Source organism: Dendropsophus ebraccatus, chromosome 8, assembly GCF_027789765.1.
Source record: "Dendropsophus ebraccatus isolate aDenEbr1 chromosome 8, aDenEbr1.pat, whole genome shotgun sequence".
Classification (NCBI taxonomy): Eukaryota; Metazoa; Chordata; class Amphibia; order Anura; family Hylidae; genus Dendropsophus; species Dendropsophus ebraccatus.
Window position 1 is genome coordinate 2,489,669 of NC_091461.1, and position 59,957 is coordinate 2,549,625.

General features: G+C 49.7%; 2 protein-coding genes across 7 annotated transcripts; both read right to left on the reverse strand.

The window, feature by feature from the left end:
- Positions 1 to 18,756: 18,756 nt before the first annotated feature.
- Positions 18,757 to 30,390, reverse strand: LOC138799051 (uncharacterized). Its single transcript, XM_069979794.1, has 3 exons — positions 30,304 to 30,390; positions 19,012 to 19,429; positions 18,757 to 18,881 (listed from the first exon to the last, which is right to left on the reverse strand). Exons 1-3 carry the CDS (start codon positions 30,388 to 30,390, stop codon positions 18,757 to 18,759), a joined length of 630 nt encoding a protein of 209 aa, XP_069835895.1.
- A 5,466-nt stretch (positions 30,391 to 35,856) lies between these two features.
- Positions 35,857 to 51,786, reverse strand: LOC138798367 (neuropeptide Y receptor type 4-2-like). 6 transcript variants are annotated; one of them, XM_069978784.1, is made up of 2 exons: positions 51,691 to 51,786; positions 35,857 to 38,068 (listed from the first exon to the last, which is right to left on the reverse strand). In XM_069978784.1, exons 1-2 carry the CDS (start codon positions 51,759 to 51,761, stop codon positions 36,964 to 36,966), a joined length of 1,176 nt encoding a protein of 391 aa, XP_069834885.1. In that variant the 5' UTR covers positions 51,762 to 51,786; the 3' UTR covers positions 35,857 to 36,963. The 6 variants fall into 6 exon arrangements, with proteins under 6 accessions (XP_069834885.1, XP_069834886.1, XP_069834888.1 ...); XM_069978785.1 differs by having other exon boundaries at positions 51,675 to 51,748; XM_069978787.1 differs by lacking the exon at positions 51,691 to 51,786 and adding an exon at positions 51,308 to 51,482.
- Positions 51,787 to 59,957: the final 8,171 nt, after the last annotated feature.

Sequence of the window (59,957 nt, forward strand, 5' to 3'; positions counted from 1 at the left end):
GCGGTCCTGTGTCGGTGGGATAGTCCTGCATTGGTTTGGGAGTCTTGTGTTGGTGTGATAGTCCTGCATTGCCATTGTGATGGTCCTGTGTTGGCGTGATAGTCCTGTATTGGCGTTGTGGCGGTCCTGTGTTGGTGTAGTAGTCCTGCATTGGTGTGGCGGTCTTGTGTTGGTGTGATAGTCCTGTATTGTCATTGTGGCGGTCATGTATTGGTGTGATAGTCCTGCATTGGTGTGGCGGTCCTGTGGCGGTGTGGCAGTGTGATGGTCCTGTATTGGCGTTGTGGCGGTCCTGTGTTGGGGTGATAGTCCTGCATTGGTGTGGCGGTCCTGTGTTGGGGTGATAGTTCTGCATTGGTGTGGTGGTCCTGCATTGGTTTGGCAGTCCTGTGTTTGTGTGATAGTCCTGCATTGGTGTGGCGGTCCTGTGTTGGTGTGATAGTCCTGCATTGGCGTTGTGGCAGTCCTGTGTTTGTGTAATAGTCTTGTATTGATGTGGCGGTCCTGCGTTGGTGTGATAGACCTGCATTGGTCTGATAGTCCTGTGTTGGTGTGATAGTCTTGCATTGGCGTTGGTGTGATAGTCCTGCATTGGTGTGGCGGTCCTGTGTTGGGGTGGCGGTCCTGTGTTGGTGTGATAGTCCAGCATTGGGGTGGCGGTCCTGTGTTGGTGTGATAGTCCTGCATTGGGGTGGCAGTCCTGTGTTGGTGTAATAGTCCTGTGTTGGTGTGATAGTCCTGCATTGGGGTGGCAGTCCTGTGTTGGTGTAATAGTCCTGTATTGATTTGGGTTACTGCATTGGTATTGTGGCAGTCCTGTGTTGGTGTGATAATCCTGTATTGATGTTGTGGTGGTCCTGTGTTGGTGTGATAGTCCTGCATTGGCGTTGTGGCAGTCCTGTGTTGGTGTAATAGTTCTGTGTTGGTGTGATAGTCCTGTATTGATGTGGCGGTCCTGCGTTGGTGTGATAGTCCTGCATTGGTGTTGTGGCAGTCCTGTGTTGGTGTGATAGTCCTGCATTGGTGTTGTGGCAGTCCTGTGTTGGTGTGATAGTCCTGTATTGATGTTGTGGTGGTCCTGTGTTGGTGTGATAGTCCTGCATTGGTGTTGTGGCGGTCCTGTGTTGGTGTGGCGGTCCTGCGTTGTTGCGATAGTCCTGCATTGGTGTTGTGATCCTGCGTTGGTTTGATTGTCCTATGATGTTGTGGTCCTCTGTTGGTGTGGCACCCTGCGTTACCGTTAAGTATGATGTTCCTCATCTATGGGCATATTGGTTGTTTGGTTTGAGAAGGTGACGTGTAGGACTGCCCGTTCTGTCAAGTTTTTGTAAATGTCGGCAAAATTATAGGGTTTGTGCGCGGCATGTGGATTTGGAGGATATGGAAATTTTTATTTTCATGTGGCTTCACGTGGTCCTGCAGCTTTCATGGTTACTGGCGGTCTTGTGGTGTCAGGAGGTCCCAGTCTCTTATGGTTACTGGGGGTCTTGTGGTGTCAGGTGGTCCTCGTCTCTCATGGTTACTTGGGGTCTTGTGGTGTCAGGTGGTCCTCGTCTCTCATGGTTACTTGGGGTCCTGTGGTGTCAGGTGGTCCTTGTCTCTCATAGTTACTGGGGGTCTTGTGGTGTCTGGTGGTCCTAGTCTCTCATGGTTACTGGGGGTCTTGTGGTGTCATGTGGTCCTCGGCTCTCATTGTTACTGGGGGTCTTGTGTCTGGTGGTCCTGTAGATCTCATGGTTACTAGGGGTCTTGTGGCTGTTGTGTGGACATAGTGATTGTCACCTGGTAGACGACTTAGTAGAAACAGGCAGGTGTCCGTCAGCTGATTGGGTCATTTTGAGCTGCCAAAATATCCCGTCTTGTCGGCTGTACATCTCCCTGTATAATAAAGGAGCGTGCACCGATGAGTGAATGCAACGCCTTCCAGCACGCTGGTGGGTCCAAAAGTGACATTTAAAACAGCCCCCCATGTGCCATTTATAGTACTGCAGTCCTTCTTTCGAGGGGCCTTTAGGTTGTCCATCTGCACCAGGCCTCCTATACACCCTTATTGTTGCATCAATGGTGGGCATCTTCACCTGGGCCACAAAACACTTAGGCACCTCCCGTCGGGCATCACCAGGGCAGCACTGTAGATTTTCTTTCCGTCTATATGTACTCAGGCTGATGAGCTGATGCTATAAACCAGGGATGAGCTGTATGTATGAGGGCAGCGGGCCGAGCTCATGGTTATTACGGATAATGTCTCACGTTATCGGGCCAGAGAACAGCGCTGGCAGATGTTGCATTTCTTTGGTTACATTATCCAGACCTTTCTAATAGCTCACTCCAGGGAAGCGTATTATCCGTCGGCGCGCTTCACGGCACATTCATCAGGGGGGGGGGGGGGATTGTGCAGGTTATTACTAGCAGAGCACCGCGATGAAGATAAGTGGCTTCCGTATCAGAACATCTCCAGCCAGGAGGCCTGACACATTCACAGAACATTGTGATCCGAGGGCAGAAGATAACCGACGGCTGCCGGACGGGAATAGACGCGGCTCGTGTATGGCCATCGATCTCCATCGATCTGTTGTTGTCATTCAATATTTCAACAGCTGGAGCTGATACATGTCAGGCCTCGGCCAGGAAGAACAGCTGTCACATAGCACTCTAGGCCTCTGTCTGTAAAGTCACTGACATTAGTGGTAGAGAGTGCGGACGATCAGGGAGGGAAGAGAGTAAGGGTGCGTTTACACAGAAAGATTTATCTGACAGATTTTGGAAGCCAAAGCCAGGAATGGATTTGAAAAGAGGATTGATCCCAGTCTTTCCTTTATGACCTGATCCCTGTTTATAGTCTGTTCCTGGTTTTGGCTTCAATGATCTGTCAGATAAATCTGTCTGTGTAAACGCACCATAAGGCGATGTGGGGGGGGGGGGGGGGGGTCTGATTGCTGCTGGCTAAGGGGCTGACCCAAATAAGCTTCACCTGGTACCTCAAGGGAAGAAGAAACGAATGCACACACAGTCCCGTCACACTGCTGGTAAATGTGTATACAGTACAGGACTTTTCTCTCAGTCTGGACTGTAGGCATCTTGGATGAATACTCCTGACTCCACATGATCCTGTGATCACTGTGAACTACAATTCCCATCATGCCTGGACAGCCAAAGCTTTCGCCATCCAGGCATGATGGAAATTGTAGTTTTGCAACAGCTGGAGGGCCTAAGCTTCCCCATCCCTGTCGTAGGCAAAGGCTGCGCTTAAGTTTCTTGCTTTACCAGATTGCAGATAACTGAACTGTTTAGGTTTATAGAGGCCCTTATAGAGGCTTCTGCCCGGGCACAGGACCCTTATAGAGGCTTCTGCCGGGACACAGGACCCCTATAGAGGCTTCTGCCAGGACACAGGACCCTTATAAAGGCTTCTGCCAGGACACAGGACCCTTATAGAGGCTTCTGCCAGGACACAGGACCCTTATAGAGGCTTCTGCCGGGCACAGGACCCTTATAGAGGCTTCTGCCGGGACACAGGACCCTTATAGAGGCTTCTGCCGGGACACAGGACCCGTATGGAGGCTTCTGCCGGGACACAGGACCCGTATGGAGGCTTCTGCCGGGACACAGGACCCGTATGGAGGCTTCTGCCGGGACACAGGACCCGTATAGAGGCTTCTGCCGGGACACAGGAACCTTATAGAGGCTTCTGCCCGGGCACAGGACCCCTATAGAGGCTTCTGCCCGGGCACAGGACCCTTATAGAGGCTTCTGCCCGGGCACAAGACCCCTATAGAGGCTTCTGCCGGGACACAGGACCCCTATGGAGGCTTCTGCCGGGACACAGGACCCCTATAGAGGCTTCTGCCGGGACACAGGACCCTTATAGAGGCTTCTGCCAGGACACAGGACCCTTATAGAGGCTTCTGCCGGGACACAGGACCCTTATAGAGGCTTCTGCCGGGCACAGGACCCTTATAGAGGCTTCTGCCGGGACACAGGACCCGTATAGAGGCTTCTGCCGGGCACAGGACCCTTATAGAGGCTTCTGCCGGGACACAGGACCCGTATAGAGGCTTCTGCCGGGACACAGGACCCTTATAGAGGCTTCTGCCGGGACACAGGACCCGTATGGAGGCTTCTGCCGGGACACAGGACCCGTATGGAGGCTTCTGCCGGGACACAGGACCCGTATAGAGGCTTCTGCCGGGACACAGGAACCTTATAGAGGCTTCTGCCCGGGCACAGGACCCCTATAGAGGCTTCTGCCCGGGCACAGGACCCTTATAGAGGCTTCTGCCCGGGCACAAGACCCCTATAGAGGCTTCTGCCGGGACACAGGACCCCTATGGAGGCTTCTGCCGGGACACAGGACCCCTATAGAGGCTTCTGCCGGGACACAGGACCCTTATAGAGGCTTCTGCCCGGGCACAGGACCCGTATAGAGGCTTCTGCCGGGCACAGGACCCCTATGGAGGCTTCTGCCGGGACACAGGACCCCTATGGAGGCTTCTGCCGGGACACAGGACCCGTATGGAGGCTTCTGCCGGGACACAGGACCCCTATAGAGGCTTCTGCCGGGACACAGGACCCGTATAGAGGCTTCTGCCCGAGCACAGGACCCCTATAGAGGCTTCTGCCGGGACACAGGACCCTTATAGAGGCTTCTGCCCGGGCACAGGACCCGTATAGAGGCTTCTGCCCGGGCACAGGACCCGTATGGAGGCTTCTGCCCGGGCACAGGACCCCTATAGAGGCTTCTGCCAGGACACAGGACCCGTATGGAGGCTTCTACCCAGGCACAGGACCCGTATGGAGGCTTCTACCCAGGCACAGGACCCGTACAGAGGCTTCTGGCCGGGCCTGGAGACATTCAGATCCCCCAGCAGACCTTTACACCGTGACCCTGAGGAGGAGTGGGGAAATGTGACTGAGGACCATGAGCATGAGCCAAGGACTATCTCCCAGCCACCTCAGGGCAGGAACCCAGGACTAGTGTTGTGCTCTCTACACATGGGTCACCCAGTCAACGCCACCAGGATTGAGATCACATGGGACTGTGCTGTAAGATGTCTATCTTCCAGTAAGAGTTCCAGTACCGTGTCTGGTTTTACCACATATCTACACCATCTTGGGTGACCTCACAATCCACCAGCCAGATGGCATTATTGGGGTGTGCCCCAGGAGAAACCTCCATGCCATTGATGTTAGTGCAGCCAAAAGAGAGCATGGGAGCCATTGCCCTGTGAGGCCCTTGTTTCTGACAGTGAGTGTGACCTCTGGCTGTGGAGCACCACAACTTCCAGCCATCTCACAGCTTCATATCCCCCCAGCTTGTCACCCTTATTCAAGCTAGTGCTACCCCCATGGGCTGCTGCATGTGCCCGACTACCCGTCTTCACCGATATATCTACAGCCAGGTTGTTATCCAGCAGTGGTGTAATATAAAGGTTCTGACACTTCACCCCATACGGTAACGATGAGGACCCCGTGGAATGAGGGCTGATGGGCAGAGAAGCCATGTTGTCTCAGCACATGGATGTATCCGCTCCACACGTCTCCTTGTAGTTCTAGCTACTTGTTTACATCTTACATATTTATTATTTCATAAGACGACTACAGTATCTGCAGATCAGGTTGTACCGGCCCTACGACAACTCTGCTCGACCAGCTCAGGATCAGACACACACTGCTGGCTGCTAACCCTGCAGGCTACAAGAACAGTACAGGATGTGCTCCCCACATCGTGTGCGTTCCTTATATACTGTGCGCTCCCCATATAGTATATGCTCCCCATATAGTGTGCGTTCCTTATCCTTTTATAGTGTGCTCCTTATATAGTGTGCTCCCCCATATAGTATGCTCCCCCATATAGTGTGCGCTCCTTATATAGTGTGCTCCCCCATATAGTGTGCGCTCCTTATATAGTGTGCTCCTCCCATATAGTGTGCTCCCCCCATATAGTGTGCGCTCCTTATATAGTGTGCTCCCCCATATAGTGTGCGCTCCTTATATAGTGTGCTCCTCCCATATAGTGTGTGCTCCTTATATATAGTGTGCTCCTCCCATATAGTGTGCGCTCCTTATATAGTGTGCTCCTTATATAGTGTGCTCCCCACATCGTGTGCGTTCCTTATATACTGTGCGCTCCCCATATAGTATATGCTCCCCATATAGTGTGCGTTCCTTATCCTTATATAGTGTGCTCCTTATATAGTGTGCTCCCCCATATAGTATGCTCCCCCATATAGTGTGCGCTCCTTATATAGTGTGCTCCCCCATATAGTATGCTCCCCCCATATAGTGTGTGCTCCTTATATATAGTGTGCTCCCCCCATATAGTGTGTGCTCCTTATATATAGTGTGCTCCTCCCATATAGTGTGCTCCTCCCATATAGTGTGCTCCTCCCATATAGTGTGTGCTCCTTATATATAGTGTGCTCCTCCCATATAGTATGCTCCCCCATATAGTGTGCGCTCCTTATATAGTGTGCTCCCCCATATAGTGTGCGCTCCTTATATAGTGTGCTCCTCCCATATAGTGTGATCCTCCCATATAGTGTGCGCTCCTTATATAGTGTGCTCCCCCATATAGTGTGCTCCTCCCATATAGTGTGCGCTCCTTATATAGTGTGCTCCCCCATATAGTGCGCTCCTTATATAGTGTGCGCTCCTTATATAGTGTGCTCCCCCATATAGTGCGCTCCTTATATAGTGTGCTCCCCCATATAGTATGCTCCCCCATATAGTGTGCGCTCCTTATATAGTGTGCTCCCCCATATAGTGTGCGCTCCTTATATAGTGTGCTCCCCCATATAGTGTGCGCTCCTTATATAGTGTGCTCCTCCCATATAGTGTGCTCCTCCCATATAGTGTGCTCCTCCCATATAGTGTGCGCTCCTTATATAGTGTGCTCCCCCATATAGTGTGCGCTCCTTATATAGTGTGCTCCTCCCATATAGTGTGCTCCTCCCATATAGTGTGCGCTCCTTATATAGTGTGCTCCCCCATATAGTGCGCTCCTTATATAGTGTGCTCCCCCATATAGTGTGCTCCCCCCATATAGTGCGCTCCTTATATAGTGTGCTCCCCCATATAGTGTGCTCCCCCCATATAGTGTGCTCCCCCCATATAGTGTGCTCCTCCCATATAGTGTGCTCCTCCCATATAGTGTGCTCCTCCCATATAGTGTGCGCTCCTTATATAGTGTGCTCCCCCATATAGTGCGCTCCTTATATAGTGTGCTCCCCCCATATAGTGTGCGCTCCTTATATAGTGTGCTCCCCCCATATAGTGTGCGCTCCTTATATAGTGTGCTCCCCCCATATAGTGTGCGCTTCTTATATAGTGTGCTCCCCCCATATAGTGTGCGCTCCTTATATAGTGTGCTCCCCCCATATAGTGTGCGCTCCTTATATAGTGTGCTCCCCCATATAGTGTGCGCTCCTTATATAGTGTGCTCCCCCATATAGTGTGCGCTCCTTATATAGTGTGCTCCTCCCATATATTGTGCTCCCCCATATAGTGTGCGCTCCTTATATAGTGTGCTCCCCCATATAGTGTGCGCTCCTTATATAGTGTGCTCCCCCCATATAGTGTGCGCTCCTTATATAGTGTGCTCCCACATATAGTGTGCGCTCCTTATATAGTGTGCTCCTTATATAGTGTGCTCCCCCCATATAGTGTGCGCTCCTTATATAGTGTGCTCCCCCATATAGTGTGCGCTTCTTATATAGTGTGCTCCCCCCATATAGTGTGCGCTCCTTATATAGTGTGCGCTCCTTATATAGTGTGCTCCCCCCATATAGTGTGCTCCCCCCATATAGTGTGCGCTCCTTATATAGTGTGCTCCCCCATATAGTGTGCGCTCCTTATATAGTGTGCTCCCCCATATAGTGTGCGCTCCTTATATAGTGTGCTCCCCCATATAGTGTGCGCTCCTTATATAGTGTGCTCCTCCCATATATTGTGCTCCCCCATATAGTGTGCGCTCCTTATATAGTGTGCTCCCCCATATAGTGTGCGCTCCTTATATAGTGTGCTCCCCCCATATAGTGTGCGCTCCTTATATAGTGTGCTCCTTATATAGTGTGCTCCCCCCATATAGTGTGCGCTCCTTATATAGTGTGCTCCTCCCATATAGTGTGCTCCTCCATATAGTGTGCGCTCCTTATATAGTGTGCTCCCCCTATATAGTGTGCGCTCCTTATATAGTGTGCTCCCCCCATATAGTGTGCGCTCCTTATATAGTGTGCTCCCCCCATATAGTGTGCTCCCCCCATATAGTGTGCGCTCCTTATATAGTGTGCTCCCCCCATATAGTGTGCTCCCCCATATAGTGTGCGCTCCTTATATAGTGTGCGCTCCTTATATAGTGTGCTCCCCCCATATAGTGTGCGCTCCTTATATAGTGTGCTCCCCCATATAGTGTGCGCTCCTTATATAGTGTGCTCCCCCCATATAGTGTGCGCTCCTTATATAGTGTGCTCCCCCCATATAGTGTGCGCTCCTTATATAGTGTGCTCCCCCATATAGTGTGCGCTCCTTATATAGTGTGCTCCTCCCATATAGTGTGCTCCTTATATAGTGTGCGCTCCTTATATAGTGTGCTCCCCCATATAGTGTGCTCCCCCCATATAGTGTGCGCTCCTTATATAGTGTGCTCCTCCCATATAGTGTGCTCCTCCCATATAGTGTGCTCCCCCCATATAGTGTGCTCCCCCCATATAGTGTGCTCCTTATATAGTGTGCGCTCCTTATATAGTGTGCGCTCCTTATATAGTGTGCGCTCCTTATATAGTGTGCGCTCCTTATATAGTGTGCTCCCCCTATATAGTGTGCGCTCCTTATATAGTGTGCTCCCCCCATATAGTGTGCGCTCCTTATATAGTGTGCGCTCCTTATATAGTGTGCTCCTCCCATATAGTGTGCTCCTCCCATATAGTGTGCTCCCCCCATATAGTGTGCTCCCCCCATATAGTGTGCGCTCCTTATATAGTGTGCGCTCCTTATATAGTGTGCGCTCCTTATATAGTGTGCTCCCCCTATATAGTGTGCGCTCCTTATATAGTGTGCTCCTCCCATATAGTGTGCGCTTCTTATATAGTGTGCGCTCCTTATATAGTGTGCTCCCCCATATAGTGTGCGCTTTTTATATAGTGTGCTCCCCCCATATAGTGTGCTCCTCCCATATAGTGTGCGCTCCTTATATACTGTTCTCCTCCCATATAGTGTGCGCTCCTTATATAGTGTGCTCCTCCCATATAGTGTGCGCTTCTTATATAGTGTGCGCTCCTTATATAGTGTGCTCCTCCCATATAGTGTGCTCCTCCCATATAGTGTGCGCTCCTTATATAGTGTGCTCCTCCCATATAGTGTGCTCCTCCCATATAGTGTGCGCTCCTTATATAGTGTGCTCCCCCCATATAGTGTGCGCTCCTTATATAGTGTGCTCCCCCATATAGTGTGCTCCTCCCATATAGTGTGCGCTCCTTATATAGTGTGCTCCTCCCATATAGTGTGCGCTCCTTATATAGTGTGCTCCTCCCATATAGTGTGCTCCTCCCATATAGTGTGCGCTCCTTATATAGTGTGCTCCCCCCATATAGTGTGCGCTCCTTATATAGTGTGCTCCCCCCATATAGTGTGCGCTCCTTATATAGTGTGCTCCTCCCATATAGTGTGCTCCTCCCATATAGTGTGCTCCCCCCATATAGTGTGCTCCCCCCATATAGTGTGCTCCTTATATAGTGTGCGCTCCTTATATAGTGTGCGCTCCCTATATAGTGTGCGCTCCCTATATAGTGTGCGCTCCTTATATAGTGTGCGCTCCTTATATAGTGTGCGCTCCTTATATAGTGTGCGCTCCTTATATAGTGTGCTCCCCCTATATAGTGTGCGCTCCTTATATAGTGTGCTCCCCCCATATAGTGTGCGCTCCTTATATAGTGTGCTCCTCCCATATAGTGTGCTCCTCCATATAGTGTGCGCTCCTTATATAGTGTGCTCCCCCTATATAGTGTGCGCTCCTTATATAGTGTGCTCCTCCCATATAGTGTGCTCCTCCATATAGTGTGCGCTCCTTATATAGTGTGCTCCCCCCATATAGTGTGCTCCTTATATAGTGTGCGCTCCTTATATAGTGTGCGCTCCTTATATAGTGTGCGCTCCTTATATAGTGTGCTCCTCCCATATAGTGTGCGCTTCTTATATAGTGTGCGCTCCTTATATAGTGTGCTCCCCCATATAGTGTGCGCTCCTTATATACTGTGCGCCCCCCATATAGTGTGCTCCTCCCATATAGTGTGCTCCTCCCATATAGTGTGCTCCCCCCATATAGTGTGCGCTCCTTATATAGTGTGCTCCTTATATAGTGTGCTCCCCCCATATAGTGTGCGCTCCTTATATAGTGTGCGCCCCCCATATAGTGTGCGCTCCTTATATAGTGTGCTCCTTATATAGTGTGCGCCCCCCATATAGTGTGCGCTCCTTATATAGTGTGCTCCCCCATATAGTGTGCGCTTCTTATATAGTGTGCTCCCCCCATATAGTGTGCGCTCCTTATATAGTGTGCTCCCCCCATATAGTGTGCGCTCCTTATATAGTGTGCTCCTCCCATATAGTGTGCGCTCCTTATATAGTGTGCTCCTTATATAGTGTGCGCCCCCCATATAGTGTGCGCTCCTTATATAGTGTGCTCCTTATATAGTTTGCTCCCCCATATAGTGTGCGCTCCTTATATATAGTGTGCGCCCCCCATATAGTGTGCTCCCCCATATAGCATGCTCTCCCTATATAGGCTGCACTCCTCACACATTAGATAATCCCTCCGGTAACACTGTACACACTCGGTCTCTTATACACTGCAGAGGGTAAACAGTGGGATGTATTCCCATAGCGCCGCATGTTTTCATTCCTAAGGACAGAACCTGGTGAGTAACAGTATAAGGTGAATGTAGATACAGGTGCCTCCCTGTCCCTGCGCCCGGTCCCGTACAGGTGCCTCCCTGTCCCTGCGCCCGGTCCCGTACAGGTGCCTCCCTGTCCCTGCGCCCGGTCCCGTACAGGTGCCTCCCTGTCCCTGCGCCCAGTCCCGTACAGGTGCCTCCCTGTCCCTGCGCCCAGTCCCGTACAGGTGCCTCCCTGTCCCTGCGCCCGGTCCCGTACAGGTGCCTCCCTGTCCCTGCGCCCGGTCCCGTACAGGTGCCTCCCTGTCCCTGCGCCCGGTCCCGTACAGGTGCCTCCCTGTCCCTGCGCCCGGTCCCGTACAGGTGCCTCCCTGTCCCTGCGCCCGGTCCCGTACAGGTGCCTCCCTGTCCCTGCGCCCGGTCCCGTACAGGTGCCTCCCTGTCCCTGCGCTCCCTTCCCCCCACCGGTGCCTCCCTGTCCCTGCGCTCCCTTCCCCCCACCGGTGCCTCCCTGTCCCTGCGCTCCCTTCCCCCCACCGGTGCCTCCCTGTCCCTGCGCTCCCTTCCCCCCACCACATTCTCATCACCACCTATGGTCATCATATAAACACTAATTCCTCAAAATGCGGAAGTAATGAACTATACAAAGACTGGACGTGTGACCCCGGCAGATACAACCCTGGTGGCCTAAGGGTTAAGCATAAACAACATCCCCTGGCGATGTGCAAAACAAAGACATAGCAGAGCTGAGACAGTTCGAAGGCGGCAACCAGGGTAATGAATGATAGAATTACAGGAGCCAGGAAAATTATCCAAATTAGTTATAGAGGAGCTCTCTATAGATTCTTTACTGTAAGAGCAGTGAGACTATGGAACTTTATATAGATTCTTTACTGTAAGAGCAGTGAGACTATGGAGTTCTCTATAGATTCTTTACTGTAAGAGCAGTGAGACTATGGAGTTCTCTATAGATTCTTTACTGTAAGAGCAGTGAGACTATGGAGCTCTTTATAGATTCTTTACTGTAAGAGCAGTGAGACTATATAACTGTACACAGATTCTTTACTGTAGGAGCAGTGAGACTATGGAGTTCTGTATAGATTCTTTACTGTAAGAGCAGTAAGACTAGGGAGTTCTCTATAGATTCTTTACTGTAAGAGCAGTGAGACTAGGGAGTTCTCTATAGATTCTTTACTGTAAGAGCAGTGAGGCTATGGAACTTTATACACATTCTTTACTGTAAGAGCAGTGAGACTATGGAGCTCTCTATAGATTCTTTTCTGTAAGAGCAGTGAGACTGGAATTTTATATAGATTCTTTACTGTAAGAGCAGTGCGACTATGGAACTTTATACACATTCTTTACTGTAAGAGCAATGAGACTATGGAACTTTATACACGTTCTTTACTGTAAGAGCAATGAGACTATGGAACTTTATACACGTTCTTTACTGTAAGAGCAGTGAGACTATGGAACTTTATACACGTTCTTTACTGTAAGAGCAGTGAGACTATGGAACTTTATACACATTCTTTACTGTAAGAGCAATGAGACTATGGAACTTTATACACATTCTTTACTGTAAGAGCCGTGCGGCTATGAACTCAAATTGTATGTATTCTTTACTGTATGTGTAAGTGAAGTTGGGGAGCAATTGATAGATTCTTTACAGTAAAAGAAGTCAGTCTCTGTAGGTTTCTCTATAGATTCTTTACTATAAGGGTAGGATTACACTCTGGAACCCACACAGATAAGTTCCGTATTTGTGGCTCATACCTGTTCGCGGCATCGCGCATATCCACCGGCTCCATGGACACCATTCTATGGCCGGGCTGACTCCGCGTTCTGCCGAAAGAACTGACGTGCCTATTCTTGTGGTGGAACGCAGAATTGGCCCGGCCGTAGAATGGTGTCCATGGAGCCGGTGGATATGCGCGATGCCGCGAACAGGTATGAGCCACAAATCAGGAACTTATCCGTGTGGGTTCTGTAGTGTAAACCTACCCTAAGGGCCAGTTCACACTGAGTAAACACGGTGTAATTCTGCGGCAGACCTCTCCGCCATACTCTGTGTGCTGCTGTAAGTGATAGAGAGGGCGCACGCTCGTCCGCTCCCTCTCCTGTCCGCTCAAAGAAGTAACTTGTTACATCCTCAAGCGGAGAGCGGCGGCAGCGGACGAGCGCGCGCCCCCTCATTCACTTACAGCAGCACACTGAGTATGGCGGAGAAGTCTGCCGCGGAATTACGCCGTGTTTACTCAGTGTGAACTGGCCCTAAAAGTAGGAACCGACTAGAAGAGATGAGGAGTGTAATAGTGTTACAGGAGCCGAGATGATGAGGAAGCAGCAGGGATTTGTTCTGATTCCCATTTGGGAGTCTGTATATAGCAAAGCTGATTGGAGAAAGGTTGGAGACCATTTACTCCTGAGAATGATGGTGACCTGATGTGATCTCTTTGTACCAGGGATCCCAGGATCATAGTGACGGCTCAGGGTCGGAGCTCTCTCTGGGATCCTCAGCATTGAGTATGTAGAGTTTCCAGGTTTACAGTGACCTGTATCTCTCTATCTGTGTGACCTGTATCTCTCTATCTGTGTGACCTGTATCTCTCTATCTGTGTGACCTGTATCTCTCTATCTGTGTGACCTGTATCTCTCTGTCCGTGTGACCTGTATCTCTCTGTCCGTGTGACCTGTATCTCTCTATCTGTGTGACCTGTATCTCTCTATCTGTGTGACCTGTATCTCTCTATCTGTGTGACCTGTATCTCTCTATCTGTGTGACCTGTGTGACCTGTATCTCTCTATTTGTGTGACCTGTATCTCTCTATCTGTGTGACCTGTATCTCTCTATCTGTGTGACCTGTATCTCTCTGTCCGTGTGACCTGTATCTCTCTGTCCGTGTGACCTGTATCCTTCTGTCCGTGTGACCTGTATCCCTCTGTCCGTGTGACCTGTATCCCCCTGTCCGTGTGACCTGTATCCCCCTGTCCGTGTGACCTGTATCCCCCTGTCCGTGTGACCTGTATCCCTCTGTCCGTGTGACCTGTATCCCTCTGTCCGTGTGACCTGTATCTCTCTGTCCGTGTGACCGGTATCTCTGTCCGTGTGACCTGTATCCTTCTATCTGTATGACCTGTATCTCTCTATCCGTATGACCTGTATCCCTCTATCTGTGTGACCCGTATCCCTTGGCATTGAGTATGTAGAGTCTCCTGGATTATAGTGACTGCTCAGGGTCAGGGTCGGAGCTGTCTCGGGGATCCTCGGCATTGAGTATGTAGAGTCTCCTGGATTATAGTGACGGCTCAGGGTCAGGGTCGGAGATGTCTTGGGGATCCTCGGCATTGAGTATGTAGAGTCTCCTGGATTATAGTGACTGCTAAGGGTCGGAGCTGTCTCGGGGATCCTCGGCATTGAGTATGTAGAGTCTCCTGGATTATAGTCACGGCTCAGGGTCGGAGCTGTCTCGGGGATCCTCGGCATTGAGTATGTAGACTCTCTTGGATTATAGTGACGGCTCAGGGTCAGGGTCAGAGCTGTCTCGGGGATCCTCGGCATTGAGTATGTAGACTCTCTTGGATTATAGTGACGGCTCAGGGTCGGAGCTGTCTCGGGGATCCTCGGCATTGAGTATGTAGAGTCTGGATTATAGTGACTGCTCAGGGTCAGGGTCGGAGCTGTCTCGGGGATCCTCGGCATTGAGTATGTAGAGTCTCCTGGATTATAGTGACTGCTCAGGGTCGGAGCTGTCTCGGGGATCCTCGGCATTGAGTATGTAGAGTCTCCTGGATTATAGTGACGGCTCAGGGTCGGAGCTGTCTCGGGGATCCTCGGCATTGAGTATGTAGAGTCTCCTGGATTATAGTGACTGCTCAGGGTCAGGGTCGGAGCTGTCTCGGGGATCCTCAGCATTGAGTATGTGGAGTCTCCTGGATTATAGTGACGGCTCAGGGTCGGAGCTGTCTCGGGGATCCTCGGCATTGAGTATGTAGAGTCTCCTGGATTATAGTGACGGCTCAGGGTCGGAGCTGTCTCGGGGATCCTCGGCATTGAGTATGTAGAGTCTCCTGGATTATAGTGACGGCTCAGGGTCGGAGCTGTCTCGGGGATCCTCGGCATTGAGTATGTAGACTCTCTTGGATTATAGTGACGGCTCAGGGTCCGGGTCGGAGCTGTCTCGGGGATCCTCGGCATTGAGTATGTAGACTCTCTTGGATTATAGTGACGGCTCAGGGTCAGGGTCGGAGCTGTCTCGGGGATCCTCGGCATTGAGTATGTAGAGTCTCCTGGATTATAGTGACTGCTCAGGGTCAGGGTCGGAGATGTCTCGGGGATCCTCGGCATTGAGTATGTAGAGTCTCCTGGATTATAGTGACTGCTCAGGGTCAGGGTCGGAGATGTCTCGGGGATCCTCGGCATTGAGTATGTAGAGTCTCCTGGATTATAGTGACGGCTCAGGGTCGGAGCTGTCTCGGGGATCCTCGGCATTGAGTATATAGACTCTCTTGGATTATAGTGACGGCTCAGGCTCTACATAAAGCCGTTTATACTGTTGTTATGATCAGGCAGATGAAGTCAGATTGCCCAGTTCCTAGATTGGTGGCCATGTCTAGCCCCCATATATAATCTGTAGAGTACACATATGACGTAAGGCTTTCCGTCTCCCTAAGTGCCTGAACAGAAGGACGGACTGTATGTGGCTGAGATGTAACAAAGCCCTGATAGCCTAGGGACGGCTGTCACCAATATCGGCAGGCCCGGCGGCCCCATCTGTCGGCCTCATGTACGTGAGGTATCTCATTTATAATGTCCCTTTCACTAATCATTAGACAATGGTGCGACTTCCTCCATGTTTGTTATGCACACCGCTCGCAGAAATACTAATCTGGAAGTAAACTAGTTCTGAGGAATGGAGATAAGAACGACTGTTGTGTCCCGGAACAAACCGAGGCCTCACAATGAGGGGTGCTTATTAAATGGAGAGTCCTTTGTGCGCGGTCAATGTGCGGCGTGAGGCGGTTTTCTCGTTGCTGTGATCTCTGTCTCTTCACGTTCTTTGTGTTTACTGTGGAACGCAGGGCCCCAGCCAGAAAATATTTACTCAGCTACGGAAACACTTTAACCCATGGCTGCAAATATATAGATATGTGCGAATCCAGAAGGCTTCACGTGTTGACCTGGGTGTGGAGCCGACTTCTCTGTGATGGATTCCAGCTCCATGTATATGGCCCCTTCTGAGAGAACCCACATGGAGCCATGTGGAGTGCGGATAAGAGGGCCGCCACTTGCCTGCACCCACGGCCGCCACTTGCCTGCACCCACGGCCGCCACTTGCCTGCACCCACGGCCTCCACTTGCCTGCACCCACGGCCGCCACTTGCCTGCACCCACGGCCGCCACTTGCCTGCACCCATGGCCGCCACTTGCCTGCACCCACGGCCGCCACTTGCCTGCACCCACGGCCACCACTTCTCTAAGACTAACGTTCCCGGCCTCCGTGCCGTCAGTTTTGTCTGTTTTTTTTTTTCAAATCAAATTAATTCATGTCCCTGTTGACCTTAGTTAGTTTTGGGCCAAAAAAGAAGGGTTTGTCAGTTTTTGGGTAAATTTGTGTCGCACACTGTTATTAAATGTCGGAACACCAAACTGACGGTGAAAATTGACAGAAACCTTACAATTTTCTGCTGGGAACAAGTTAGTAAATCAGCCCCATCATGTTTATTCCCCCCCCCCAGAATTTTCTATTAGGGGTCTTAGAGGAGGCTATGATCTACCCAGAGGACCTGGTGGGGGCCTCCACCAACCACAATCACAGAGAAATCTGGAAAAAAAATCCTCAACCCGTATAAGTGGAGAAACCAATAGTTTTAGCTTACAGACCAGTAGTTTGTGGCCCTTTGGTTGGCAGGGTTGGCAGTCAGGACATGGTTACGGACTTCATCTTACAGACCTGAGCACAGACTTGTATCTTTCACTTTTTCTGTCTCATATAACATAGAGAACAATCTTAAAGGCACAGTTCACTTGACAGTTGAAAAAAAACATATGGTAAACCGATATCTTAATGGTTGCAGAATACACATAAAGGGTACAAACACACACAGCAGATACGCAGCAGATACGCAGCAGATACGCAGCAGATACGCAGCAGATACGCAGCAGATACGCAGCAGATACGCAGCAGATTTGATACTGTGTTCAGTTATTTAGATCTAATCTGCTGCGTATCTGCTGCGTATCGCAGCAGTAAATACGCAGCATATAAGCCGTGTGTGTTTGTACCCAAAGGCAAAACAGGAAAACTGCTAGGGGGGAGGAGCATGAGGCGGAGCTAAGGTTCGCCTCTCCTGTGGTTACCTCGGGGATCTGAAGCCATGCGCTGACCAGCGGTGATTTGCGGGAGGAGGCCGGGAGCGGACGCTGGCCCCGGGCGGCCTGGTGGAGCCTGTTCAGGGGAGATTGGCTGCTGGATGCGGACGCCATCGGCGGCTCGGAGGATGGGGAGGCCGGGAGCAGCGTGGCGCCGTGACCCTCTGCTTGTAGTGCGCCTGAGCGCTGAACCCTGTCATGTGGGGCAGGGCACGCCATAAAAGGCAGACAGGTGAGGTGCAGGGTACTCCATCTGACGCGGCGACCCGGTGAGAGCGGGTCTCGGCTGAAGGTTTTTCTGAGAACGTGCTGGCCTGCCTGTGAAGCTTAGTGAGGGTAAGCTGATGTAAGAAGGCTGTGACTGTATCCTGTGCACCTCCGGATCTCCTGAACTATTCTGTGGTGTGCCCCCCCCCCCTCCCGGGTGAATTGGACGCCAGTCTCTTGTTAATCAGGCCCGATTTGGCTTTCAGGCCACCATCTGTGGATGTAACTAGGGGTGGTATTGGGTGTAGTGGCAGCGCACCCATTCCCCCGCTAGTTTGGTGACTTCCATTTACAGAGATGTAGGGCAATGTACCTCCTGGTGTGGTGACCCCACTTTGTATTACCTGGGGTGGCGGTGGCAGCGCTGCCCCAGTGGAATTGTGGCTACTGGCGACAGCATACTGTATAGAGGAGTGGTCAATGACTGTTCCACATTGATTATGGGAGGTCACCATAGGTCTGCTTAAATGGAGGGGATTAAGCCCTAAGAAATACTAACATCAGTATAAGGCTGATATGCAGTATATGCTTGGTACTACCGCTCTGTAATTAGAGACATTGCTCCACAGATACGTTTTGCAGAAGGGAAAGAGCAAAGTGGACTGGCCCTCCGAGCACGGGGGTAATGGAGGACACGCACGAGAGGAGCACTTCTCTTCTCTTCTTTTTTTTTTCTTTTTCTTTTTTTTTCTCCTTTTTTGCCTCTTTTCCCTTCTCTTCCTCCTCCTTTCCTCAAGTGAAAGCTCATGCTTCGTATACTGACCTGGAACATTAGAGGATTAGGGGAGAAATGCAAAAGACTGGCTATCATGAATGTGATTAAGAATTACCAACCTTGTTTTGTTGGTCTTCTTGAAACACATTTGGTTGGAGAAACAGTGGCTAAAACGCATAGACCCTGTTGGGGTGCACAGTACCATGCGACCTTCTCTAATTATGCCAGGGGGGTATCGGTTCTGGTCCATAGGCGGATTAAGTGGGTGTTGTTGGATCAGCTGATGGATAAGGAGGGGAGATTTATTTGCTGCATTGTCAGGTTGAGGGGTTGGAGTGTACCCTGGCTTTTGTATATATCCCCCCCCCCCCTTTCAGCTCAGAGGTTCTTGAATTGGTCTTCATGTATGCTAACAGATTTAATGGGTGCCCGTTATTGATCTCTGGCGATCTTAATGTAGTTGCTTGCGAAAAGGTTGACTGTTTTAGGGTTTCTACTCCTGTTCGGGGCGTCGGTCATTCCCCCCTCCCCCTTTTGCTGACCGACATGTGGTGGGTGAGGGATCCGGAAGCTAGGGCCTTCTCTTGCTGGAATAAAACAAGTAACACGCAGTCCAGGATTGACATGGCCTTGGTCAACACTAAAAGGATTAAATGGGTTCACGATATAAAATATTTGCCTTAAAAAAAAAAACACATAAAGGCACGATGCTTGAGCTCATCCTCATGGCTTTCTTCTTGAGGGCTAATTGTCCTGTGGCTTCTCCTCACCTGTGGACTCTTTAGTGTGTGGCTTCTCCTCACCTGTGGACTCTTTAGTATGTGGCTTCTCCTCACCTGTGGACTCTTTAGTATGTGGCTTCTCCTCACCTGTGGACTCTTTAGTATGTGGCTTCTCCTCACCTGTGGACTCTTTAGTATGTGGCTTCTCCTCACCTGTGGACTCTTTAGTATGTGGCTTCTCCTCACCTGTGGACTCTTTAGTATGTGGCTTCTCCTCACCTGTGGACTCTTTAGTATGTGGCTTCTCCTCACCTGTGGACTCTTTAGTATGTGGCTTCTCCTCACCTGTGGACTCTTTAGTATGTGGCTTCTCCTCACCTGTGGACTCTTTAGTATGTGGCTTCTCCTCACCTGTGGACTCTTTAGTATGTGGCTTCTCCTCACCTGTGGACTCTTCCGTACGCCTCTGTGTTGTGGTGTTCCTCTGTTATTCCTCCTGTCAGATCTGATTGGACATAATAACATATAATAGTGGCATTAAATGGGGTTTGGTGCAAATTTGCTTCTGAAAATGTTGATGTAGAAAATCCAGAGCAATTCCTCGTGTTATGTCAGATTTATGTGCTGAAAAATTCTTCAGAAAAATTTGTGTGGAATGGACTGACTGTATCCCCAGGCTTGTCATTTATATTAAGGACGTGTGTGATTTCCCCACTAACTGGCTTCAGTCATTGCCCCCGGTCATTGCCCCCCAGTCATTGTTCCCAATCATTGCCCTCCGGTCATTGTGCCCCAACCCCCCCCCCCCCACCACCACCCGGTCATTGTCTCCTGTCATTGTCCCCCCCCCCTTCCCCTCCGGTCATTGTCTCCAGTCATTGCCCCCTGGTCATTGTTTCCAGTCACTGCCCCCCGGACATTGTTTCCAGTCATTGTCTCCAGTCATTGTCAACCACCACCCCCCCCGGTCATTGTCTCCTGTAATTGTCCCCCCCCCCTTCCCCTCCGGTCATTGCTCCCCGATCATTGTCCCCCCGGTCATTGTCTCCAGTCATTGCTCCCCGGTCATTGTCCCCCCGGTCATTGTCTCCAGTCATTGCCCCCCGGTCATTGTCTCCAGTCATTGTCCCCCCGGTCATTGTCTCCTGTCATTGTCCCCCCCCCCTTCCCCTGGTCATTGTTTCCAGTCATTGTCTCCAGTCATTGCTCCCCGGTCATTGTCCCCCCGGTCATTGTCTCCAGTCATTGCCCCCCGGTTATTGTCTCCAGTCATTGCCCCCCGGTCATTGTCCCCCAGTCTTTGTCCTCGGTCATTGTGTTCAATCACTGCCCCCCGTGATAGCAAATGGCAGAAATGGTGATAAAATAGTGGCAGCCGCTTTCACGTTCAGGACTTTGACCTCATAATAAGCCACATAAGGATCTCTGTGCCATCACTGTGTTCCTGAAGGGGTTAATCAAAGAGGTACGTGCCGGCTGTCTTGTATATAGGAGAGACTCTTCTACAGGTATTATATCCTCATATATTACACCTGCCGTCCCTGGTGATTATTAGACAGGGAAGGTCGGGCGCTGCGCACGTCACATTGTATTGATCAGACAAGCAGCTTGTACAGGTCACAGGTCACCGACACCAGATTTATCACCAACACTGAGCTGGAAGACACCACCTGCAATGGAATGTGTTAATACATGGTAGAGATTGGTGAACCACGTCTGCATCTAACATTTACCTTAACGACCGCGGGCGTAAGTGTACGCCCCCAAAACCCGTGCCTTAACACAAACGGACGTACATTTACGCCCGCGGTTTCCCCGATCGCTGCGTGTACACACGCAGCGATCGGGGAAGATGGCCTGCTATAATGTATAGCAGGCCATCCTAGCTTGTCGGCACGGGGGGTGGTTAACTCCCCCCGTGCTGACGATCGCTGCTATTGGCTGATCAATTCAGAGGACGGCACCGACCGCCATTACTGTTAAAAGTAATGGTGGCCAAGGTGCCACGTCCCGATCGCCGTGATCGGCTGTCCGGGACCGTCCGGCCGATCACTGCGATATAAGTCTCCAAAAAGTGTTAAATACCTGCTGGGGACACCTCAGCTAGGTAGCTGAGGTGTCCCCAGCAGGTATTGGCACATACTCACCTGATCCCGGTGTCCCGATCGCTTCTTCCGGGTCCCGATCGCGTCCTCTTCTTCGTTGCGTCTTCGGATACTTCCGCCGGTCCCGGCTTCAGCTCCTCTCGGCTCCCATCGGCAATTTCCGGAATTCGGGACCTACTGCCCCCTAGCCCCCTTGCTATAGGGTTGAAGAAAGGTGTTTTTTTTTTGTTTTTTTCTTCAAATTTTTTTCCTTTTTTTTTTTTTAGTTTCCGAACCCTATCGCCGCTGAGTGCTGATCAGCATCGCACGTAAGTGCGCCGCTGATCAGCAACTCCTCCTTTTTGGCGTAGGGTGTTTTTTTTTCTATATCCTACAGCCACAGTCTGCTGATAAGTACCGCACATAAGTGCGGCATTTATCAGCAACTCCTTTGTTGGCGTAGGTTTTTTTTTTATACTTAATGTTAAAAAGACACGTAAAAAACACTATTACACTACACGAAATAAAGTTTTACACTACACCACTACACATTTACATACCCCATATACTAATCCCCATATAAAAATGGCCCCCAGGGTGTTTTCGGCGTCAGAGGGATACGTTATTATTACCTCCGACACCGAAACAGCCAGTGAGGATGAATGGGGGGATCCTTCTTTCCTCCATTCATCCTCATCATCCTCATCATCCAGTGACGTATTTGGGGGTAGCGTAGTGTACGCTGCCCCCCAGACACGTCTTTTCCGCCAGTACCGTCCCAATAAGAGATCACGGTATGGCGTTAAATTCTACAAACTCTGTGACAGTACCTCAGGGTACACTTACAGATTTAGGGTCGGTGCACACTGTGGAATGGCGAAGGATTGTGCATTCCGCAGCTGGCACCCGCCGGCGGACTGATGCGGGCGCTCGTCTCCGCCCGTGTCATAGACTCCATTCTATGCACGGGCAGATTCCGTCGTCCGTCCAAAGAATGAACACGTTCATTCTTTGGACAGGGGGCGGAATCCGCCTGTGCATAGAATGGAGTGTGACACGAACGGAGACGCGCGCCCGCATTAGTCCGCCGGCGGGTGCCAGCTGCGGAATGCACAAAGGGTTATCCTTCGCCATTCTGCAGTGTGCACGTACCCTTAGAGTGTATGAAGGAAGGGACACCCGAATCCAGCCCCCAGATGCCCCCTCCCCCCATCCTCGGAGTTAGTGGGGAGATCGTCCGGGAACTGATCTTCCCACTGCTGGATAAAGGTTACCACCCATACGGGGATGACTTTTATATCAGCACCCCCTCTTCCGGTCCCTCGCTGCCTGAGCTACTGTAGCTTGCAGCACGATCCGAACATATCAGAAGCAGTAATAGCGCCCTAATATTTAGCAGCCATGGAGCGGACCCAGCGCTTCTGGATATGAAGGACCCCGTATCGCACCAGGACAACATTTTCCAGGTGACGTCCCCCACACTGGAAAACAGGAGACCCCAGAAGAAGTGCAGAGTGTGGCGTAACGGGGGGATCAGGAAGGACACCATTTACCAGTGTGACACCTGTCCTGATCACCCCGGCCTCTGCATACTGGATCGCTCCAAGGCGCACCACACGTCATTGGGGTTCTACATATTCTAAATTCTGTCCCTTATTCCTATTTCAGGGGTCACGTTGGTCCAGGGATTGTTCTCATCGCCATTATGGAGTCGGGAAGGAATTTTTCCCCTGTGATGAGGCTACTGTCGTCTGCCTCACGAGGGTTTTTTTTGCCTTTCTCTGGATCAACACAGGTTGAGTTTGATGGACACCTGTCATTTTCAACCTTATAAACTAATAATTGTTCTAATACCCCCAAATAAATTAGAATTGTCCCTTTTCCCCAACTAAGTAGGTATGGCCGCCATTCCCATTAGAGGATGCCATGATGCAATTACAAAGCCTCTGTGCGGCCAGGACAGTAGAAGCCCCCCACAAGTGACCCCATTCTGGAAACCACACCCCATAAGGAATCTAACAAGGGGGGCAGCGGGTATATGGCCCCCTGGTGACGGCCACATTTGTGCCGTGAAAATGAAAAAAATGGTATTTAAAATTTTTACGGCTCCATAAGTGCCTGTCGCCAGTGGGGTCCATATGCTCACTGTACCCCTTGTGAGATTCCTTATGGGGTGTAATTTCCAGAATGGAGTCACTTGTGGGGGGTTTCTACTGTCTTGGCAGCACAGGGGCTGTGTAATTGCCACATGGCCTCCATCCTTCATTCCAGCCTCTAAATGGCGCTCTGTCCTTTTGGTCGCTTGCCCTGTGCCCTTACCCCACATGTGGACATAATGTGCCATATTTTCCTACTCAGGGGAAATTACCCTACACGGTTTGCGTTCATTTTCTTTTTTAACCCCTTGTGGAAATTGAAAAAATCAAGGCTAGACCAACATTTAATGTAAATTTCTTTTTCATTTTTACACTAAATGATTGATCTTGATTTTTTCATTTTCACAAGGGGTTAAAAGATAAAAAAAAAAACACAATGTGTAGAGCAATTTCCCCTGAGTTCAGAAATACCCCACATGTGGACATAAAGCGCCATGCGGGTGCAGGGTAAGCCTCCAAAGGGAAGGAGCGCCATTTGGCTTTTGGAGGCTGGAATGGATTTCGAGGGCCTTGTTGCATGTAAAAGGCCCCTGTGTTGCCAAGACAGCTGAAACCCCCCACAAGTGACCCCATTATGGAAACTACACCCCTCAGGGAATGTAACAAGGGGTGTAGTGAGCATATGGACCCCACTGGTGACGGGCACAAATGTGGAACAATGTGGCGTGAAAATGAAATATTAAATTTTTTACACTATAATGTTGGTCTAGCCTTAAATTTTTCATTTTCACAAGGGGTTAAAAGAGAAAAAAACCACACAAAATGTGTAGAGCAATTTCCCCTGAGTCCGTAAATACCCCACATGTGGACATAAAGCGCCATGTGGGCGCAGGGCAAGCCTCCGAAGGGAAGGAGCGCCATTTGGATTTTAGAGGTTGGATTTGGCTAGAATGGATGATGAACGCCATGTCGCATTTACAGAGCCCTCGTGCTGCCAAAACAGTGGAAACCCCCACAAGTGACCCCATTCTGGAAACTAAATCCCTCAAGGAATCTAACAAGGGGTGCAATGAGGATATGGACCCCTTGATGACGGGCACATTTGTGACGTGAAAGTGAAAAAATGAAAATTTTCACTTTCACGTCACATTGTTCCACATTTGTGCCCATCACCAGTGGGGTCCATGTGCTCACTGCAACCCTTGTTAGATTCCTTGAGGGGTGTAGTTTCCAGAATGGGGTCACTTGTGGGGGGTTTCCAGTGTCTTGGCAGCACGAGGGATCTGTAAATGCGACTTGGCCCTTGAAATCCATTCCAGTGAAATCCAGCTTCCAAAAGCCAATTGGCGCTCCTTCCCTTTGGAGGCTCGTCCTGCGCCCACATGGCGCTTTATGTCCACATGTGGGTTATTTCTGCACTTGGGAGAAACTGCGCTACATGTTTTTTGGGTTGTTATTCCTTTTATCCCTTTGTGAAAATGAAAAATTGAAGGCTAGAACAACATTTTAGTGTAAAAAAATAAATTTTTCTTTTTTCACGCCATATTGTTCTGAAAATCTGTGAAGCACCTGTGGGGTCCAGATGCTCACCGCACCCCTTGTTACATTCCTTGAGGGGAGTAGTTTTCTAAATGGTGTCCCTTTAGGGGTGTTTTTTAGGTTTTGGCACCCCAGAGCCTCTGCCAACCTGAAGTGGTACAGTCAGAAATGACCAAATATAACGGAGCCATTGAAATTCACTAGGCGCTCCTTTGTATCTGAGGCTTGTGGTTGTGTCAAATAGCGCAATAGGGCCACATATGGGGTATTTTTATAAACTGCAGAAATGGGGCAATCAATATTGGGGGGCATTTCTCTGGTAATAGGTTTACAATTATGGAAGATATTGGATTACAAGAAAATCTGCACAGAAAATTAAAATTTTCTAATTTCTTACATACTTAGCTTTTATTTCTGTGACTCCACTAAAGGGTTAAAAAACTTTCTGGATGTGCTTTTGCAGAGTTTGGGGGGTGCAGTTTCTGAAATGGGGTGCTTTGTGGGGCTTTCTAACATACAGGCCCCTCAAATACACTTTAAACCTGAACAGGTCCCTAAAAATATCTGATTTTGAAATTTTACTTAAAAATTTGGAAATTTGCTGCTAATGTTTTAAGCTTCCTATTGTCTAAAAAAAATGAAATATAGTTTAATAAATGCCGCCAACATAAAGTAGACATGTTGCTAATGCTATTTAATATATAATTTATGTGGCATAACCATTTTCTGTATAAGCAGAAAAATTTTTAAAGTTGGAAAAATGCAATTTTGAAAAATTTTTCACGTTATTTTGGATTTTTTCATAAAGATTTGTTATAAGTATCGACTCCATTTTACCAGAAACGTGAAGTACAATATGTCACGAGAAAACAATCTCAGAATCAGCCAGATAGGTAAAAGCATCCCGAAGTTATTAATGAATAAAGTGACACAGGTCAAATTCATAAAATTTGCCTCAGTCCTTAAGGCCATTTTAGGCCCGGTCCTTAAGGGGTTAAAGGGGTTATTCAGCACCACATGGTTTGTTTTCACTGGGCAAAAAGTCGCATGAACACCCAGTGATGGCTTGTACAGCTGTCCCCGCACAATGGTTGCATCTTGTTAAAGATGACTGAGCTGTCCGCCCGTATAATAAGCCCCTTCTCGGTACTAGCAGCTCATATAAACGTGCCGGCTATCCACCCTTCTTCCCACCCTCTCACTCCCTATGCTGTCACTCACTGTGCTCTCACAGCACTCTCCCTGCACTCACTCATCACACACTCACTTCCTGTGCGCTCACTCCCTGCACTCACTCATCACTCACTCACTTCCTGTGTGCACACTCAATGCACACTCACTCATCACACACTTCCTGTGCGCTCACTCCCTGCACTCACTCATCACACTCACTTCGTGCGCTCACTCCCTGCACTCACTCATCACACACTCACTTCCTGCGCTCTCACTCCCTGCACTCACTCATCACACACTCACTTCCTGCGCTCTCACTCATCACACACTCACTTCCTGCGCTCTCACTCATCACACACTCACTTCCTGCGCTCTCACTCATCACACACTCACTTCCTGCGCTCTCACTCCCTGCACTCACTCATCACACACTCACTTCCTGCGCTCTCACTCCCTGCACTCACTCATCACACACTCACTTCCTGCGCTCTCACTCCCTGCACTCACTCATCACACACTCACTTCCTGCGCTCTCACTCCCTGCACTCACTCATCACACACTCACTTCCTGCGCTCTCACTCCCTGCACTCACTCATCACACACTCACTTCCTGCGCTCTCACTCCCTGCACTCACTCATCACACACTCACTTCCTGCGCTCTCACTCATCACACACTCACTTCCTGCGCTCTCACTCATCACACACTCACTCATCACACACTCACTTCCTGCGCTCTCACTCCCTGCACTCACTCATCACACACTCACTTCCTGCGCTCTCACTCCCTGCACTCACTCATCACACACTCACTTCCTGCGCTCTCACTCCCTGCACTCACTCATCACACACTCACTTCCTGCGCTCTCACTCCCTGCACTCACTCATCACACACTCACTTCCTGCGCTCTCACTCATCACACACTCACTCATCACACACTCACTTCCTGCGCTCTCACTCCCTGCACTCACTCATCACACACTCACTTCCTGCGCTCTCACTCCCTGCACTCACTCATCACACACTCACTTCCTGCGCTCTCACTCCCTGCACTCACTTCCTGTGCACCATGCTCTCATTCCCTACGCTCTCATCGTGCTCTCATTCCCTACGCTCTCATCGTGCTCTCTGTCATCCCACTCGCATCCCCTGCTCTCACCCCCTGCGCTCTTATTCCCTGCATACTCACTCTTTCCGTTTGCTCTCACCCCCTGCGCTCTTATTCCCTGCATACTCACTCTTTCCGTTTGCTCTCACCCCTCTGCGCTCGCTCTGTCAGGTCCCCTGATTTATAGCAGCCGGCGGTCAATGCAGAGCTGATAAATTGGGATAGATCTGCAGCGTTACTCCCGTTCATGCCGATCGGCTCTTCAATCATTTACCAGCTGTTCATGTGAGGGGAGAACTTTGTGTGCAGAGATTCCCAGAGAATCCGTCATCAGAATACAGGTCATACGGACAGAAGGATACAGGTCATACGGATAGAGAGATACAGGTCACACGGATAGAGGGATACAGGTCACACGGATAGAGGGATACAGGTCACACGGATAGAGGGATACAGGTCACACGGATAGAGGGATACAGGTCACACGGATAGAGGGATACAGGTCACACGGATAGAGGGATACAGGTCACACGGATAGAGGGATACAGGTCACACGGATAGAGAGATACCGGTCACACGGATAGAGGGATACAGGTCACACGGATAGAGGGATACAGGTCACACGGAAAGAGGGATACAGGTCACACGGAAAGAGGGATACAGGTCACACGGAAAGAGGGATACAGGTCACACGGAAAGAGGGATACAGGTCACACGGACAGAGGGATACAGGTCACACGGATAGAGGGATACAGGTCACACGGATAGAGAGATACAGGTCACACGGACAGAGGGATACAGGTCACACGGACAGAGGGATACAGGTCACACGGACAGAGGGATACCGGTCACACGGATAGAGGGATACAGGTCACACGGATAGAGAGATACCGGTCATACAGATAGAGGGATACAGGTTTCTCAGACGTTCCCACTCCCCAGTCCGTAATCCGGTGCATTGCCCCCTCTGACATCAGTGACAGCTTGCCGTCTTTATGGATGAGGCTCTTTATTCTCTCTGGTAAAGCCGCCCATTCTTCTTAGCCAAAATAATAATAATTGTATTTATATAGCGCCAACAGATTCCACAGCACTTTACAATTCTGAGGGGACATATATAGAGAAAGATCAGACATTACAGAGATATACATATAATCATCCATACATGAGGAGTGCGGGAGGAGGAGACATCAGTGTAGTGACTGGTACAGGAGGAGGAGGAGACATCAGTGTAGTGACTGGTACAGGAGGAGGAGGAGACATCAGTGTAGTGACTGGTACAGGAGGAGGAGGAGACATCAGTGTAGTGACTGGTACAGGAGGAGGAGGAGACATCAGTGTAGTGACTGGTACAGGAGGAGGAGACATCAGTGTAGTGACTGGTACAGGAGCAGGAGGAGACATCAGTGTAGTGACTGGTACAGGGGGGAGGAGACATCAGTGTAGTGACTGGTACAGGAGGAGGAGGAGACATCAGTGTAGTGACTGGTACAGGAGGAGGAGGAGACATCAGTGTAGTCACTGGTACAGGAGGAGACATCAGTGTAGTGACTGGTACAGGGGGAGGAGACATCAGTGTAGTGACTGGTACAGGAGGAGGAGGAGACATCAGTGTAGTGACTGGTACAGGGGGAGGAGACATCAGTGTAGTGACTGGTACAGGAGCAGGAGGAGACATCAGTGTAGTGACTGGTACAGGGGGAGGAGACATCAGTGTAGTGACTGGTACAGGAGGAGACATCAGTGTAGTGACTGGTACAGGAGGAGGAGGAGACATCAGTGTAGTGACTGGTACAGGAGGAGATGTCAGTGTAGTGACTGGTACAGGAGGAGGAGACATCAGTGTAGTGACTGGTACAGGAGGAGGAGACATCAGTGTAGTGACTGGTACAGGAGAAGGAGACGTCAGTGTAGTGACTGGTACAGGGGGAGGAGACATCAGTGTAGTGACTGGTACAGGAGGAGGAGGAGACATCAGTGTAGTGACTGGTACAGGGGGAGGAGACATCAGTGTAGTGACTGGTACAGGAGGAGGAGGAGACATCAGTGTAGTGACTGGTACAGGAGGAGACATCAGTGTAGTGACTGGTACAGGAGGAGGAGACATCAGTGTAGTGACTGGTACAGGAGGAGGAGGAGGAGGAGACATCAGTGTAGTGACTGGTACAGGAGGAGGAGGAGACATCAGTGTAGTGACTGGTACAGGAGCAGGAGGAGACATCAGTGTAGTGACTGGTACAGGGGGGAGGAGACATCAGTGTAGTGACTGGTACAGGAGGAGGAGGAGACATCAGTGTAGTGACTGGTACAGGAGGAGAAGACATCAGTGTAGTGACTGGTACAGGAGGAGGAGACATCAGTGTAGTGACTGGTACAGGAGGAGGAGGAGACATCAGTGTAGTGACTGGTAGAGGAGGAGGAGACATCGGTGTAGTGACTGGTACAGGAGGAGGAGACATCAGTGTAGTGACTGGTACAGGAGGAGGAGGAGGAGACATCAGTATAGTGACTGGTACAGGAGAAGGAGGAGACATCAGTGTAGTGACTGGTACAGGAGAAGGAGGAGACATCAGTGTAGTGACTGGTACAGGAGAAGGAGGAGACATCAGTGTAGTGACTGGTACAGGAGGAGGAGACATCAGTGTAGTGACTGGTACAGGAGGAGGAGACATCAGTGTAGTGACTGGTACAGGAGGAGGAGGAGACATCAGTGTAGTGACTGGTACAGGAGGAGGAGACATCAGTGTAGTGACTGGTACAGGAGGAGGAGGAGACATCAGTGTAGTGACTGGTACAGGAGGAGGAGACATCAGTGTAGTGACTGGTACAGGAGGAGGAGGAGGAGACATCAGTATAGTGACTCGGTTACATCGTAACCCCTGATTCTGTACAAATGGACTCTAAAAAGTTTTTGGCAGTTGTAGAATGGGTCAGACCTACTACCCTGAAAGAAATCCAAAAATTCCTAGGTTTTGCTAATTTTTACAGAAAATGTATTCGTAATTTCACTCTGATAGTCAAACCTCTTAACAAAAAAAGCAACTGACCCCCTCCTTTTGACACCAGAGGCCGAACAAGCCTTCAAAAATTTTTTAAAAAAGTTTCTCAGTCCCAGTGCTTGTACACCCTGATAGGGGAATGAGGTTCTCCACTTTTGAGGTCAATTATGACATAGGGAACCGAGAGTTGTTGGCCATCAAGTGAGCCTTCGAGGAGTTGTGGCCCTTCCTGGAGGGAGCTCCGTGCCAAGTTACAGTCCTAACTGACCATAAAAATCTCCTGCACTTTGATAAGGCAAAAAGGTTGAGCCCAGGTCAGGTAGCTTGGCCTTATACTTTACCAGGTTCATTTTTAAGGTTACATGTTGTCCAGGGTCCAAAATGTGAAGGCTGATGCCTTGTCTAGGAGTTTTGGTGTCATTGTCCATTTTAGAATCACAGAACCTTGGACCCGTAAATTTACCTTCTGATAATCTGTTTGTACGTCATATACTTTGACTACATGGTATTTCAGTGAACATTGTGTCAGAGAGGGGTCTACAATTTGTGTAAAGGTTGAGGAGGCCATTCTGTGACAAATTGGGGATTAGATTGTCTTTCTCGTCTGTCTTCCATCCAGAGACTAAGTATTCCACAGTAACGATAATCGGCCGGATCGGCCCCATTTTTCCCGATTTGGCCGATTATCGTTCAGTGAAATAGAGAGAACGATCAGCCGATGATCGTGTCATCGGCTGATCGTTCATTTAGGGCCAGACCTAAAATCATCGTTCCCCCACCGCGCATTGCTACGGTTGAATAACGGTGTGCGGCGGGCGACCGACGATTTGACAAGCAGCAGCAGCAGTAATACATTACCTGTCCTATCAACGGGTCTCGGGCCGGAGCTGAAGCACAGGAGGCGGGCTGGCCCACTCCCAGTGTGGGGAATCCCCCGCCCCCGTATGACGCGGCTCCATTGATTCTAATGAAGCCGCGTCATAGAGGGGAGGGAATTCCCAAGACCCGTTGATAGAACGGCGACATACACGGGAATCGGGGCGCGGTTCAAAAAACGGACTGCGGCACCTTACATACATCCCCTTTAAATCTGTTTAATAGCTGCTGTGTTGTATTACTGTCTACTCTGTGTATAACAGTATATTAGCTACAGAATACCTGGGTGGGGTACGTCTTGTAGTTTCTGGGCAGTGGGTGGGCATACTTCTAGCATAGGCAGGAGTCCTGAGCAGAAAAGGGTGGCCTCCCATAGATTACAGTACTGTGGTAGGTTTCAGATAGCCTGAATAGTCTGAGGACAGCCCTCAGCATAGACCCATGAGAAAGCAAGTATAGGCCGAGCCAGGGGTTGGTTAAGGAATTACGGTGTGTGGAGTAGTGTGCTGTGACACCCACAAAGGTTATCCCCCCTGTAGTAAGGGACTCCATGTTGGCAAACCCCCGTAGGTAACCCCTGTGGGCAGTCTGAAGGTAACACCCTTGTAGGTAATCCCCCCTGTAGGTAACACCTTTAGTAGGTAATCCCCCCTGTAAGTAACACCTTTGTAGGTAATCCCCCCTGTAGGTAACACCTTTGTAGGTAATCCCCCCTGTAAGTAACACCTTTTGTAGGTAATCCCCCCTGTAGGTAACACCTTTGTAGGTAATCCCCCCTGTAAGTAACACCTCTGTAGGTAACCCCTGTGGGCAGTCTGAAGGTAACACCCTTGTAGGTAATCCCCCCTGTAGGTAACACCTTTGTAGGTAATCCCCCCTGTAAGTAACACCTTTTGTAGGTAATCCCCCCTGTAAGTAACACCTTTGTAGGTAATCCCCCCTGTAAGTAACACCTTTGTAGGTAATCCCCCCTGTAAGTAACACCTTTGTAGGTAATCCCCCCCTGTAAGTAACACCTTTGTAGGTAATCCCCCCCTGTAAGTAACACCTTTGTAGGTAATCCCCCCCTGTAAGTAACACCTTTGTAGGTAATCCCCCCCTGTAGGTAACACCTTTTGTAGGTAATCCCCCCTGTAGGTAATCCCCCCCTGTAGGTAACACCTTTGTAGGTAATCCCCCCCTGTAGGTAACACCTTTTGTAGGTAATCCCCCCCTGTAGGTAATCCCCCCCTGTAGGTAACACCTTTGTAGGTAATCCCCCCCTGTAGGTAACACCTTTTGTAGGTAATCCCCCCTGTAGGTAACACCTTTGTAGGTAATCCCCCCTGTAGGTAACACCTTTGTAGGTAATCCCCCCTGTAGGTAATCCCCCCTGTAGGTAATCCCACCTGTAGGTATCCCATCCCATCTTTGTGGACTGTCTTGCAGCATCTTCTCTTCCTCCCAACTCTGCAATGGCTTCTCACTCTTATAACCAGAGCAGTTCATTAACAGTAAGCGTTCATCGGGAATGCTTAAAGGGCTGCACCCGGTCCTGTATGGTGGGGATCCCATCTTATTGCCTCTGACCATGATTATTGTGGTGTCTGGAGAGCAGTCAACATGGCCGCCACCTATGGTCCTGCTCTGTGTATCTGGGATCCATAGTTAGACAAAGGAAGGGCCCACATTACAGTCCTCCCCAGCTGGCATCTTTGTATCCAAACATTGGGTATGGCGGCCTCCCCCTCCGCTATCAGATTGGCTCTGTGCAGACTCCAGTGTTTGGAGGAACTTGTTGCCTTGGACACTGGATAAGAGGACAGATACCAGGTGATAAGGTGGTTATGGTGGATGTGTGGGAATCCACACCCAGCACACAACCGCTGCCATATCCAGGGGTAACCAACTAGATAGAGCCCGGTGTGGCCTTCCCAGCATTGTGTGCATGGTCTCTTACATATTTGATTATGGACCTTCGGTCTGTGTGACCTCCTCCTCCTCCTCCTCCAGCTTTGGACTTTCAGTTTTTGTGACTACCGTCTCTATTGCTCCCCTGGCCAGCCCATCTTCCATTACACTCAGTACAATGGCGGTACAATTATTCTGCACATTAGTTACAGCACCAGGGTCCCTGTGAGAGGGTCCTGTTACACACAACAATTATCAGCCGTACTTGGTCGATTACAGGCTGTTCTGGCCAATAGGCGATTTGTGTAATCGCCCATGTAGAAAGGCAACAATCAGCCGACATGCACAATGTCTGTCTGCATGAACCAAAATCCCGATAGCGGTCTGCTGCCCATTGTTTGGTGCTATAGGAGCGGTGGCAGCCGATTGGACAATTCTTAGATCGTTCAGGCAGTCCCTCCCCCCGACCCCCAAGTAGCAAGCGAGGGCTGAGCTGACTGGTCGGTGTTTGCTTACTCCTAAGTATCAGGCCATCTTATATGTCCCTTACACTTATCAGGTCATACGTGTAAAGTTGCATCATTCTGCAGGAGACAGAACAGAAACATATTTACAATTGCTCATAAATTCTGTAAATTTCCGCGACTGTGACAGGCGTCTGATGTGAGGAACCTCAATGGCCGTCAGTACATCCCGTCCTGGGTTTGTTTCTTACATAGACAGCGCCCCTCCCCTGTTCACAGGCTGTGTCTGGTATAGCATTGGGTGGAGCTGTGATATCAGATGTTGCCAGTGGACATGTGTGGCGCTGTTTCTGGAGAAGAATAGGTGTAACGTAACATATCTTGCTGTATATAGGTGGCTTAGAGCCATATGCATCTCGCTGCTCCACGCCATATCCCACCCCCACACACAAGACTGAAACCTCACACAGATCTGTCCTAAAGGGGTCCTCCAGGCTTAGAACAACATAGCCGTTTCTTCCAGAGACAGCACTGCTTTTGTGTCCAGTTTGGTGCAGGTTTTGCAAATCAGTTCCTTTGAAGTAAATAAGCTGAATTACCAAAACCTGCACCCAAACTGGAGATAAGAGCGGGGCTGTTTCTGGAAGAAAGTGGCCATGTTTTTCTAATCCTGTATAACCCCTTTAAGATCATGTAAATGCTATGCCATAGGATTTCATGGGTCGATGAACACCCAGGGCTATAAACCTGTGACTTGTATATGCCCCAGCTCTTTGCGGCAGGATTATGGTCAGCTTCTCATGGGCCATCAGCCGATTACCCTCAGTAAAGTGGCCAATCCCTGAGTGGCTGAAGCCAGGATGATTCTCCTCCTAGACCTAGAGCGGGGTCCCCGAGCACCTCATGCGGTTATACCACACACCCCCTGAGCAACATACTGATGTCTCTGACTGGGTGTGGTGGCTCCATCATACCCGGCGCTCCACTGACCTGAACACCCGAAGGCTAACAGGTGCCCATCATGTGGACACAGCGCAACATTGTTAGTAACACTTCATGGCCATATACTTTTCTATATGCAATGTACATAGTCTTAGACAAGAAGGGGGATATGAGGATTACCCCCCTGCAGGTAGAGGCCCCTGGCCAGTTGCTAGTTTTGCCCTTCCTATAACTTGGTCTTGGGGATGATATTGTGCTGTCTGTACCAATGACCCTCTATCTATACTAATGTTATCTCTATGTCATACAGATGATCACTCCTTTATAGCGGACACTAAAAATATGAGTCCTTGTTTACTTATCTCCAACTTCCTCTTCAAGTTATAACGTCGCTGTCATGAGATCCAGCAACTCGACCTCCACAGTATAAACTGTGGGTGGATGGGAACCACAGCTGGAAGCAATTAATGGAGCTACACGGCCGCTTCTGCCCGATGGGGATTACATGGTAAGTGCTCAGAGAGGCAGTGACGCTTCCCAGGGTTCAGGATGGATGGACATGACCCGTAAACCAATTTAGAAGCCAAGTACAGCACAGAGTACACGAACAACATGAGAGATGGAAACCATCAAACAAAAACAGGAGTGGAGAGTTATGGCCATCGTCCTCAATTCTCCAACATAGCTACAGGGGGGGGGGGGCGATGGTTGCAGTTAGAGATGAGCGAATCAGATTCATAAGAAGCAAAACTGATCTGCACTCGTATCCCTCAGGCTGCCGGCTCCGTGCAGAGGCAGGATAACTCCCGGGGATCGTCTGGAAAACATGGATACAGCTATAGCGGATCCCTGGGCGGCCGCCTGAAGGATAAGAGCGCAGATTGGCTTTGCTTCGTACAAATCTGATTCGCTCATCTCTAGTTGCAGTCACTCCTAGGCCTGGGATCACAAGAACGGGTCGGAATCTTCACACTCGTGTGCGTCTGCTCCCTTCACTGTCTGTGCCACAGCCGGAGTCCAGCAGCTCCTTAGCGTATGTTCACACTGAGGAATAGGTGAGATATTGAGGAGAAAAGTTTGCTTCTTGAAATTTCCTCTTCTTCAGCCCCAGTGACTTCTATAGGACCTCTCTAGAGGAATCCGCCCGACATGTCAATTCTTTGGGCGGAAAGCCGATCAACGGCAGAATTTACATGAACAACAGAGCGGACATCCCATTGAAGACAATAGGGCATTGCTCTGTTCATATTTTACGGCTGGAATTTCTAGCGTAATCCGCAGGAAATGAAGCACATACCTTCAAACAGTGAATAATGTGACCCCCGTATTCCTGTTAGGCCAGACCTCCAGCAATCATATATCTATAAACAACCCTTGTGGTTCCCATTCAAACCTAGCACTTACCAAACTGCCAAGATCGAATACATAAGCTAAAGAAATGGGACCACATCGGATACCTGAGGTGCCACCAGGACAGAGCCGCTCTGATCTAATTGTGTAACATTTCTCCATTGATACTGACTCGTGGTCATCTCTCTCCTTCACTATATCGGATTGCTCCGGCCCTCTGTACGTTAGGAGCACACGTAAACTACAAGGATCACAGTCTGGTATTTGAGACCTCCCTAGGACACTGTGTGCATGAATTGCGCCCTTTAACCCTGGATGTGTTGTGACGTCCGACACTAAACAAATGAGAAAACAAAGTCAGGGAATGGGGGATATTGGACATATCTCTTTATTCAAAAATGACCAAAAGGAAGAACTCTCTTCTATGTGAGATACAGGAGATAGTCATGGATAATAAATATTCACGGCTCTATATGTTTCACCACCCCCACCACCGTTTGGGGGGACACAATTGTACACGGTCAAGAGCCATAATATCGCACTCAAAGACTTCAGAGGCGTGGCTGATTAATCATTAGCCATATTGTGCAGGTATTCACCCTAGAAGAGAATCGCTATATGGCAGCCTTAGTCTACTGATTGTTCTAGCTACGTTACTTGAAATGTCACAGAACCTTTACGCATCACTAAACTTCAGACTTATAACCAATGATACAACACAATGAAGTCCCAGAAAAAGGAAATGTAAACACACAATATGTCGCACTTGTTGATTATCTGTACTCAACGTGGAACAAGTACAACGTGTCGCTTGTTATGTTGATCCTTGGTGCTGCAGAGCAACATCTCGAGGTCCCGGCCGCTGACTTGTTTACGTTCCCATAGATTGATGGAAAATCCTCAAATATTTGTCTTCAGGCGGTGGAAGGAAACAACTTATTTTGAGTCGTCATTGAGACTATGTAAAAGCTTCTATGGAAATCTCTGGAACTCAAAATAACATCACCAAGGGTCCTTGGCACCTCAGTGTCCTGTAGATCTCCGACTAGAGGCACGTGGTGTAACAACTGGGTTACTGCCATCTCAGCCTCCATCTTCTAGGAGAAGTCACTAAATGAAGCTAGTGCTGTATCTGAGGCTGGACTATAACACAGTGGTCTACAGAGAATTCAGGCCCAATGGGCATGGTGCCCCCCAGGGCAGAGGAGCTTGGTGTGTCTCCCCCTCTTTTCCCGTTCATTCACTATTAGGCCAGTGCCCCACCCCTCTTTTGGTAGCAGTAATGTTCCAATATGAAGGTCTGTCCTCTATGCTTTTTCACCATCCTGGGCACTTCTCTCCAGAGTTACCATGGTCGGCCTCCATGGCCTGTACAACCTTTATTTTATATGACAATAAAGCACAAGTCTAATATTCTTGTTGGAAAGTCTTTAAGAGAAATGGCGACCCATATTAGTGTACTTTTCCCTCTCAAAATACTCATTGTTCTGGATCTGAGCTCGGTGACCCTGGTAACATGTTACCAGCACTGTGTTTAGTGGATAATGGAAGCTTTTCAGTCTCGTCCAGCATATATGGGCCCTCCGTTCTCTGGCCTTTGCACCTCTGCACCAGGATCTTCACCTCTTGCTTTACGTTGCTGTTGAGCAGGCCATATATGATTGGGTTGATGCAGGTGGAGATCATGCCAAGCAGGTGACACAGTGAGAAGATAAGATTGTGGTAGCAAACAGAGATCAGTTGGTGGTTCCATTCCACTATGTTGTTAAATATTTGGAGCGGCAAGTAGCATACCGCAAATGCTCCGAGCATGGACGCCAGCATAAGATTCACTCTTCTCATATGATTGTAGCTTCTTCCAAATAGACCCTCCCTGCGACGCAGATGGACAGATATACGGACGTAGCAGCAAATTATAAAGCAGAGGGGTATGATGTATTGCAGTAGCAGCAGAGTCACTGTGTATGCCCTCCTCTGCTGCCCTGATGTCCAGTACTCGACACATACAGACTTGTCTGCAAAAAAGTCTAACACCTTGGAAATGTTTTGAGGACCTTCTTTCAGATCTACAGCATAGACCAAGGGCAAAGCTAGAAGAGAGGCCATCCCCCAGACAAGGAGAACGGCCGTGTAAGCCTGAGGGACATTGGGCTTCCAACCGGTGGGGTGGAGAATAAGTTGGTGTCTCTCTAAGGCAATAAGCACTAAGATCATGACTGAGACGGTCACCGATGCACATCCAATAAAATTGGTAATCTTACACAAGCAGCGACCAAACACCCAATAATCCATAATGGTGTAGACCACCGTGAAGGGCAAACAAAAGATTCCAACCAGTATGTCCGAGAAGGCCAAGTTGGCAATGAGAATGTGGGTGACGTTTCCCTTCTCCTTCCTCCGGCAGATGACGTATATCAGAGAGCTGTTCCCCAGCAAGCAGAAGAATATCAGCAGACTGTACGAGGTCCCGAGGAATGGCGTGATATCTGGGGAATGGCCGCAGTTCTTCTTGATGGAGTTCTGGAAAAGCTGGGCAGTAGATGAAGTGTCGAAATATACCGTGTGGTTCATGTTGTCTGGTGGACTGCATAGAAAAAGAAACAATGGTCAGCATCAAGGTGAACGATCTGCTTTCCATATATTACAGTAATCTCTATGGAGTTATGGCGGTTTCGGCTCGGTGATGGATTAGGGTGTGGAGCTCCCAGTCAGAGAAAGAGAGAGGCCAATAGCTCCCTGTACATTATAGATGCGAAGAGTCACCATGGTGCTGATACATAACCTCCCCGGGATATCTGCTGTATCACCCATATTTGTTACTGTACAATCATTTATCTAATCTTCTACGTTGATTCATGTGAGATGGTCGGCCCTGAATGGAAGTAACTCTTACATTACACCAAGCGACTATCAACCGTACTTGCCCGATTTTTGCCCCTTCATGACTAATAATATATATATATATATATACTTTATATAGAAGTAGTGTTAAAGGCAACGATCAGCTGACGTACATGATGTCGGCTGATCGTTGTCTTTCAAAACAATGAAACAAAACGATGCTGATAGTGGCGGTCTGCCGGCCATCGCTCCGTGTAATAGTGGCAGCAGCAGCACCACCACTATGTTCTATGGGCCGCCCTATGGGCAGCCCCTCCCGCTGCTCTCCATGCCCCTCCTTCCCACCCCCCCGGTCGCTGTCAGTGCGTGTAATAGCATCAACAGCGAGTGGGTAACAGAGTAAGCGAGCGCTGATCGTCCCATGTAATAGGGCCTTTATTATGGTACATGGTGCCTTTTTTGTAGATGTGTCGCCATGTTCTCTTTTCATCTCTTGGAATGGCCTTTATACTAAGCTCTGATCATGTTATCCCCCCCCCCCCCCCCCCATGTATATATAATGGGGGCAGGAGTCCCTGTTATTCTGAATGGCGCCCACCCCCCTGGGGATAAGCCTTGTGCAGATGTGTGTATGGTATAGGCCGTATAGTATGATATGGCGGGGGGATGTGTGATCAGTGGAATCAGTTCTCTCCTGCAGGAACGTCCCCGCTATCTCCGTGCACTAATACATCTACATTGATTGTTGACATTGTAATCTGGTCGTATTAATAGCGGTATTCTCTTATCATCATGTAGGGCATGTTCCAGTACGAGCTCGTAGATTACACCAGTCGCACGTGAAAACACCATCCTGTATGTCAGAGGGATGACTCATCCCATCATCCCGCGTGATCCCCCTATTACACCGCCCATCGTCTTCTGGAACATTCTGAACTGGCAGGAAATACTGCGAAGAGCAGAAAACAATGATTAATGTGATTATATTTGATTATCGGTGATTATAGGTCATCTCGCCAGGCGTCACTGAGGTGGAGATGAGTCCACACAAAGGCCACACAGTATCACGTTATACTGCTATACACAGCCCGCACAGTACAGGGTTATACTGCTATACACAGCCCGCACAGTATGACGTTATACTGCTATACACAGCCCGCACAGTACAGGGTTATACTGCTATACACATAGCCCGCACAGTACAGGGTTATACTGCTATACACAGCCCGCACAGTACAGGGTTATACTGCTATACACAGCCCGCACAGTACAGGGTTATACTGCTATACACCGCCCGCACAGTATGACGTTATACTGGTATACACAGCCTGCACAGTACAGGGTTATAATGCTATACACAGCCCGCACAGTACAGGGTTATACTGCTATACACAGCCCGCACAGTATGACGTTATACTGGTATACACAGCCCGCACAGTACAGGGTTATACTGCTATACACAGCCCGCACAGTACAGGGTTATACTGCTATACACACAGCCCGCACAGTACAGGGTTATACTGCTATACACAGCCTGCACAGTACAGGGTTATACTGCTATACACAGCCCGCACAGTATGACGTTATACTGGTATACACAGCCCGCACAGTACAGGGTTATACTGCTATACACACAGCCCGCACAGTACAGGGTTATACTGCTATACACAGCCCGCACTGTACAGGGTTATACTGCTATACACACAGCCCGCACAGTACAGGGTTATACTGCTATACACAGCCCGCACAGTATGACGCTATACTGGTATACACAGCCCGCACAGTACAGGGTTATACTGCTATACACAGCCCGCACAGTACAGGGTTATACTGCTATACACACAGCCCGCACAGTACAGGGTTATACTGCTATACACAGCCCGCACAGTACAGGGTTATACTGCTATACACAGCCCGCACAGTATGACGTTATACTGGTATACACAGCCCGCACAGTACAGGGTTATACTGCTATACACAGCCCGCACAGTATGACGTTATACTGGTATACACAGCCCGCACAGTACAGGGTTATACTGCTATACACAGCCTGCACAGTACAGGGTTATACTGCTATACACATAGCCCGCACAGTACAGGGTTATACTGGTATACACACAGCCCGCACAGTACAGGGTTATACTGCTATACACAGCCCGCACAGTATGACGTTATACTGCTATACACAGCCCGCACAGTACAGGGTTATACTGCTATACACAGCCCGCACAGTACAGGGTTATACTGCTATACACAGCCCGCACAGTACAGGGTTATACTGCTATACACAGCCCGCACAGTACAGGGTTATACTGCTATACACAGCCCGCACAGTACAGGGTTATACTGCTATACACAGCCCGCACGGTACAGGGTTATACTGGTATACACACAGCCCGCACGGTACAGGGTTATACTGCTATACACATAGCCCGCACGGTACAGGGTTATACTGCTATACACATAGCCCGCACGGTACAGGGTTATACTGCTATACACACAGCCCGCACGGTACAGGGTTATACTGGTATACACACAGCCCGCACGGTACAGGGTTATACTGCTATACACAGCCCGCACGGTACAGGGTTTTACTGCTATACACACAGCCCGCACGGTACAGGGTTATACTGGTATACACACAGCCCGCACGGTACTGGGTTATACTGGTATACACACAGCCCGCACGGTACAGGGTTATACTGCTATACACACAGCCCGCACAGTACAGGGTTATACTGCTATACACACAGCCCGCACAGTACTGGGTTATACTGGTATACACAGCCCGCACAGTACAGGGTTATTGGTGGAGAGCAGGTCACATGACGGGGAACATGTCACATGGAGGAGAGCAGGTCACATGGATGGAGAGCAGATCACATGACGGGGAACATGTCACATGGCGGAGAGCAGATCACATGGATGGAGAACAGGTCACATGGAGGAGAGCAGGTCACATGGAGGAGAGCAGGTCACATGGATGGAGGAGAGCAGGTCACATGAAGGAGAGCAGGTCACATGGATGGAGGAGAGCAGGTCACATGAAGGAGAGCAGGTCACATGGATGGAGGAGAGCAGGTCACATGGATGGAGGAGAGCAGGTCACATGAAGGAGCTTGATGGCCGACTGAGCAGCAGCGTGTTAGAGGAGCTCCGTACTTCCCTGGCAGTTTTACCCTGAAAACTCACCCTGAACGCCACTGTTTGGTGCCTGGACTGTCTCTGCCTCTCCCTGTGACCCCACGGAACGGGTGTTTGGTGGCCAAGTGTGTGTGAAGCCCTCCGATCCCCGGTGCAGTGCCCCCCCAACGGACTGTGAACCCAGCTCCCCTGCCTGTGGACTCCTGCTCCGGGGGAGGACTCCTGTCTGCCGGTGTCTGCGCGGCACCCGGTCCTCCTTGCCTGTGACCCTCCTGCTGTTGGGGCTCCCCCTCCTGCCCCGGGACTGCCTGCCGGTGCCCGGTGAGTTCCCCTCGGGGTGCTGTGTGTGGAGCGGCTGCCGGGAGAGCTGTCTCCAGCCCTGACTCACCGGAGCGACTCCCATCCTGGCTGGTGTGTGGACTTGCTGGAGCGATCGGTTGGGGCCCGGACCGGACTGCTGATCAGCCGCCGGGCTGCTGATCAGCCGCCGGGCTGCTCGAACCCCCTTGGAGCGGTGCCGGTGACAGGCGCGCGGCCGGCGCCATCTTGGACACGCGGCATACCAGCACAGCAGCAGCATCCGGGATCTTGGTGCCCTTCTAGCCGGAACTCGCAGCAGGTACTGTGTGGTGGATGTGACTGCAGCCTGCCGGACCTCTCTCTTGCCCTGGATCAAGTTCTGCCCTGTGGTGGCGGTCCCCCCTGCTGTCTCGGCTGCCCCTCCATTTCTGTTGCAGGAGTGTGGAGTTAGTGGGGAGACCCTGTGTGTGCTCTGATCCAGTGAGCTCCGCACCCTAACACGGAAGGCCCCTATAAATTGGCGCACCTGTGTCCCATGAACTTGCCTCTCTCTGCAGACGCCTGTCTCTCTCTCTCCCCCTCTGAGTGCAAGGACATAGGGCATCTCCATAGGACTGTGTAGACCTGTACTGCTGGGACTCCTGACTACTGCATACTACTGCTGCCCTCCGTGTGTTGCCTGCCCGGCTATCCGCAAGTGCCCCCCTGTGTTTTCACTCCTGTCAGTGGGCGCCATGGGAGGCTCTAAGGGAGGCCCCAAAAAGAAGACTAAGGGGCCCGCTCCTGCACATGCTAAAGTTGTGTCTGATGAGGACTCTGGCTCTGAGGGGCAGGAGGGGGAGATGGCCCTACACGCACCTTTATCTGACAAGGTTCAGACTCCGGCCGCCCAAAAGTTGGAAAAGTTTGCAAGATCACCCAGCAGGGATGACGCTCCCTCGCCTCTTTCTGTGTTTGAAGGGTCCATGAGCCCTCCCCGCCTGCACTCTCCTGAGAGATCACAATATTCAGCATCCACTATCGACCAGAAGTTGTCTGAAGTCCTGGCCGCCATCACTGCCTGTCAAACTATGATGGTGTCTAAGGTGGATGAGCTGCGGCAGGACTTCGTTATCTTACGTCATGAAACGCAAAAGCTGCGGGAGCGCACGACCGAGGTAGAGAGGAGAGTCTCGGATGTTGAGGACACCGTCCGCCCCATTCCAGCCCAGCTCACAGAGATGCGCAGACAAATAAAGGCAGTCACTGAGCGGGCAGACGACTTTGAAAATCGCCTGAGACGCAACAATGTCCGCATTATTGGGCTGCCTGAAAAAGCTGAGGGCCAAGACCCTGTTCGTTTTGTTGAAACATGGCTGAAAGACATACTTCCGGAAGATATGTTCTCTGACTACTTCACCGTGGAAAGGGCACACAGGGTCCCGGCTAGAGCTCCTCCTTCTGGGGCTCCTCCTCACCTGTTTCTGGCCCGTTTTCTTCACTTCCGAGACAGGGATGCTGTGCTCCGGGCGGGTCACATAAAAGGAGAAGTTAAGGTGGACAATTCCAGAGTCTCTTTCTATCCAGACTTCTCGGTGGACCTACGCAAAACGCGCACTCAGTTCACGGAGGTCAGGGTGAAATTGAGGGCGAAAGGCTACAAATATGCTATGCTTTATCCGGCCAGACTGAGGGTCATTGATGGCGGAAACGCAAGATTCTTCACGTCACCAGCTGAGGCGTTGCAGTGGGCTGAGGCTGCCCCACCGATTCTCCCGGAGGCTGCTGATCGGGCTGCTGACTGAGCACCTCTAGTTCTGTGGCAGGGCATCTGATAGTTACCTGTCTCTTGACAGTCTTTCAGGATACCATTTGCAAATGTTTCTACCCTCTACAACTTCAGTATCCTGTGTGATATCGTTGCAGTGGCACTCCTTGCCAGGGAATGCTGTTGGAGTTTTGTATTGTTCTATTTTTTCTTCTTTTTCCAGTGTATTGGACAGTAAATGCATAACTACTGTTAGTTTTAGGTTCTGTTAGGGCAGAGATTTCGCCCCTAGGGGGTTCAATAGTTAAGGGTCTAGGTCTGCACAGGTTTTAGTGTTAGACAGGGTGTTACTTTCTATAGTTCTTCAGAATAGTTGCTCTACCAGTTAATCTTAGAGTAGCTGAAGATGTTTACTGTTTTGTTTGTGTTTGTTGTGTGCGTGTGGGAATGTATGGCGGGCCTCTCTCCCCTCCCTGTGGGAGTTGTTATCGTGGATTCTCTGGTTTCTATACCCGTATGATATATTTTATCTTCCCTTACTATGGCCACTCTAAAAATTTTTAGTTGGAATGTGAGAGGGCTCAATTCCAAACATAAACGCGCCCTATGCTTTGACTTTATTAAAAAACATGCCCCTCACATAGTATGTCTCTCTGAGACTCATCTTACAGGACAGAAAGTCCTGGCACTCAAGAAAGCTTGGATAGCTAGTGGTTATCATGCTACTTACTCCACGTATGCCAGGGTGGTCTCCGTCCTGCTATCCAAGGCCTTGCCCCTTAATGTCACCCAGGTGGCCTGTGATTATTTCGGCCGCTATGTTATTATTCACTGCAGGTACAACTCTCTGTCCTTTACTCTTGTTAGTGTCTATGTCCCCCCCTCCCTTCTCTATCTCCTTACTTGAGCACATCTCAAGGAAACTGGCTTCCTTTCCTCCAGATCCTGTCATATACATAGGCGATTTTAATGCTGTTCTCCATCCTAATTTAGATAGGTCCAGTGGGGTGGATGCAGCGTCCCCGCATTTTTTGTCTTGGAGTTCGGCCCTCAACCTCACTGACGTTTGGCGCTGGAAATATCCGACGGATACCAGGTATTCCTTCTACTCCTCGGTACATAAATCCTTTTCCAGAATAGATCTTGCTCTGGTATCCCCTGATCTGTTGCCACTTGTCCACTGTATTGAGTATACCGCTCGGGGGATATCAGACCATTCTGCTGTCGTTCTCTCTGTGCGCTTGAAGACTCACCCCTCCCTGATAGTGTGGCGGATGCACCCTGGTTGGCTGAGCTCCCCCGATGTGCAGGATGCACTGCGTTCTGCGCACGCTGGTTATTGGGAGCACAATTCTGATTACCCTGATCCACTGATACGCTGGGATGCGTATAAAGCTACCATCCGGGGTGCCTTCGTCACCAGTGTTAAATGTCTACGGGCTCGATGTAGGGAAAGAGAGGAGACGCTGAGCATGGAAATGTTGCGGGCAGAGGCACGTCTTGTCTCTGACCCTTCGCATGATAATTATGTGTGGGCCAAAAAGCAGAGAACCCTTGTGGTGGTTCAAAAGGAGCGGGCAGACAGAAAACTGCTAGCCAGAAAAGCTTCTATATTTGAATTCGGGGACAAAAATGGCAGGCTACTGGCCTATTTAGCCAGGAATGAACGGCCTCTTACATCTATTCCATTAGTGATGGACTCCAGTGGTAATGAGGTCACTAATCCTGTAGACGTAAACAAAGTTTTCTTCGACTTCTATAAGGATCTATACTCTTCTAAATACACACTAACACCTCGGGACATCGAAGGGTTTCTTGCAGACATCCCCTTAACACCCCTCACAGATTCCCAAGCAGGGCTCTTGGACTCTCCCATCACGGTGGAGGAGATAGTGGAAGCTATTAAGGCAATGCCACCGGGTAAGACCCCTGGGTTGGACGGGCTTGTAGGAGACTGGTACCAGCTCAACGGTGAGCTGCTGGCTCCTCGGCTGCTCTCCCTATTTCAGGGTGCCCTGGACTCTGGTAAACTCTCGGATTCCCTCAGGGAGGCCCTCATTATACTTTTACTAAAACCGGGTAAGGACGCCAGGTTGCCTGACTCTTATCGTCCCATCTCTTTACTAAACTTCGACGCGAAGGTTCTAGCTAAAATTCTTGCAACCCGCTTGGTTACTGTTATCACTTCTGTAGTTTATCCGGACCAAACCGGGTTCATGCCGGGTCGGGCCACAGATATTAATATCCAGCGCCTCCACCTGAACATAGCTGCTGCCAGTGCTGATGCATCTCCTGGCTTTGTCCTTAGCCTTGACATATATAAGGCATTTGATTCAGTGGAATGGCCATTTCTGTGGGCTCTCCTGGCGGGACTTCGCTTTGGTCCTGAATTCATTGCCTGGGTTCGTTTGCTGTATACTGCTCCGCTGGCTCGTATCCGTACTAACTTGGATATCTCTGCACCCTTCCCCCTAGAGCGTGGGACGAGACAGGGATGCCCGCTCTCCCCCTTTCTTTTTGCAATAGCAATGGAGCCTCTGGCAGCGGTCATCCGTGTCTCCCCCTCGGTCTGTGGAATTACAAGGGGCACCCTGGTGGAGAAGATATCTATGTATGCGGACAACACGCTGGTGTATCTGGCTGATGTTGACTCCTCCTTAAGGAACTTGCTTGCCATCCTTGACTCCTTTGGTGCTGTATCAGGCCTAAGGGTCAACTGGTCCAAATCCTCCCTCTCTCGGCTACCTACGCCAGCATGTCCCCACTTCCTGTCCCTCTGCAGGTGGTTCAGCGATTTAGATATTTGGGGGTTGAGGTCACTGCGTCCCTTGAGAGTTACATTCCTCTGAACCTGGAACCCCTGGTAACCACTACCGAGGCTCGTCTCAGAGCCTGGTCTTCTCTGCCCCTATCCCTGATGGGGAGAATTAATATTTTTAAAATGATTTATCTGCCTAAATTTATTTACTTATTCCATGCGTCTCCCTCTTTCCCAGGTTGTGCTTTCTTTGAGCGCATTGAGAGAATGTTGAGATTGTTTTATTGGCAGGGGAAACCCCCGCGAATTAAGCTAGCTTCACTGCAGGCGTCCAAGCGTCAGGGCGGGTTGGCTGCTCCTAATGTCCGAAACTATTTCCTTGCCTCCCAACTTGTATATGCGAATTGGTGGTTGGACCTAGATATGAGGAACCCCGCGGTGAATGTGGCAGGTGCGCTGATGGGCTCTTACGAAGGGCTCTCAAATGCCATTTATCGCTATACTCCTTCCTCCTCGTATGTAGCCCCAATTCTGACCGTGGCAAGGGTATGGTCTGTGGCCCACAGGATGAAGCCTAATGATAAATTCTCCCCTAGAATGCCCTTGTGGCTTAATCCTCATTTACCACACTTGCTGTCGCTCCCTGGCTCTGTCCTGTGGGGCAAACATGGTGTGAAATTCTTGTCTCACCTGTTCTGAGTCACATGTGTTTTTATCCTTTGACCACATGAAGTCTGCCTATGGTGTACCACAGACGGCCTTTTTCCACTATCTTCAACTGCGGCATGCGGTAAAATCACAATTTAACACCCTCAGGCTTCCCCTGGCATTTTCTGATCCGGAACTTCTCCTGGGCGCCGCAGACCTGCCCAAGCCACTGACGCAAGTATATCAACTGCTGCAATCAGAGGATTCTTCACCCTTTGCCAGAGCCCTTGAGCTGTGGGTGCAGGACATACCGACCCTGACAGCGACTCAGTGGTTGAAGCCACTTTCTATCCCACAGTAGTGAGTTCTAGAGATGTGCTCATACAATTTTGGTTTCTACTTAGGTTATACTATACCCCTGAGCGGCTATGCAAGATGGGTGTTATGACATCAGCGGTCTGCTTCCGATGCCAAGGAGCAGTGGGTTCATTTTTGCATGCGGTCTGGGACTGCCTGAGAGTTGTGCCCTTCTGGAGAGAAGTTATGGCCTTTATGGCCGACCACTTTGAATTTCCTCATATCTGCTCTCCTGAGATCTGTTTGCTGGGTCTCATCAATGAGGTGACACACAGCAAATATTATAGGTTGTTCATTCGTTTCCCTCTGTTTTGTGCCCGCAAAGTCATTATAATGGAATGGAAGAGTCCTGATGTTCCTTCTTTAACTAGGTGGATACGATTAGTCAACACGTATGTCCCGCTATACAAGGCTCTGTATGAGAGCAGGAAATGCCCACGAAAGTCCAAAAAGATATGGATCCACTGGCTATCTCTAGAAGAGACTAATGTAAGGCCCGGTTAAGGTTCTGTCGCTATATCAGGTCCTCTCATGGGGGTCTCGCGGGTTGGGAAGGGAGTGCCTTGTATGACTGGTTTTGTCTGTGTGGGGGTGTGTTACGTTTGTCCTCAGTTGGTAGTTCGTTTTCTAAATTTTAACTGCCTAACCCCCTTGTGGTTTGTCGGTGTCAATACCCTGTTAATACCGCATGTATACTGCCTGCATTTACCATACGTAGATATACGAAGTGTGCACCGAAGCCGTGTTTTATGCCATGTGTGGTTGTCTATACTACTACTATGAAAATTGTTAAATAAAGGTTTTAAAAAAAAAAGGTCACATGAAGAAGAGCAGGTCACATGGATGGAGGAGAGCAGGTCACATGGAGGAGAGCAGGTCACATGGAGGGGAGCAGGTCACATGGAGGAGAGCAGGTCACATGGAGGAGAGCAGGTCACATGGAGGAGAGCAGGTCACATGGAGGGGAGCAGGTCACATGGATGGAGGAGAGCAGGTCACATGGAGGAGAGCAGGTCACATGGAGGAGAGCAGATCACATGACTGGGAACATGTCACATGGAGGAGAGCAGGTCACATGGAGGAGAGCAGATCACATGACGGGGAACATGTCACATGGAGGAGAGCAGATCACATGACGGGGAACATGTCACATGGAGGAGAGTCAGTTACATGGAGGAGAGCAGGTCACATGGAGGAGAGCAGATCACATGAAGGAGAGCAGGTCACATGGATGGAGGAGAGCAGATCACATGGAGGAGAGCAGGTCACATGGATGGAGGAGAGCAGGTCACATGGAGGAGATCAGGTCACATGGAGGAGAGCAGGTCACATGGAGGGGAGCAGGTCACATGGAGGAGAGCAGGTCACATGGAGGAGAGCAGGTCAAATGGAGGGGAGCAGGTCACATGGATGGAGGAGAGCAGGTCACATGGAGGAGAGCAGGTCACATGGAGGAGAGCAGATCACATGACTGGGAACATGTCACATGGAGGAGAGCAGGTCACATGGAGGAGAGCAGATCACATGACGGGGAACATGTCACATGGAGGAGAGCAGATCACATGACGGGGAACATGTCACATGGAGGAGAGTCAGTTACATGGAGGAGAGCAGGTCACATGGAGGAGAGCAGATCACATGAAGGAGAGCAGGTCACATGGATGGAGGAGAGCAGGTCACATGGAGGAGAGCAGGTCACATGGATGGAGGAGAGCAGGTCACATGACAGGGAACATGTCACATGGAGGAGAGCAGGTCACATGGATGGAGGAGAGCAGGTCACATGACGGGGAACATGTCACATGGAGGAGAGCAGATCACATGACGGGGAACATGTCACACGGAGGAGAGCAGGTCACATGGAGGAGAGCAGATCACATGACGGGGAACATGTCACATGGAGGAGAGCAGGTCACATGGATGGAGGAGAGCAGGTCACTGCTTTCTATCACACGGGACGATTATCAGCATCAACATAGATAGATAGGAGATAGATAGATAGATAGATAAATAGATAGACAGATAGGAGATAGATTGATAGATAGGAGATAGATAGGAGATGATAGATAGGAGATAGATAGATAGGAGATAGATAGATAGATAGATAGGAGATAGATAGATAGGAGATAGATAGGAGATAGATAGACAGATAGATAGATAGGAGATAGATTGATAGATAGGAGATAGATAGATAGGAGATAGATAGATAGGAGATAGATAGATAGATAGATAGATAGGAGATAGATAGATAGATAGATAGATAGGAGATAGATAGATAGATAGGAGATAGATAGATAGATAGATAGATAGATACAGTGATCTGTAATAAGTATAAGGTCCGGTGGTCTCTGAGGAATGATATATATGTATATATAGATTCACATATTCCTCACATATTACCTGTAATACTTATTGACTACAGCCCTTACCTCAGAGAAGCCATCCCGGTCACTAACTACAGCCCTTACCTCAGAGAAGCCATCCCGGTCACTGACTACAGCCCTTACCTCAGAGAAGCCATCCGGGTCACTGACTACAGCCCTTACCTCAGAGAAGCCACCCGGGTCACTGACTACAGCCCTTACCTCAGAGAAGCCATCCCGGTCACTGACTACAGCCCTTACCTCAGAGAAGCCATCCCGGTCACTGACTACAGCCCTTCCCTTAGAGAAGCCATCCCAAGCACTGACTACAGCCCTTACCTCAGAGAAGCCATCCCAATCACTGACTACAGCCCTAACCTTAGAGAAGCCATCCCGGTCACTGACTACAGCCCTTACCTCAGAGAAGCCATCCCGGTCACTGACTACAGCCCTTACCTTAGAGAAGCCATCCCGGTCACTGACTACAGCCCTTACCTCAGAGAAGCCATCCCGGTCACTGACTACAGCCCTTACCTCAGAGAAGCCATCCCTGTCACTGACTACAGCCCTTACCTCAGAGAAGCCATCCAGGTCACTGACTACAGCCCTTACCTCAGAGAAGCCATCCCGGTCACTGACTACAGCCCTTACCTCAGAGAAGCCATCCCAGTCACTGACTACAGCCCTTACCTCAGAGAAGCCATCCCTGTGACTGACTACAGCCCTTACCTCAGAGAAGCCATCCCTGTCACTGACTACAGCCCTTACCTCAGAGAAGCCATCCAGGTCACTGACTACAGCCCTTACCTCAGAGAAGCCATCCCAGTCACTGACTACAGCCCTTACCTCAGAGAAGCCATCCCTGTCACTGACTACAGCCCTTACCTCAGAGAAGCCATCCCTGTGACTGACTACAGCCCTTACCTCAGAGAAGCCATCCAGGTCACTGACTACAGCCCTTACCTCAGAGAAGCCATCCCTGTCACTGACTACAGCCCTTACCTCAGAGAAGCCATCCCTGTCACTGACTACAGCCCTTACCTCAGAGAAGCCATCCCGGTCACTGACTACAGCCCTTACCTCAGAGAAGCCATCCCGGTCACTGACTACAGCCCTTACCTCAGAGAAGCCATCCCGGTCACTGACTACAGCCCTTACCTCAGAGAAGCCATCCCTGTGACTGACTACAGCCCTTACCTCAGAGAAGCCATCCCTGTGACTGACTACAGCCCTTACCTCAGAGAAGCCATCCAGGTCACTGACTACAGCCCTTACCTCAGAGAAGCCATCCCGGTCACTGACTACAGCCCTTACCTCAGAGAAGCCATCCAGGTCACTGACTACAGCCCTTACCTCAGAGAAGCCACCCGGGTCACTGCCTACAGCCCTTACCTCAGAGAAGCCATCCCTGTGACTGACTACAGCCCTTACCTCAGAGAAGCCATCCCTGTGACTGACTACAGCCCTTACCTCAGAGAAGCCACCCGGGTCACTGACTACAGCCCTTACCTCAGAGAAGCCATCCCGGTCACTGACTACAGCCCTTACCTTAGAGAACCCATCCCGATCACTGACTACAGCCCTTACCTCAGAGAAGCCATCCCGGTCACTGACTACAGCCCTTACCTCAGAGAAGCCATCCCGGTCACTGACTACAGCCCTTACCTCAGAGAAGCCATCCCGGCAGCAGTGCTGTCTGCAGCGTCTGGTGAGATTGCGGATCCTGCCTGTGTGTTTGTTTATACAGGAGATGTGGGCGTAGAGAAGAGCCGCCCCGTCTGTTGCGCTGGGCTCCGCAGTCCTACAGCTCTCTCTGTTGGTAAAGACCCATATATCCTATCCATGCTGTGTACAAGTATTCAGAGCGGAGCCCGCCCATCACCATCGGTCCTGAGTGAGTGGCGGTACCATCCCGGATGTCCCAGCAGGTGCAGCCACAATATTGATCCATAGGATGAAGGTAAAGAATATCCTATACAAAGTACAAGTTACACAGTGCTGCAAACTAGCAGAGCATTAACCTGTTGAGTACCTGATAAAACTCCGACCTGTTACTGGAAACTGCAGGACCATGCGTAACTGCAACGGCCACCGGACCCTCAGTAACTGTAATAACCATCGGACCATCACTGACTGCAACAACCACCGGACCCTCAGTAACAGCAACAACCACAGGACCCTCAGTAACTGCAACAACCACCGGACCCTCAGTAACTGCAACAACCACCGGACCCTCAGTAACTGCAACAACCACCAGACCCTCAGTAACTGCAACAACCACCGGACCCTCAGTAACTGCAACAACCACAGGACCCTCAGTAACTGCAACAACCACCGGACCCTCAGTAACTGCAACAACCACCAGACCCTCAGTAACAGCAACAACCACAGGACCCTCAGTAACTGCAACAACCACCAGACTCTCAGTAACAGCAACAACCACCAGACTCTCAGTAACAGCAACAACCACAGGACCCTCAGTAACAGTAATAACCACCGGACCCTCAGTAACTGCAAAAATCATCAGACCCTCAGTAACAGCAACAACCACCGGACCCTCAGTAACAGCAACAACCATCGGACCCTCAGTAACTGCAACAACCACCAGACCCTCAGTAACAGCAACAACCACAGGACCCTCAGTAACTGCAACAACCACCAGACCCTCAGTAACAGCAACAACCACAGGACCCTCAGTAACAGTAATAACCACCGGACCCTCAGTAACTGCAAAAATCATCAGACCCTCAGTAACAGCAACAACCACCGGACCCTCAGTAACAGCAACAACCACAGGACCCTCAGTAACTGCAACAACCACCAGACCCTCAGTAACTGCAACAAGCACTGGACCATCACTAACTGCAACAACCACCAGACCCTCAGTAACAGCGACAACCACCAGACCCTCAGTAACAGCGACAACCACTAGACCCTCAGTAACAACGACAAACACAGGACCCTCAGTAACAGTAATAACCACCGGACCCTCAGTAACAGTAATAACCACCGGACCCTTAGTAATAGTAATAACCATCGGACCCTCAGTAACTGCAACAACCACAGGACCCTCAGCAACTGCAACAACCACAGGACCCTCAGTAACTGCAACAACCACAGGACCCTCAGTAACTGCAACAAGCACTGGACCATCACTAACTGCAACAACCACCAGACCCTCAGTAACAACGACAACCACAGGACCCTCAGTAACAGTAATAACCACAGGACCCTCAGTAACGGTGACAGAACCCTCAGTAACTGCAACAACCACGGGACCCTCAGTAACTGCAACAACCACAGGACCCTCAGTAACTGCAACAACCACAGGACCCTCAGTAACTGCAACAACCACAGGACCCTCAGTAACTGCAACAAGCACTGGACCATCACTAACTGCAACAACCACCAGACCCTCAGTAACAACGACAACCACAGGACCCTCAGTAACAGTAATAACCACAGGACCCTCAGTAACGGTGACAGAACCCTCAGTAACTGCAACAACCACGGGACCCTCAGTAACTGCAACAACCACAGGACCCTCAGTAACTGCAACAACCACAGGACCCTCAGTAACTGCAACAACCACAGGACCCTCAGTAACTGCAACAACCACAGGACCCTCAGTTACTGCAACAACCACAGGACCCTCAGTAACTGCAACAACCACAGGACCCTCAGTTACTGCAACAACCACAGGACCCTCAGTAACTGCAACAACCACAGGACCCTCAGTTACTGAGGGTCCAGTGATTGTTCAGTTACTGAGGGTCCTGTGGTTATTACTGTTACTGAGGGTCTGGTGGTTGTTGCAGTTAGTGATGGTCCGGTGGTTGTTGCAGTTACTGAGGGTCCTGTGGTTGTTGCAGTTGTGATGGTCCGGTGGTTGTTGTTGTTGCTTCTACTGCAGGTCCTTTGGTTGTTGCTGTTACTAACTGCAACAACCACTGAATCCTCAGTAACAGCAACAACCAAAGAACCCTTAGTAACTGCAACAACCACAGGAACCTCAGTAACAGCAACAACCACAGGACCCTCAGTAACAGCAACAACCACAGGACCCTCCGTAACAGCAACAACCACAGGACCCTCAGTAACTGCAACAACCACAGGACCCTCAGTAACTGCAACAAGCACTGGACCCTCAGTAACTGCAACAACAGTGACAGTGACAGCAGTAGGTCCCCTCAGTAACAGTGACAGCAGTAGGTACCCTCAGTAACAGTGACAGCAGTAGGTCCCCTCAGTGACAGTGACAGCAGTAGGCCCCCTCAGTGACAGTGACAGCAGTAGGACCTTCTGTTACAGTGACAGCAGCAGGCCCTTTAGTGACAGTGACAGCAGTAGGTCCCCTCAGTGACAGTGACAGCAGTAGGACCTTCTATAACAGTGACAGCAGCATGCCCTTTAGTGACAGTGACAGCAGTAGGTCCCCTCAGTAACAGTGACAGCAGCAGGCCCTTCAGTGACAGCAGTAGGACCTTCTATAACAGTGACAGCAGCAGGTCCACTCAGTGACAGCAGAAGGCCCTTTAGTGACAGTGACAGCAGTAGGTCCCCTCAGTAACAGTGACAGCAGCAGGCCCCATTTAGTGACAGTGACAGCAGTAGGACCTTCTGTAACAGTGACAGCAGCAGGCCCCATTTAGTGACAATGACAGCAGTAGTACCTTCTGTAACAGTGACAGCAGAAGGCCCTTTAGTGACAGTGACAGCAGTAGGTCCCCTCAGTAACAGTGACAGCAGCAGGCCCTTCAGTGACAGCAGTAGGACCTTCTATAACAGTGACAGCAGCAGGTCCACTCAGTGACAGTGACAGCAGTAGGACCTTCAGTGACAGTGACAGCAGTAGGACCTTCTATAACAGTGACAGCAGCAGGCCCTTTAGTGACAGTGACAGCAGTAGGACCTTCTATAACAGTGACAGCAGCAGGCCCTTTAGTGACAGTGACAGAAGTAGGACCTTCTATAACAGTGACAGCAGTAGGTCCCCTTAGTGACAGTAACAGCAGCAGGCCCTTTAGTGACAGTGACAGCAGTAGGACCTTCTGTAACAGTAACAGCAGCAGGCCCTTTAGTGACAGTGACAGCAGTAGGACCTTCTATAACTGTGACAGCAGCAGGCCCTTCAGTGACAGTGACAGCTGTAGGACCTTCTGTAACAGTGACAGCAGCAGGCCCTTCAGTGACAGTGACAGCAGTAGGACCTTCTATAACTGTGACAGCAGCAGGCCCTTCAGTGACAGTGACAGCTGTAGGACCTTCTGTAACTGTGACAGCAGCAGGCCCTTCAGTGACAGTGACAGCTGTAGGACCTTCTGTAACTGTGACAGCAGCAGGCCCTTCAGTGACAGACCCAGTCAGACAAAAGAGAGAGTGAGTGTAATAACTTTCCTTATGCCAGTGATGCAGGTGGCGCTCAGCACGTCCATGACTAGGAACTGTGTATATGGGATTCTTGTTCATGTTCACATTGGAGACTCTGCATACACCCTGTACATATGTATTATGGGGTCAGGAGGCACTGTGGCTGAGCACTGTTCACTTTAGGAGGATTGTGGTTTTACATGGTCCCTATTTAAATGAGTATTATATATAGTCCTCCTAAATCCTCCACAGAAGGAGCTGCTATTTGGACTGTACGGGCGAAGAGCCAAAAGACAGTACCAGACAGCACCATATACATAGATGGGGAGTGAAAGAGGTTCAGTAGGGGGTCCAGGTGTGAGGACAAAGGTGAAGGAGCCTTAGAGGCTTTAGGGTGAGACACCAGACCTTGTGTGTAAACCTGGTCAGAAGGCTGCACACCACCATGTTCCTTAGATCAGATGATCAGAGGACCTACATGTATGTCTGGAAGATGGTAGATACAGGTGGATGCAGATGTGACACCTACATGTATGTCTGGAAGATGGTAGATACAGGTGGATGCAAATGTGACACCTACATGTATGTCTGGAAGATGGTAGATACAGGTGGATGCAAATGTGACACCTACATGTATGTCTGGAAGATGGTAGATACAGGTGGATGCAGATGTGACACCTACATGTATGTCTGGAAGATGGTAGATACAGGTGGATGCAAATGTGACACCTACATGTATGTCTGGAAGATGGTAGATACACAGGTGGATGCAGATGTGACACCTACATGTATGTCTGGAAGATGGTAGATACACAGGTGGATGTAGACGTGACACCTACATGTATGTCTGGAAGATGGTAGATACAGGTGGATGCAGATGTGACACCTACATGTATGTCTGGAAGATGGTAGATACAGGTGGATGCAAATGTGACACCTACATGTATGTCTGGAAGATGGTAGATACAGGTGGATGCAGATGTGACACCTACATGTATGTCTGGAAGATGGTAGATACAGGTGGATGCAGATGTGACACCTACATGTATGTCTGGAAGATGGTAGATACAGGTGGATGCAGATGTGACACCTACATGTATGTCTGGAAGATGGTAGATACAGGTGGATGCAGATGTGACACCTACATGTATGTCTGGAAGATGGTAGATACAGGTGGATGCAAATGTGACACCTACATGTATGTCTGGAAGATGGTAGATACAGGTGGATGCAAATGTGACACCTACATGTACAGTCATGGCCAAAAGTTTTGAGAATGATACAAATATTAATTTTTACAAAGTCTACTGCTTCAGTTTTTAAAATGGCAATGTGCATATACTCCAGAATGTTATACAGAGGGATCAGGTTAACAGCAATTACTTGCAAAGTCAATATTTTCCTAGAAAATAAACTTTATCCCCCAAAACACATTTCACCATCATTGCAGCCCGGCCTTACAAGGACCAGCTAACATTGTTTCAGTGATCGCTCCAGTAACACAGGTGTGGGTGTGGATGAGGACAGGGCTGGAGATCAATCTGTCATGATTAAGTAAGAAGGACACCACTGGACACTTTAAAAGGAGGCTGGTGCTTGGCATCATTGTTTCTCTTCTGTTAACCATGGTTATCTCTAAAGAAACACGTGTAGTCATCATTGCACTGCACAAAAATGGCCTAACAGGGAAGAGTATCGCAGCTAGAAAGATTGCACCTCAGTCAGCAATCTATCGCATCATCAAGAACTTCAAGGAGAGAGGTTCCATTGTTGCCAAAAAGGCTCCAGGGCGCCCAAGAAAGACCAGCAAGCGCCAGGACCATCTCTTAAACGTGTTTCAGCTGCGGGATGGGGCTACCAGCAGTGCAGAGCTTGCTCAGGAATGGTAGCAGGCAGGTGTGAGGGCATCTGCACTGTGCACTGTGAGACTGCGGAGACTCTTGGAGCAAGGCCTGGTCTCATGGAGGGCAGCAAAGAAGCCACTTCTCTCCAGAAGAACATCAGGGACAGACTGATATTCTGCAAAAGGTGCAGGGAGCGGACTGCTGTGGACTGGGGGAAAGGTCCAGGGAGTGGACTGCTGTGGACTGGGGGAAAGGTCCAGGGAGTGGACTGCTGTGGACTGGGGGAAAGGTCCAGGGAGTGGACTGCTGAGGACTGGGAGAAAGGTCCAGGGAGCGGACTGCTGAGGACTGGGGGAAAGGTCCAGGGAGTGGACTGCTGTGGACTGGGGGAAAGGTCCAGGGAGAGGACTGCTGAGGACTGGGGGAAAGGTCCAGGGAGTGGACTGCTGTGGACTGGGGAAAAGGTCCAGGGAGTGGACTGCTGAGGACTGGGGGAAAGGTCCAGGGAGTGGACTGCTGAGGACTGGGGGAAAGGTCCAGGGAGTGGACTGCTGAGGACTGGGGGAAAGGTCCAGGGAGTGGACTGCTGAGCACTAGGGGAAAGGTCCAGGGAGTGGACTGCTGAGGACTGGGGGAAAGGTCCAGGGAGTGGACTGCTGAGAACTGGGGGAAAGGTACAGGGAGTGGACTGCTGAGGACTGGGGGAAAGTCATTGTCTCTGATGAATCCCCTTTCCGATTGTTTGGGACATCTGGAAAACAGCTTATTGGGAGAAGACGAGGTGAGCGCTACCACCAGTCTTGTCTCATGCCAACTGTAACCGGCATCCTGAAACCATTCATGTGTGGGGTTGCTTCTCAGCCAAGGGAATCGGCTCTCTCACAGTCTCACAGCCTAAAAACACGGCCATGAATAAAGAATGGGACCAGAATCTCCTCCAAGAGCAACTTCTCCCGACCGTCCAAGAGCAGTTTGGCCACCAACAATGCCTTTTCCAGCATGATGGAGCACCTTGCCATAAAGCAAAGGTGATAACTAAATGGCCCAGGGAGCAAAACATAGAGATTTTGGGTCCATGGCCTGGAAACTCCCCAGATCTTAATCCCATTGAGAACTTGTGGTCAATCATCAAGAGACGGGTGGACAAACAAAAACCAACAAATTCTGACAAAATGCAAGCATTGATTGTGCAAGAATGGACGACTATCAGTCAGGATTTGGTCCAGAAGTTGTGTGAGAGCAGCCGGGGAGAATTGCAGAGGTCCTGAAGAAGAAGCCGCAACACTGCAAATATTATAGACTTGCTGCAGTAACTCAGTCTAACTGTCAGTATAAACTTCTGTTACTCAGAATATGATTGCAATTATCTTTCTGTATGTGATAAAAACATCTGACAAACACACATAAAAACCAGAGGGCAGAGGATCATGGGAAAATATAAGATTTGTGTCATTCTCAGAACTTTTGGCCATGGCTGTATGTCTGGATGGTGGTAAGAGGGTAGAGACGGGTGGATATAGATGTGACACCGACAATGTATGTCTAGATGGTCGTTTGATGGTAGAGATGGGTGGATGTAGACATGACACCTACATGTATGTATGGAGGCTGGTAAGATGGTACATACAGGTTGATTAGCCTATAGCCATCACTTTGAAGCCGTGCAGCCATTTATGTTTCTTTATGGATTCTTTATGTTTATGTGGAGACTCTGCTTAGTTTTTGTGATGTCCATATGCTTTAGCAGGACATACAGACCAGATGTTCCCTTTAACCCCTTAAGGTCTAAGCCAAATTTCATTTTTGCACTTTTGTTTTTTCCTTCTTGTGTTTAAAATTTTTTGTATAAAAACAAGCTGCGAAACTGGGAAAAAATGATATGCATGGTGAAATTAAAAAAATAAAATGCAATTTTTTAAATTTGGGTGGGGGGTTGTGTTTACGCCATCTGCCCTATGGTAAAACTGACATGTTATATATGTTCTTCAAGTTGTTACGATTGCAACAATATTTTACTTGCATAACTTTTATTTTATTTGCTTTTGAAAAATTTAAATCTGTTAAAAAAAACTAAATGTTCCTTTAAATTGCTTTATGACCATGCTTATACCGCTTTTAACCTTTGGTCTATGGGGCTGTGTAAGGTGTCATTTGTTGCGCTATGATCTGTACTTTCCATCGATACCTTGTTTGTGTATATGCAACTTTTTGATCACTTTTTATTACAATTTTTCTGGATTTGATGCAACCAAAAATGTGCAATTTTGCCTTTTGGAATTTTTTTGCGCTTACGATGTTTAACGTGCCAGATCAGGAATGGGATAACTTAATAGTTTGGGCGATTACGCACGCGGCTATACCAAATATGTTTATTTTTTATTTATTTAAATGGGAAAATGGGGGGTGATTTGAACATTTATTAGGGGAGGGGATTTTTTATTAATAAAAACACATTCTTTCACATTAATTAGAAGCCCCCTGGGGGACTTCTATATACACAGCACTGTTGTGCTCCCATTAAGATCAATGCTGTGTATATAATAGAGCACTGATTCATTGGATCGGTGCTCTATTACTTTGGTCTGCTGCAGACCACATCTATAGAATACTGAGTCGGGTTTCCCCCCACTAGACCACCATGGAGAGGCTATGGAGGGCATTTAAATGCAGCTGTAATATTTGACAGCTGCATCTGAATGTCCTTATTAGTGGGCACGGTGATCGCCCGCGCCTGCTAATAGCCACGGTCCTGGGCTGCAGAAAGCAGCAGGGATGGCAGCAGAGGAGGGTCGCGATGCGGCCCCTCTCTAAACTTCCCTAACGGCGCCATGACGTATGAGATACGTCATGAGTCGTTAAGGGGTTAATGGAAGCTTCCAGCTGACATTGTTAGATGGCGCCATTACTGTGGGGCGCTGTCATTTCACCATTAATGGGGGTATATGGGTTATTAAAGGAGTTTTCCAATCAAAATAGACTAGTGTGCTCTCCAGAGGATTCCGCTGTTTGTGGCCTCTGTTCATTTTGTAGTGCAGGCCCCGATCAGCTGATCAGCACAGGTTTCCGGTGTCGGCACCCCATCCATCAGTAACCGATGAGCT

What these genes read in the sequence shown, in the direction of transcription:
- LOC138799051 (XM_069979794.1), bottom strand. Translation starts at nt 30,390, where the DNA reads ATGGACAATGACACCAAAACTCCTAGACAAGGCATCAGCCTTCACATT. An exon ending in TAACCTTAAAAATGAACCTG is followed by an intron (nt 19,430 to 30,303) that starts GTAAAGTATAAG and finishes ACCACAACACAG; the next exon opens with AGGCGTACGGAAGAGTCCAC. An exon ending in ACACACTAAAGAGTCCACAG is followed by an intron (nt 18,882 to 19,011) that starts GTGAGGAGAAGC and finishes TAATCCTTTTAG; the next exon opens with TGTTGACCAAGGCCATGTCA.
- LOC138798367 (XM_069978784.1), bottom strand. Translation starts at nt 51,761, where the DNA reads ATGGTTATTACAGTTACTGAGGGTCCGGTGGCCGTTGCAGTTACGCAT. An exon ending in CCTGCAGTTTCCAGTAACAG is followed by an intron (nt 38,069 to 51,690) that starts GTCGGAGTTTTA and finishes TTTTCTATGCAG; the next exon opens with TCCACCAGACAACATGAACC.